This window comes from Benincasa hispida, chromosome 11 (assembly GCF_027475165.1).
Source record: "Benincasa hispida cultivar pf3 chromosome 11, pf3_genome.v1.1, whole genome shotgun sequence".
NCBI lineage: Eukaryota > Viridiplantae > Streptophyta > Magnoliopsida > Cucurbitales > Cucurbitaceae > Benincasa > Benincasa hispida.
Genome location: NC_143488.1, coordinates 23,408,428 through 23,480,516, shown reverse-complemented (window position 1 = coordinate 23,480,516; position 72,089 = coordinate 23,408,428). Strand labels below are relative to the sequence as shown.

The 72,089-nt window shown below is 36.5% G+C and overlaps 2 protein-coding genes and 1 non-coding gene across 5 annotated transcripts; all 3 read left to right on the top strand.

Moving 5' to 3' along the window:
- Window positions 1–46,412: 46,412 nt before the first annotated feature.
- Window positions 46,413–50,265, top strand: LOC120090267 (G-type lectin S-receptor-like serine/threonine-protein kinase At4g27290). Of its 3 annotated transcripts, XM_090306818.1 has the most exons (8): window positions 46,413–46,588; window positions 46,688–47,913; window positions 48,014–48,148; window positions 48,586–48,716; window positions 48,801–49,011; window positions 49,123–49,360; window positions 49,446–49,593; window positions 49,685–50,265. In XM_090306818.1, the coding sequence occupies exons 2-8, from the start codon at window positions 46,908–46,910 to the stop codon at window positions 49,988–49,990; spliced, it is 2,175 nt and encodes a 724-aa protein (XP_090162944.1). In that variant the 5' UTR covers window positions 46,413–46,588; window positions 46,688–46,907; the 3' UTR covers window positions 49,991–50,265. The 3 variants fall into 3 exon arrangements, with proteins under 3 accessions (XP_090162944.1, XP_038903762.2, XP_038903761.2); XM_039047834.2 differs by lacking the exon at window positions 46,413–46,588 and having other exon boundaries at window positions 46,596–47,913; window positions 49,509–49,593; XM_039047833.2 differs by lacking the exon at window positions 46,413–46,588 and having other exon boundaries at window positions 46,596–47,913.
- A 1,699-nt stretch (window positions 50,266–51,964) lies between these two features.
- On the top strand, window positions 51,965–52,036 carry TRNAH-GUG (transfer RNA histidin (anticodon GUG)). Its single transcript has one exon. It is a non-coding gene; the product is annotated as a tRNA-His (tRNA).
- Window positions 52,037–69,112: 17,076 nt separating this feature from the next.
- Window positions 69,113–69,805, top strand: LOC150032498 (uncharacterized). Its single transcript, XM_090306929.1, has 2 exons — window positions 69,113–69,470; window positions 69,537–69,805. Exons 1-2 carry the CDS (start codon window positions 69,113–69,115, stop codon window positions 69,803–69,805), a joined length of 627 nt encoding a protein of 208 aa, XP_090163055.1.
- Window positions 69,806–72,089: the final 2,284 nt, after the last annotated feature.

Here is a 72,089-nt window from a genome sequence, read left to right as displayed (position 1 = left end):
AAAAATCTATCAACGGCAAGAAATCACATAAATAGGGAAAGGAATAATCTTGCAAGAAAGGCAATGTTCCAAGCAACCTTCACGACTAATCTTGAGACAACAACCAAACCGAAATAACCATTTAACTTTAAACAAACATATCAACCACAAATTCCAACAAATTTCATGCCCAATCTGGTTCTTCGTTAGCATGTTCTTTTAAAGTTAGGATTGAGAAAGGATTTGCTAAGTGTTTTATGGGCTATTTGGTTAAGGGAAAAGAGGGTGGGAATGAGAATGGGTTTACAAAGCCCATGTTTGGTTGGTGGGCTTTATTCATTTACCTTGGAAAAGATAATTCCTAGGTTTTCTTTCCCACACAAAGGAAGGAATTGAATGCCTATTGAAAAGTGTGGGTTTTCTTTTCTCGTGGGTTTTCTTTTCTTCTTCCCCTTCCTATAACGAAATTTCTTCCTTCCAGTCATGAAAATCAACCTTTCTGCTTTGAGTGTCGGCCATCTCTCTGCTTCGGTGCCAGCCATTTCTATACATTTTTTTCCTTCAATCTCTATTCCTCTCTTCTCGCCGGCGTGATTTTCTGCTCCTCTATTGGTACTTACAATCTTTCCATCTCTATTTATGTCTTTTTTCTCACTTCAATTTATGTCCTTATTCACTGTTGTCTCTCTTCCTCTCTTCAATCTCCAGTCACTGATTTTAGCATTTGGTACTCAGTAAATTAGAAATTAGATCCATGGTCGAACACTGCTGTCTTTATTCACTACTGTCGAAAACTGCTGTCTCTCTTCCTCTCTTCAATCTCCAGTCACTGATTTTAGCATTTGGTACTCAGTAAATTAGAAATTAGATCCATGGTCGAAATTCACTACTGTCGAACACTGCTGTCTTTATTCACCACTGTCGAACACTGCTGTCTCTCTTCCTCTCTTCAATCTCCAGTCACTGATTTTATGTTGTAAGAAGGAGAAAGAAAGGGAGGCTAAACAATCGTTGTCAAAGAATAAAGGATCGTTGAGAGGTGAAGGCTAAACAATTGTTGGGAAAAAGGCTAGACGATCATTGAGAAAAAGGCTAGACGATCGTTGGGAAAAAGGTAAACGATAAGACAAGCGTTTACACGATAGAGGTTAGCGTGCAGACGATGGGGTAGGAGACTGCACGATTGGGTTGAGCATGTAGGCGACAGAAAGTACATGATAGGATGTAGACGATCGGGTTGGAAGTGTACACGATGGAGAGTACACGATAGGACGATAGAGGAAATTTGCTATACAATAGGTAGAAAGCATAAACGATAGAGAGGATTGATTAAGACGAAATAGATGGATGGGTAAATTTTTATAGATATGGATGTCAACACATCTACCTTTTCTAATAATTTTATAGACCATTTACTGTAAGATAGAACACTTAATCCATCTATCTTTCCTAATAAATTTTTCGACAGTAAGATAGAACACATAAATTTTATGTTGATTTGCTATTCATTGTGATTTATTTGATGATTTGCTATTCATTCTGCACATTTAATCCAACACTTCATTGTGATTTATTTTTTGACGGTAAGATAGAACACACTTAGTCCAACATTTATATTGATTTGCTATTCATTCTGCATGTTTTTTTGTTCTCTTTTGATGTATTGAATGAGTTGATTTGCTACATTGTGATTTATTTCTAAGAATTGTTTATTATAATTAACTAATGATGGGATAAAACATTTCGTTTATCATGCAGATATGAATGACATACATTCAGCTACTGAATAACAAATTCTTATTGTCTTGTTGTCATATTTAGAAATAATAAAACAAGCAATGAAAACATCTTTTCTATTGGTAGTAATACTATTGTATAAAGGACAAACACGTGACAGAATTATGAGTGGAAATTCTTTCTATAGGCATCGAATTAGATAATTAAACTTTTTTCGTCTAATACATGAGAATGATTTAGCATGTTTTAAGACGACCGAATGGATAGGAGATGTTTTACTATATTATTTCATATGCTTAAAACAATTGATAAATTAAGAGGCATAACACATGTAGAAGTTGAGAAGATGGTTGCAATATTTTTACATATCCTTGCACATGACGTTAAAAATAGAGTTATACGTCGACATTTTACACGTTCAGGAGAAACAATCAGTAGACATTTTAATATAGTTCTGAACTCTGTGATACGACTACATGAGTTATTACTTAAACATCCTGAGTCTATTCCTGCCAACTGCTTGGATGAAAAATGGAAGTGGTTTAAGGTAATTTTTGTTTTATAGTTTTACTCATGTTTAAATATTAGTAGGTGGTTTAATTAATTTAGAGTCTTCTTTGTATGTAGAATTGTCTAGGTGCACTAAATGGAACCTATATTAAAGTCAATGTGGATATTCTCCCAATAGACCTAGGTATCGAACCAGGAAGAATGAAATTGTTACTAATGTCTTAGGAGTTTGCTCCCAAGATATGCAATTTACCTATGTTTTACCTGGATGGGAAGGTTCAGCCTCTGACTCAAGAGTTTTACGAGATGCTATATCTAGGAGGAATGGATTAAAGATTCCAAAAGGTAAAATGTTTGATATTAGGATTGGTATGTAGTTTGGATTAGAAACACTTTGTACATACATTCTCAAGTATTCAGTTGGTGTATTTAGGTTGTTATTATCTATGTGATGTTGGCTATACAAATGGTGAAGGATTTTTGGCTCCTTACAGAGGACAATGATAACATTTAAATGATTGGATGCAATGATACCAACCAAGAACTCCAGCTGAATTTTTTAATATGAAGCATTCATCTGCAAGAAATGTAATAAAACAAGCATTTGGGCTATTAAAAGGTCGATGGGCTATTAAAAGGTCGATGGGCTATTCTTCAAAGGAAATCTTACTATCCAGTAAAAGTTCAATGTCGCATATTACAGCTTGTTGTCTTATTCATAATCTTATAAGAAGAGAAATGCCTGTAGATCCGTTAGAAGAAGATGAAGTTGGAGACACTCATTCAAGTACTTTTGACATGGATAGTGATCGAATAACACATGTAGAGAGTTCAAATGAATGGAAAATTAGAGAGATAACTTAGCAATTGAGATGTTTAAGGAATGGAGGGGCATTAGATATTAATACTAGGATGTATTATTATGATGTAAACATGTACCTTGTTATAAGCTTTTATAAAACATTGTGAATTACTATATTGCTACTTATTTCATAATTATGATATGTGATGTATGTTTTGATTTTCATACTATGTTATATGTGAAGTGTTGAGTTTTAATAGTCTAATATGTGATGTGAATCATAGATATAGATGTCAACAAACAATATACAGTTGGTCGAGTAGGTTGAAACATATGTGGAGTAAGATAGAAGATGAGAAATTAGTAGAATGCTTATTAGAGTTATCTAACATTGGCACATGGAAGGCTGATAATGGTACTTTCAAACCAGGATTTCTCAATCAAGTAGAGAAATGGATGGCTGAAAAAATTCATAATTGTGAAGTTAAGGCTCAACCACACAAAGAGTCTAGAGTAAAATTGTTGAAGAAGTAGTACAACGCAATAGCTAAAATGTTAGGCCCAAATTGTAGTGGCTTCGGATGGAATGATAAAGAAAAGTGTATAAAAGTAGAAAAAGATATATTCGATGAATGGGTAAAGGTAAATGTAGATTTTTGTATTGCCAGTGTATTGTTATCATGTTATTGTTGAAATGTATTAAAAGTTTATTTATATTTGTTTTCCAGAGTCATCCAAATGCAAAAGGACTGAGAAACAAGTCTTTTCTGTTCTACGAACAATTAGCCATTATTTTTGGAAAAGATAGAGCCAATGGACTTGGTGCAGAAGGTCCAGCTGACATGTTTGAAGCAGTAGAGCGAGAAATAGACAACAATGATTTTTGGAGAGAAATGGATGGTTTTTATGTGCCTGATCCACCAATAGTTGGAGGGGAAGAAGTGAATGGATCTACCTCAATGAGTGAAGCAGCAACAAATATGCAATCTAATGCACATACATCAAATAGGTATAGTAAGAAAAGAGCAAGAAGTATAGACCAATTGGTGACGGTAGTGAATGATCTTGAGAATGTTATGAGCAGTCATCTTTCAAGCGCTAATGATAACATTCAAGAAATTGCTATGTTTTATCGACAGGTAGCTGAACGAGAGTCCACAAGAGAAGCACGTCGAAACTCATTAGTTAGTGAAATTAGAAAGGTAGATGGATTAAGTGTTCGACAAAGGGTGAGAGCGGGTAAGATTATCACTAAAGACCAATCTCAGATTGATTATTTCTTTAATCTTCCACATGATGAAAGATATGAATTCATAATAGAGGTTTTGCAAGAAAACGTTCATTCTTAAACTGTGGGAATATCGTAGTATCTTCTAGGTAATAGGAGACTTTATAACATGTTATACATGGGCAATTATGTGTATATTTTGATGCCCTTATCAAATGATGTGTACTCCTTATTTTGAGCTAGCATGTTAGTACTTGCTAAGTATCTTCATTTTGAATGAATGTTGCACTGTACTCTTATTTGTAACTACGAATATTGACATAATATAAATACTTATTTTGTCTACGTTTAGTATTTATACTTTGATATCGGTTATATAGCATTTGGTAGCAGAGCTAAGCGATCATGTAGCCGAGTAAGCGATTGCGAGGTCTTCGTAGGCGATCGTTTAGTGTTACTCAGTGATCGTGTAACAGAGCTAAGAGATCGTGTAGCCGAGCTCAGCGATCGTGTAGCATTTGGTAAGCGATCGTATAGCATTTGGTAAGCAATCGTATAGCATTTGGTAGGCGATCGTATAGCACTGGGTAGACGATCGTATAGCATTTTGTTACTCAGCGATCGTGTAGCAGAGCTAAGCGATCGTGTAGCCGAGCTCAGCGATCGTGTAGCATTTGGTAGGTGATCATCTAGCATTGGGTAGGCGATCGTATAGCACTGGGTAGGCGATCGTATAATATTTTGTTACTCAACGATTGTGTAGCAGAGCTAAGCGATTGTGTAGCCGAGCTCAACGATCGTGTAGCATTTGCTAGATGATCGTCTAGCATTGGGTAGGCGATCGTATAGCACTGGGTAGGCGATCGTATAACATTTTTTTACTCAACGATCATGTAGCGGAGCTCAGCGATCGTGCAGATAATTTAAGCGATCGTATAGTATTTTGTAAACAATCGTTTAGCAGAGTTCAGTGATCGTGTAGATAATCTAAGTGATCATATAGTATTTTATAAACGATGACTATGTTTACAAAATAACATAGTCAATGCCCAGGGGCCGTTTGGATTTAGTAATTCATCTGCAAGAAATGTACTATGATCGCATTTGGACTATTACTAAATTATTTTGTAACATATTTCTTGTAAAGGTCGTTTGGATTTTTTTTTTTTTAATTCCCACATACTATTTTCAAACATTTTTTTTCCATGCACAACAAAACATAGTTATCCTTGATTTCCAGTAATTTTATTTCCAGACATATAATTTCCAGACATCCTTAATTCTTGAGTATTGAGAAAATCTCAATCCAAACATCCCTTTAGTGGTGGTGTTGGAATCTGTGGGTTCTTCTTCCTTTCAGGTTTAAAAATTGGAAGGTTTTACCACACCAAAATGGAAAAATTGAGGTTTCAAATTTTAATGGAGTTCAAAAAGTATTCTTACCATAAAAATTGACATACCCAAATGAAAATGAAAGAAAAGGACTCCATGAGAGAGAAAAGGGTCTTTTGTTTTTAGTATTAATTTTATTATTTATTATCTATTTAACTTTTCATGTTAGCATTTAAAAAATAATAAAAATTAATTTGCCGTGTAGCAATCGGAGATACCAACCTCCACTAAACCCTTGGACCATTTAAACCTATGGACTAAAAAGGTCCATTTCAAAAATTGAGGAACCAAATGAATCTATAACTAACAACTTAGAGAAAAAAAAAGATAATTTTCCCTTTTAAATAATATATTTTGATAGTGTTTCAAGAGATATTTTAAAATTAAACACTTGAAAAAAAATACATCTTAAGGAGACGTTTGAGACAATGAGTTAATTATTATAGGCATACGTTATTATAGTTGGATTATGATGGTTTGTGTTTTTTATGTAGATTGTTTTAGTTTGGGTTACAATAATATGTGTTTAAGATATAAACTATTTTAGTTTGAGAAGAAAATAGTAAACACTGTAGCAAATAATAAAAAAATGATGAATGTAAAATAGTAAAAACTATAATAAATCGTAAATATTGTAGCAAATGAGGGTTTTGAAATAATATTGATAGTAGCTAATTTGAGGTTTTGAAATAGTTTTTATTGTAGCAATGGGTGATTATTATATTTTGATGATAACTCTTGCCCCAAACACTCCCTAAATGATTACCAAATAAGACCTTAACTTCCTTATCACGATGTTTGTGTTGTTTTCTTTTGTTGCTTACATTTGCCAAAAAGAGTGTTTAGAGTGTAAAATAACATTTAAACATTTAAATATGAGATTTAGTATAGTTTTTTTTTTAAAGTACATATTTAGTGTGCATTTGAGATTGCTTTTGGAGAGATAGAATTGATTATAGACAATTCTTAATCATTTTTTGCATTAGGTAAAACAGATTTGAATGTCGAAATCTATTAAAATCACTTTTAAAAACACGTTAATTTCACGCCTACTTCAAAAGCTTTCTAACTAGCTTTTAGATTCAACTAAAATCAGGTAGAATTTTTAATTAATGTTTAGTTTTTAATTTTGTACTTTAAAAATAAAGATTTAATTTATATATCTATTTATTTCTCACCTAATCAAATCAATTTTCTATTTTTCATGAGTTGAATGCATCAATATTTGAAAAAAGTATACCATATTGATTTTTTAAATGTTATTCCTCTTAATATTTAAAATTATCTATAACAAACAAAATTTATCATTATAAACAATTATTTAAAATTTTAAATTGAAAAAAAAAAAAGTTAATTATAAGTCAATTTTAGTTATTATATCTAAAATAAGATGATTTTGTATGTATTTACCAAACACTATAACCTACATTTTTCAAGTTTAAATTGAAATTCACTAAACACTAATTTACTTCATTTAACAGTTGATTTTTTTAGAAACACAGTTGCCAGCAATTATTTTAAAAGTTACATGATCGTCTGAAAACACTTTAGCTAAATTGAAAACTTTTTTTTTTAAGAAAAGTCTTCAATCTAGTGCAAGTGCACACTGTCAACAAGTAGTACAAAGATTGGAAGAATTTCAAGTCGTCTCCCAAGGAAACGGTTTTTCAACAAAAATGTTTATAAGCAACAAAACTTTCCTAAAAATTTGCAACTTTAGTAACCAAGATAAAATTGATTTGAGATTTTTGGTAGAAAAATTAAATTGTCAAACAATTGCAAAATATAGGGATTCAAACATGTCCATGCTCCTTTTGAAAGTAAATTTAGCCTAATATGAAGACTTTTAGCTTAACTCAATTTTGATGCTTTGTTGGACTGGATTCAACACCTATTTGATGTTCTAATAGTGTCTTCAAGATACTAAGCCAGTAAACCTATATTTTTATGGTTAAAGTGAACTTAAATAATTAAAATATAATCCTTTTGTTTTAAAAGTTTTGCCCTATGTCTATGGTAAAAAACAAAGTTCTATTTCTAGATTCTTTTCCTAAATCACTTTTATAAGAACCAAATTTCACATAATCGTTTTCGTATTAGATTCAATTTTAGTATATTAATCTAGGTGATCAAGCTAGACTAATAATGATGAAATTAAAATCAATAAAAGTAAACCAAACAGTGAAATTGAGCCAAGTTCCCTAACTTTACATATTAGGCATTTGCAACATTATTTAGGACATTAAAATATTTGAATCCTAAAGAAAAGTTTAGCTTATGCTTAAAGAATTAAAGAACAAAAATTTAGATGAGTAAAATTTCATGATGTGCTTAATGAAAAGGGAACACGATTCTAGCTTATAAACAAAAACAAATAAGTAAAAATAAAGTAACTGAATTAATAAAAATAACAATTGAATGAGGTATATATATATAATTCAATGCCTCTAGAAATATAAGAATATCACAGACAAATATTGCAAAATTAAAAATTAAATTGAGTTTACATTGAACTATGAAATGCCAAATTTCTACACATATCTTTTTATCTAACTTGTCTTCTCCTTTCTCAAGGGATTCCAAGTTGTGACAATCTCATGTTTTATATGAGATCGGATAAAAAATTATGTGAAAAAAATGGGTGAAATCGCTTTTAACTAAAACAACAAATAATTGAGATAAAGAGGAAATAAGAACTTAAATTGAAAATAATTTATTGCTGTAAAATAAATGAAAGTTACATAATATAAATTGTTGGAGACTTAATTTGGAGGTGAAAATCCCTGATTCACCAAGATTGGTGGTGAAAATCCCGAAATCAAGCATAGAATCGAAGTTTAGCTCTGCTGTTTTAGATTGCTGAGTTTGGTTCAATGCTGCAACAATTTGGAATCAATGAATTTTTTACAAAAATACCCCAAAATTAAAATTAAAAAAAAAAAAAAAAAAATCTTGCCAAATTCACTATCTTTTCACATTTAAGATTAAACATGCTATCTATGAATTATTTGCTATATTTAAACTTGATTTTTCTATGAAAATGACTAAATATATGCCATTTTCATCAAAATCTTTTATTTAAAAAACTAAATAATTAAAAAAAAATGAGAATTATCACTACAACAACCCTAAACTAAGTCTTTGTTTTACTGATATATGATCAACAAACTACTTTGTAACAACCTTAAGGACTTATACTGCATGCATAAATCTCAAAATGGCTCTTTCACAAATTTTAACTAAATCAAACGAACTTTATTAAATAAATAACTTTTTGTAAAATCTAAATAATTGAAAATATTTTTTTGGGGTCCCCTTGAAATATAAGTTCAAAATAAAATTTCTTAAAGTTTTATAAATAAAAATTTCAATAATGGAACTCTAAGTTCAGACATCAAGACTATAATTTAAAACACTAAAACATGAAAACATGAGCGGAAGCATCTCTCTGGTCTCAATGGCACGATCACATATTCCTTCTGTCATTCGCCGATACGTCCTTGCACTTGTTGGGTTTTATGTCCTAAAACTCGTGGTTTGTAAATAAGAGAACTTATTCTGAAAATTCAATAAGTTGTTATTGAATATATTGTTTTTTTCGAAATCCAATAAACCTAAGTCCCTTGACTATTAGATGAGTATTTGAACTTTATGTGGAGATATACAAGTGGATCATATTCGAGTAAATAGTCAAAATGATCTATAGTATATGAATAAGGTTGGGTGCCTTATTCTGGTAACACTATTGGATGCGGCCTACTCTGTAGTTGTTACAAAGAGTTGTAAAGTGCTACAAACGAAGTGATCCTAATTCGTTCATGTTGGGACATGAGGATTGGGGGTGTCCTGTGCAAATGAGTTTTGTGCAAGATTGAACCACGAAACCAGTCACTCTTACTTTATAACGTTGTTTACTGTTTAAGACTGACTATTTCAAAGCGATGACCTAGGTAACTTGACCTTAATCTTGAGCTAACTATGAACTCCTGTTTGTTCGAGATTATCCTTTGATCTGCAAACGGAGAGTAGACCAACTGTCTCTGCTTAATAAGCCTTCCATTTTGGGGATAAGATCGGATGATTAGCTGGGGACATAAGGTGCAAGACGGAATTCACTCCTACCCGATTAGGGTTAGTAGAGAGGTTATTCCCTTCAAGTGCAGATTTTGGGTCTTGAACAAGAGACCTCACCCTCTCATTGGCCTGAGAGGGATTCAATTTGTTGATTGGATCACAAATCAATTGTTTATTAAGGGATCAGTGGGATTTAAGGAACAAGAGGTAATTTCGGGGGTAAAACAGAGATTCGACCTAGCTGTTTTTACAAACAACATGTGAAGGGTTAACTTACTAATCATGGTTATATCCAGTGGACATAATATATATATATAGTGAGGGAGTTCAGCTATAGGTTTTAGTGAAATCACCCATTAGTTAATGAATAGGGGTTAGTTCGGTCTATTGAGTTTAGTCGATTAATCTCGGATTGTTGGAGCCCATGATCTGTAGGTCCGTGAAGTCCCCCTACTAGCTCGTAAATGGATTAGCTCTAGAGTAGCGTGATAAGTTAATTTGAAGTGTTCAAATTAGAATTAAATGAAATTGGAGAAATAATATTTAAATATGATTTAAATATTTGAAGATGGAATTGTGTAAAAATTAATTTAATATTTGATATTAAATTAATTAGAATTATTTAAATTGTTTAAATAATTATTTATTAATTTTATTGAGAAAATTAATTTATGAAATTAATTTTTTAAAATTAATAATATTTTCAATTTTATTAAATAAAATTGATTTATGAAATCAATATTTGATAAATTGAAAAAGAAGAAAAAATCACAAAAATGAAAAATGGGCATTTTCTATTGTCTTCTTCCAAGTAGCTCACTAACAACCCATCTTCTTAAGTCTTCATTAACTCCAAGCATGAGCTGCATCTCATGCAGTAAATCTCTTTGCATGAATGTCTGCAATATATTGAAGAGATTGGAGTGTTTTTGAAGTAATGCAACCGACCATATTTTTCTGAAAAATTCGTAAGAAGAAAGGTGTTCTTCATGTCGGGTTGTAGCTGTGAGCTTGTCTCTGAATTTCCTTAATTCAGACTTATTTTGAGTCCCACAACTCAATTTAAAGCTCCAAGAGGATAGTAGGGAAGATCTTGGGGTGGTCTACAACAAGATTCAGAGGAGATTTGGAGTTCAATTCAAGCTTTGAGAAAGTTCTACAGAGGTATGTCATGAAACTCATTTATTTCTGTGGAAGCATATTTTTGTTTCTGCCAAAATTAATGATTTAGAGTGCTTATAGATCCTGGTCACTTCCGCTGCACATGGTATGTTCTAACAACATTTACCTGGAAAACATAACATAAAAAAAAAAAAGTGTATAAAATACTTAGTAAGTAATCTCACTACTGGGATCAGGCTAAGCATCTATGTCCTCTAGATTTCACTTTTTGAGAGGAACATGCATAAGCCTCTACTTCCCATGGGATGGCTAACTAGTGGTTAGTTAAAACCACTCATTCGTAGATTAGGTGTACCCACAGACCTCTAATGAAGTTCCGAAGGAGATCACCACCTTTGGTGAATCCCGAAGAAAACAGGAACCTCTAATGAGTCTCGAAGGAAACATAAAACCTCTGGTGAATCCCGATGGAAACACAAATCTCCGTTGAATCCCAAAAGAAACACAAAACACTAGTGAAATCCTGAAGGAGATTACCACCTCAGGTGCATCCCTAAGGAAACACAAACCTCTGGTGAATCCCAAAAGAAACACAAACCTTTGGTGAAATCCCAAAGGAGATCACCACCTCTGGTGGGTATCTAATTACAGGTAAGGGTAACTATCACTATCTTAAACATAATGCACATCATAAACATAGTCCCACAAATAGGCAAATACATATCATCATGTTCAATGTTCATCTAGCAAATCATAAAAACAAAATAATCTTAGTTCATCCTAGCACTCATAACATGCTTCAAAACATAATCAAGTTCAACTTATTTATCCTCGTACATCTCGATGGGAAATCGAACACGAGGATTTTCATGAACAGCGGAAGAATCATTCCAAATTACAATCGTATATGAACTTTACAATTACAATCACAAACGGAAACATACAGTTATGCGAAATACAGAAATTACAACATGCTATACATATGATAAAGGACAAGAGCAACACACTTTTGTCGATTCATCTTCAAGCTCCTTGATCACAAACGCTCGATCACAGTAATGCAGCAACACGCGAACGATCATCCAACATGACCGCAACACTCGAACTCAGCAACACGCGAACGCTCATCCAACACTCGAACTCAGCGATCGCCAAAGGTCACGAACACCCCAAACTCCACGAACGGCCTCCACATAACCTCAACAGTGTCGAGTTGAGTATGACACCACCAAGAAGGCTACCTTGGTATTCTCAGTGTGTGAATCCAGAGGGTGGGCTTGATAATGGGTAGAAATGTATGTTATTACAGCACAAATAAGTAAAACAATGAGGGAATGCGACGGTAAAAATATACAAAATCATGTCCAAAAGCGGTAAACTGAGAATATTGCGATCGCATGCGCCCATAGCATAAAAGCAGCTAATTTACTTATTTGTGTAGGAAAAATGCGTTGGCACAAGTGAAATTGCAATCCAAGGTATTTGGCATCCGCGCGCATTGAAAGATTGCGACCGCAAAGTCATGCGATCATATGTGCTCGCGAGAAGTTGCTCAAGTAGGTGGCTGCATAAAGACGACGCATCAAGGGGAAAGCTTAATAAATCATGATGGGACGGAAAGCTTATGACAGTCGAATCCGAATTTATATGACAAGCCGTTAACGACACACTGTAGCAAGTATACTCAACTTTTTGGTGATCGTTAATCGGTGCATCAGAGCAGAAGATTTAATGACCACCCATCATTGCAATCATTAAAGAGAAAAGCTTCTTCACCTTGAGCTTTATAAATACCGAAGGCTACCATCGTTAAAGGAGTTCGCCAAAAACAAGTTAGATCATATACAATATAGATAGCCGTTAGTCTGTAGTTATTCTTATACTTAGAAGGTGGAAGTGAGCGAAGAGAAGAAGACGCCGAGAGAACATTCCTGGAAAGCTCGAAAGACTATCGAGAAGCACTATAAAAGGAGAGATTGCCAACACTTGCGAAAGCAAGGATATTCTTCTGGGCAGAGTTGGAGTGAAAAGATAGTGTAAAAGCCATGGGAAGCAAGACATTGCTACTGGGCTTCTTATCCCTACTTTCCATTGTTATTTTGTATTCTGACTTTATTTATAGAAAATGGAATTCTCATCTCAACATTTGTTCAATCCCTCCACATTTCGCATGAGTAGTTAAATTTCTGAATGGGTTGAGAAGTACTTAGCTAGCATGACCTAAGATCTTCACTTTATGCGATCATCTTGTCTTATGTATGCGTCATTCACCCTTTAGAGATACTTGAGAGAGTAGTCTAAAGAAAGAATCTAGACTTGAAAGAGTCATATTAGAATCTAGACTTGAAAGAGTAAGATTAGAACCGCATAAGCAAGAGATGGAAACTTAGACATAAGTTCTGTTTGTGATTATGCATCACATGCACCCTAGAAATAGGATATGATAGTATGCGGTCACCTTGTGTATGTGTGCATCATTCATCATCGCATAGACAAGAATAGAGGCTTAGATATAAGTCCTATCAACATTATCGTATATATCGCATGCGTCCTAGAAATAGAAACTATGGCACTTGCATTGAAAGATGACATGCTGTTGTGTGTGTATAACATGATGATGACGGGTAGAAATGTACGTTATTATAGGCCTTTTATTTAGAATTATGAGAACTGATAAGAAGAATATGCAGCGATTATACTAAGAATTCATGAGAAAGCGAGCTTGCGTCGATCAGCATGTAAAATCTCAGCTAACCCACTATCATACGTTATTTTGCGTCCAATTGTCTATTTTTGTAGCTATCACAGAAATCGATCGCATGCGGGGAATCTCACCATCGCAGAGGCAATTGTTACGTTCGACGTATGGATGTTGCTGAAGGAAATCAGAACTGAGATTTCCATGAGCAGCAGAACAAGACTAAAACGCTCGGTTATACAATTCAAATGCAGAAATTACAGCATGAACAACAAATGCATAAAGAGATCAAACTCTACGCACAATGGCAGAAGCGTCTCCACGCTCGGATGAGTACGGCCGCTTGAACAACAGTAACCTCAAACGCTCGATCTATACGACCGCAACATAGCACGGACACTTCGCGCTCGTCCTCAACGATCTCCTCGGTCACAAACTCTTCCGCAACACGATCAGCCTCCACAGCACCACGAACGACCTCTAGAAAACCTCGACAGTGTCGAGTTGAGTCTGACACCACCAACAAGGCTACCTTGGTATTCTCGGTGTGAGAATCCAGAGGGTGTGCTCTATTTGAACTTGGATTGAGGCAGACAAAGGAGGAAACACCGATCACATACACGTCTGGGCAAGTGGGAGATGGCGGAGACCTATCGTATAGGTCGATGCCCAATCGTTTAGATAAAGCTATGCGATAAAGCTATGCGATCATTTAGCTCATCGTTTAGCTCGGTCTGTCGCCTACAGACTCTACACGATCATTTACCTTGGGCCAATGATCGTCTAGCAAAACTATGCGATCGTTTAGTAAATACTGCACGATCGTTTAGCTCTACTCTGTACGATCGTTTAGCTCACTCTGCCATTTAGTAAATCCGTATTTACTTGACGACTTCGTGATTTTCTTTTTCATGGAGAGAAATCTCAAAACATTTTCAATCATTTGTAAAACCTCTTTTTAAAATAGAAAAACCATTTTCCTTTTAAACTCACGGTTACCATGATTCAATAACCACCCACTACTTTGGTTATTTAAAAGAAAAAGAATTAATTATCCAATCATTCATATTAATATAAACATAAATGATAACCAACTTATCATACTATATTTATAACCTATAGTTTTAATATTTCATCTCATGAAACATATAAACAATAGTTTTTTTTCTATTCATAGTACTTAATGTAAATCTCATTTACATCAATCCTCCACTAGATGTATCTCATACATCATACCGATTATATCATATATAATCAAAATACCTCTTATCAATTTGAACATTTCAAATCAACACCAAGGACTGATCCTCAACTGAATCCATTGAGCTACCAAGGGGACCTTATAGACCTGTAGCTCGAAGCTCCAATAGTATATGAATAACTGACTAAACTCTTTAGTCACGGGATCTGCCATCCGTTAACTGCCAGGCACTCCACTAAAGACTGACAGTTGAACTCTCCTTACCACAGATATATTATGTGTCCATCTTAACCAATCAGCAGTGCGACAACCCTTCACAGATCACTCGTAAGTACAGCTGGGCCAATAACCGTTATGCCCCTGTAGTTACATCTGTCTCCTTAAGTCCACTGATCCTTATAATGAACATAAGTCATAGTCCTACTATGACTGAGTCTTCTCTTCCAAAGAGAAGCTGTGTCCACTATGTTCAAGCCCCGGAATCAGCCTTAAGGGAGCAATCTCTCTACTTATTCCTGCTTCGGGAAATGAGTGAATTCCATATTGTGGATTGAGTTCCCAGCTCCCAGATTAGACAAGTCCCTAAAAAGGTAGGCATGTTGCGTTGACAATCTGACCACTCTCACCCATACTAATCAAAGGACCGCCCTCAAAGGCAAAAGTTCCCAAAACACTGAAGATTGAGGTCGTGTCACCTATGGTCGTTTAGGTGAGATGCAAGTCTCTAGTATCAACGACATTATATACAGAGTCTAGTCATCTCGTGGTCCAGGTCTTATACAAACTCTTTGTATAGGACACTCTCGCTCCACGTCTCCACATGAATGGTTAGGATCTACCATCTGTAGTAGTTTACAACACTTGCAAACCTCTACAAAGTGGGCCATATCCGTAATGTCACCAGGATCAAGTATCTCACCTTAATCCTTATACTACAGACCTATTTAGGTTATCGCTTAAGGCATGATCAACTTGTATATCACATATACATGCTTAAGTTCACATAAGATAACCAAAGAGCTTTGTTTATTGGATATGAGTAAATGCAGAATTAAATAACACTTATTTTATTCATTGAACAATGTGTATCTTTACAAAACAACGAGACTCCGGGAGAATTAAGACACCAATCCCAACAATCTCACACTTGTCCTAATGACTCGAGAGACTAATGTACAATACAATATAAAAATGTACAATATACAATAAACTAGGGCTCTCACTTGCCCTAGACAAGATGTCGCATGTCTCGTAGACCTAGACTCTTCAGGTGACCCTCAAACACGTTAGCAATGAGGGCCTTTGTAAAGGGATCAATAACGTTGTATCCCGTAAAGATCAGATCCTTAACTCCATACACGAGCATGTAGACCCTCGTTCTCTGAAGATACTTGAGGATCATCTTGACCACCATCTAGTGATCAAATCCTTACAGATTGACAATCCCTACTACATAGCAAATGTCAGGTTTGGTACACAACATTGCATACATCAAGCTTCCTATAGCAGAAGCATAGGGAATTTGTCTCATCTCCTCAACTTCTTGAGGTGTCTTAGGACATGGATCCTTAGACAAAACGATTCCATGCCTGAAGGGTAGTAAACCCCTCTTGGAATCCTGCATCCTGTACCTAATCAACATTTGATTAATGTACGATGCTTGAGACAAGGCTAACCATTTGTTCTTGCGATCCCGAATAATCTAGATCCCGAGAACATACTGTGCCTCACCCAAATCTTTCATTTGAAACTGGGTAGCTAGCCAACTCTTAATGTCAGTCAGATACCTTACATCATTTCCAATGAGTAGGATATCATCCACATACAGTATCAGGAAAGCTACTAAGTTGTTGATGATCTTCTTGTAAACACAAGGCTCATCAACGTTCTGGTCAAAGCCAAACGACTTGACAGCAGTGTCAAATCTGATGTTCAAAGATCTAGATGCTTGTTTCAGCCCATATATGGACCTATTAAGCTTGCAAACTCTTTGCTCTTGATCTGAAACTACGAACCCCTCTGATTGAGTCATATAGATGGTCTCCTCAAGATTATCATTAAGAAAGGCAGTCTTGACGTCTATTTTCCATATTTCATAATCATAAAATGTGGCTATGGACAGGAGAATCCTGATAGACTTCAGCATGACAGTCGATGAGAAAGTTTCCTCATAGTCAACTCCCTCAACCTGGGTATAACCCTTTGCCACGAGTCTAGCCTTAAAGGTTTGCACCTTTCCATCTACACCTCTCTTTCGCTTAAAGATCCACTTACACCCAATAGGTCTTACCCCATCAGTTAGATCAACAAGCTCCCAGACGTTATTAAAGTACATAGACTCCATTTCCTGGTTCATGGCTTTAACTCATTCATCTTTGTCAACATCCTCCATTACTTTCTTAAAAGACAACGGATCTTCGACCCCATCATTCGTAATGACGTTACGGGCTTCAGTCAAACCCATGTAGTGATCCGGTGGGTTCAAAACCCTCCTACTACGTCGAGGCAGTCTCAACTCTTGAGCTGGTTGGCTAGACGTTCCGACGTCAACAACTCTTGTTGCTCTGTTGGCCTGTTCAACAACTCTTGTTGAACAATCAACAGTCTCAGTCTCACTAGAGATCTCACGTAAAACGAGCTTACTTCGTGGCTTATGATCCCTCATGTGATCTTCTTCACAAGAAGATAGCATTAATGGAAACAAACACTTTGTTCTCACTTGGATCATAGAAGTATCCTCCTTTCATTTTCTTGGGTAGCCTACAAAGAGACAAACCATCGAACGCGATTCCAACTTCTTTGGGTTAGTCACTAGCACATGTGTCGGACAGCCCCAAATCCTGAAGTGGCGTAAACTACCTTTACGGCCTCCCCATAACTCAAAAGGTGTTTCAGAAACACTTTTCGAGGGAACGTTGTTCAGGATATAACATGCAGTCTACACTGCATAACCCCAAAACAAGTCTGGAAGATGAGTATAACTCATCATAACCGAACCATGTCCAAAAAGGTCCTGTTTCTCCTTTCTGATACACTATTCTACTGAGGTATACCAGGGGCCGAGAGTTGGGACGCAATCCCATGTTCTATCATATAGTTCTGGAATTGGAGGTCCATATACTCTCCACCACGATCAGATCGTAGTGCTTTTATCTTCTTACCTAATAAGTTTTCAACTTCAGCCTTATACTCCTTGAACTTGTCAAGGGCTTCAGACTTACGTTGCATTAGGAAGAGATACCAAAACCTTGAATAATCATCTATAAAAGAGATGAAATATTCATACCCACCTCGAGCTCTAACATTCATCGGACCACAGAGGTCTGAATATACAAGCTCCAAGGCTTCCTTGGCTCTGTAAACTTTTCCAGTAAAAGGTTGTTTGGTCATCTTGCCTTCGAGGCATGATTCACATACCGGCAAGGAGTTTTCTTCTAAACTCTTTAGAAATCCACTTTTCACCAACTTCTCAATCCTATTGAGATTGATGTGACCTAACCTTAGATGCCAAAGATGGGCTTCGTCCTTTGGAGAAACCTTTGGTCTTTTAGCTGTTGTTGCCGTACTGAACATTTCAGTGTTAAACAAGGCTTTTATGACTAACGGCCTTAATACATATAAGTTATTTTCCATTGAACCATAACCAATCTCCATTCCATTCTTGAAAATAAACACTTTATTCTCAGAAAAGAAGACGGTATAGCCTTGTTCAATGAGACAAGAAACCTAGATTAAGTTCCTCTTAATATGAGGTACTACAAAAATATTATCCAGTAACAGATAACGTTTCTTGTCAATAAATAACTTCGGCCTGCCTACAGCAACAGCTGAAACAACCTCACCAGTACCGACTCGAAGAGTCATCTCTCCCTGTGGCAATGTTTGCTAGGAACTAAATCCTTGGTAAGAGGAACTGACATGATTGGTAGCACCTGAATCTAAGATCCAGGCAGAATCATCATTCTCTACCAGAAACGTCTTCATTTCCAATAAATCATATTTACTATCTTGTCTCCTCTTTTGGAGAGTAGTGGGATGGAGGTTTTTTGCCACGAAATTCATTTCACACGATTCTTTCCACTGTAAAAAATCGGTCATTATTAAAAGTTTTAAATGGAAATACTAACGAGTTACTGAAAAAGAAAAACACATTGACCTACGTTAGGTTTTAAGCAAATACCCATTGTAAAACAAAACAACATCCAATAAGGTTTTAGCAAAACTAACATGAACCCCATGTGACATTTAGTTTCACAATGACGCTTCAAAGGTTTAGGACAAAAGTCGCCAAAGGGAGGTCAGTTATCCCTCTTCTGAATTGAGAAGTTCTCAACCAGTCATTAATACCATAACAACTCTTGTTCCTATAATGACAAGCCATCATTGATTTGGCCAAGAGATAATTAACTTACTTAATAATCTCTCGTAAGTGTGACCCGCCATTTTAAGCCCTAAAGATCCATCCCAAAAGGCCAATCCGAAGGGAAAAAATTCGATTAGGGCAAAACCTAAAGCGACCCTATCCATTTCTGGAGTTCACCATGATATTGACCAACTACACAAAACCCATCCGAAGGGGGATGCTTCGAAGGCGACACGAGAGCGTACAGAATGATCTCACGGTGTGAACCAATGACAGAGACCATAAGACGTATTGACACACACCCTTCACCTACTTACTATAAATACTCTCTCTGTCCACCTTGATATTGACTTATGCAAACACCATCCGAAGGGGGATGCATCTTGGGAATCTCAAGGCCAAGCATGAATCTCACGGTGTGAACATACAGGGAGAAACATGAGTGGAATCATAGATATATCTGATATGCCTCTTCCTCCCACTGAGTATTTTATAAACACGGGTAAGGATTTTAACTAAGTGGTTTTTAGGTTTTCCCAAGAGTAACTTTTACCTTGGATAGTTGAACAACTTTTTTATCATCATCCATTAAACTCTTTAACGGCATCTTTGACCAAAATATCGCATGCTTGTTGAAAATCTATCTAATTCACCTTTCCAGGTAGGTTCCCTGGTAGGGGTGTTACGTTTCCATCAACTTAAGAATCCCAGCCTAGCCAGAACCCACCTTAGACAAAAGGTCCCTTATAGATAAGTTTACAACAAATTTAATCTTTTATTCAACCAATTTAATCCTATTAAACCGATTTCAAAAGATTAATCTAGGTTACTAAACTCTTTAGAACCACTTGAACTTAGGTCTATCTCAATCCAATTTTAAAACTCTTTTAAAAAATTTGAGTTCACCTTAAGTTCGCATGCAACTTTGAATTATTGATTTTAGGTCTAATTTCCTTTATAACACTTATAAATAGAAAAAATCACAATGCTAAGCTAACACATGCAAGGCATTCATAACGATTATGAAGCCTAAGTGTCATGCTTAATGCATTATCCATTCATTGCTACTTCTTTTATATAACACTTATATAAAACAACAATGAAACAAGCAAAACATGCTTCCATTCACCCTTAGACTATAACAATTATAATAAAAGGATGATGTATGATAATGCTCACTGCATGCAAAATATAACTCTTATATTTCATGATGCATGCTCATGCTTTCAAGTAATTTCTTCATGCTTGATTATAACAATTATAATACATGATGCATGAGTAATTGCACAACCTAAGGTGGGTTTTTAACTATATGACAAACACTTTGACATATAAGTACCATACATCACATGTATAAGCAATCAAAGTTGAAGAACCGGGTGAAATTTTCTTAAAAACACAAAAAGAGAAGCTAACTATTACAAAGACAAGGAGTCTCCAGTTCAACCAGGCGAACCGAGTCTTGAACCGCTCGGCAAAGCATCACTTCTCCAACTATCCATTGTGTACTAAGCACCTCGCGATCGTCTACACAATAAAACAAACACTTCGTTCTATCGCTTACCAGCTCTCCAGAGTTAAACGATCGTTTAGCATTTACTATACAATCGTCAAGAAAAATCCAAAAGATTGTGTAGTTATTACTACACAATCGTGTACTTTTACTGAGTGATGAAGCCTAGTACATGATCGCTTAGCGCGCTCTTTCTACTAAATGACGAGCATCGCATGCTCCCACTACGATTGCCTACCTCCAGAGCCTACACAATCGCGCAACCAACGCTACGCGATATGGTAAACGATTTACCCCATCGCTTGGCATTAGCTAAATGATCGATTAGAAAATACTACACGATCGTCTAGAAAAAACTACTAAACGATCGCTTAGTTAAATCTCAACGATCATTTACCTGAGGTTACACGATCCAACCAACACTTGGTCTTCTTCTTCGTTGAGAACTACATCGCCATGCGCTGAAACTTCATCACGAACGACTCGACGAACTCGAACTTTTCGAATTACAGACTCGATTGCAAAGTTAATTTCGCCGAAAAATGTAGGGGCCCTTACAATTAACACTTTGTTATACTGAAAGCTTTAACAAAAAGGCAATTTAAAACCCGAAACGTTCATCAAAACATCCACAAATGCAAAAAACGGTTAACTACAAATGCAGAAACCCATCGCGACTGTAAAACGGGTTCATTTCCGATCTGTAATTTGGAATATCAGAGAACCTGGCTCTGATACCAATTGAAGGAAATCGAAACTGGGATTTCCATGAGCAGCGAAACAAGACTATTCCAAATTACAATCATGAATGAACATATATTTATAGTCGACTTCAAACAAGTGGTTATACAATTCAAATGCAGAAATTATAACATGAACAACAAATGCATAAAGAGATCAAACTAACGCACAATGGCAGAAGCGTCTCCACGCTCGGATGCGCACAACTGCTCGAACAATAGCAACCTCGAACGCTCGATCTACACGACCGCAACATAGCACGAACACAACACGAACACTTCACGCTCGTCCTCAACGATCTCCTCGGTCACGAACTCTGTCGCAACATGAACAGCAGCCTACACAGCACCACGAACGACCTCTAGAAAACCTCGACGGTGTCGAGTTGAGTCTAACACCACCAACAAGGCTACCTTGGTATTCTCGGTATGAGAATCTAGAGGGTGGGCTCTATTCGAACTTGGATTGAGGCAGACGAAGAAGGAAACACCGATCACGTACACGACTGGGCAAGTGGGAGATGGCGGAGACCTCTCGTATAGGTCGATGCCCAATCGTTTAGATAAAGCTATGCGAACGTCTAGCAAAAGCTATGCGATCATTTAGCTCATCGTTTAGCTCGGTCTATCGCCTACAGACTCTACACGATCATTTACCTTGGGCCAATGATCGTCAAGCAAAACTATGCGATCGTGTAGTAAAAATTGCACGATCGTTTAGCTCTACTCTGCACGATCGTTTAGCTCGCCCAACCGTCGTTTAGTAAACTGTATTTACTTGACGACTTCATGAGTTTCTTTTTCGCGGAGAGAAATATCAAAACTTTTTCAATCGTTTGTAAAACCTCTTTTTAAAATAGAAAAACCATTTTCCTTTTAAACTCACAGTTACCATGATTCAATAACCACCCACTACTTTGGTTATTTAAAATAAAAAGAATTAATTATCCAATCATTAATATTATTATAAACATAAATGATAACCAACTTATCATACTATATTTATAACCTATAGTTTTAATATTTCATCTCATGAAACATATAAACCATAGTTCTTTTTCTATTCCATGGTACTTAATGTAAGTCTCATATACATCAATCTTCCACTAGATGTATCTCATACATCATACCGATTATATCATATATAATCAAAATATCTCTTGTCAATTTGAACATTTCAAATCAACACCAAGGACTGATCCTCAAATGAATCCATTGAGTTACCACCTTATGGACCTATAGCTTGAAGCTCTAACGATACGTGAATAACTGACTAAACTCTTTAGTCACGGGATCCACCATCATTTAACTGCCAGGCACTCCACTAAAGATCAACAACCGAACTCTCCTTATCACAGGTATATTATGTATCCATCTTAACCAATCAACAGTGTGACAACCCTTCACCGATCGCTCGTAAGTACAGCTTGGCCAATAACCGTTATGCCCCCGTAGTTACATCTAACTCCTTAAGTACCACTGATCGCTCTAATGAACATAAGTCATAGTCCTACTATGACTGAGTCTTCTCTTCCAAAGAGAAGTTGTGTCCACTATGTTCAAGCCCTGGAATCAGCCCTTAAGGAAGCAATCTCTCTACTTAACCCTACTTCGGGAAAGGAGTGAATTCCATATTGTGGATTGAGTTCCCAACTCCCAAATTAGACAAGTCTCCAAAAAGTTAGGCATGTTGAGTTGGCAATCTGGCCACTCTCACCCATACTAATCAAAGGACCACCCTCAAAGGCAGGAGTTCCCAAAACACTCAGGATTGAGGTCGTGTCACCTATGGTCATTTAGGTGAGATGCAAGTCTCTAGTACCAACGGCGTTATATACAGAGTCTAGTCATCTCGTGGTCTAGGTCTTATACAAACTCTTTGTATAGGACACCCTCTCTCCACGTCTCCACATGAATGGTTAGGATCTACCATCTGTAGTAGTTTACAGTTGCAAACCTCTACAAAGCAGGCCGTATCCATAGTGTCACTAGGATTAGGGTATCCCACCTTAATCCTTATACTATAGACCTATTTAGGTTATCACTTAAGGCATGATCCACTTGTACATCACATATACATGCTTAAGTTCACATAAGATAACCAATGAGCTTTGTTTATTGGATATGAGTAAATGCCAGAATTAAATAACACTTATTTTATTCATTGAACAATGTGTATCTTTACAAAACAATGAGACTTCGAGAGAATTAGGACACCAATCGCAACAGTTGCGGCCATTAACTGCATGTGTTCATCGCATAGAGGTTGCGGCTACAGAGAAATAACCATAATAGAGGGATGAACGCAAGGGGTGGTGGAATGTGATGATACTTCAGAAACCAAGCACGAACACATACCTTGGGAGTATCAAAAGTTGATGTTGACATTTCACCTACCACGCCGTTAGTAGCAAAGATTCAGAGCAGGTCCATCATGCCATTAGCAGCAAAATTTCAGAGAATGACCATTAATGTCGTCGGCGATCGAGCTCTATAAATAGAAGCCTTAAAGCACAACTTGAAATCATCCGAGCTTTTGCCTTAGGGCAGATCCTTGTGATCCAGACGAAAGCGTGAGAAGATATTCTTGAGAGTTCTTCATTTCTTCAACCATTCTGAGTGACGACCGAAGCTCCGCCAGAGATAGATCTCTAGAGAGACTACTCCATCGCCCATCCATGGCACCACTACACACATCTGATGGAAGCAAGACATTGCCTATCTGGCCCTCTATATATCTTCTATCTCTGTGTTGTATTACATTGTGGCTTAAGAGATTAATACATATTGTGATCAATGCATTTCTCTATTTCCTTCGATTCCATCTTTATTTACTTCTGCTTATCATCCTTTACTTTCATTGCAACGACTAAGTAAGATTGCTTGAGTATCGCATACTTAATCATGTGGCATAGACATATGAAGCAGGTAACAAACCACCGAGAGGTGTGTGTTGCGCGGGTATTGTGAGAAAATCCTATTTGCTTAGTGTGAGACTGTAGCAACGCTTGTCTATGAGTTGATCAGCAGCGACTAACTGCCTGAGAAGGTAAGTAGTGGAATGCATTAAGCAAAGTAAGCAGTATTCCTAGAGATAGGAATAATCTTATGTCAACCATGCTTTATGTGATTACCTTGTCTTATGAGCGCATCATTCATCATTTGAGCATACTTGGGAGAGTAGTCTAAAAACCAAATCTAGGCTTGAGAGAGTCAGATTGGAACGCACAAGCAAGAATAGAGGCTTAGGAATAAGCTTTGTTTACTATTACACAGTGTATGCACCCTATAGATAGGACATGAAAGTATGCGGTCACCTTGTTTAAGTGATAACCTAAATAGATAGAATAGAGACTTAGACATAAGTTCTACTGATACTATCACATATGCATCGCATGCATCTTTGTCAAGTGTGTATAGCATAATCGTATAGCTTGCGCTGGCTGGGGTTACCCTTGCGATCAAGCTTATTGATGCGGTGAAGTCATCCCCGCCATTTTATCTATTTTCTCATGCATCTTATTTCGCGTTAAGAGTTTTCGTATCTCTAACTCTCATAGTCATACTTCTATTGCTTAATCTGTTTAGTTAGGAGTAGAAGTAGCGCATAGCCTTTAAACTTCAATATTCTTTTATTCTTCGCCACAAACACTTTACTTCATAAAATTTAGCTACAAGTCCCTGAGTTCGACCTCGAATCACCCCGAGAAACTTGCAATCTCGTTATACTTGGCGAGAGAGCAAGAAAACTTGTGGTAGGAACATATGGTCATTAGACGCATATTGCATATCCCTTAGTCCAATGCATGACCAGTGACGCATGGAGAACAAACAATGAACGCATATTTATTTACTCCATTTTCCACGCATCACATGATCGCATAACGTGAATGCAATCTTAAGAAGTGTTAGCTAAATCCCTTATCAACCCTTTCATTGCATACTCATTGTAACTTTCGATTTCATCAACTCTTTACTCGAATCCGTCGCATAGGAAATATACTTAACAAAACACCATCCAACTTATTTGTTCTTACCACCGTAAAGGAATCAAATTTACTGTCGCATAGTAACTCAGTCGTCCCTATGTTCGACCCTGGACTTACCAAGAAACCTAGTGACATTTATACTTGGGTTTTACTAGGAAAACTTGCATGTGCAACGCATAACTCATCACCGCAAACATACATCATAATCGTATCACATTTACAACGCATCAAGTTTTTGGTGTCATTGCTGGGGACTACAGCAGTACATATTGCGCTAACAGTAACTTTTTTATTTTCTTTGCAGCTTTCAACCTCTGTGCACTGCCAATCCTTTGGTAAGGGAAGAAGTGGGTGTCGTATGAGCGAAGGACACGTTACTGAACCCAACTACGACCCAGAGATCGAAAGAATGTTCTAAAGAAGACAAAGAAACAACCACCAACAACAACAAGAGAGAAGTCCCAATATGGCGGAACAACCGGAAGACAGAGTAGCAAATGCGAATAATATCATGCCAAACCTCATTCTCCTGGCGAACGTCCGCAATAGACCCATCCGGGACTATGTGTCGCCCAACCTTTATGATTTCTCCCAAGGAATCATGAGGCTAGCTCTGAACGGATCGAGGTTTGAAATGAAGCCAGTTATGTTGCAGATGATTCAGACGGTCGGACAGTTTGGTGAAAGGCGTGGCGAGGATCCGTACGCCCATCTCCGGAATTTCATCGAAATCTGTAACACTGTTCCCAAATATTTCAGCCGAGGAAGTTTGACTAACGTTGTTCCCATTTTCGTTATGCGATCAGGCAAGGAAATGGGCCTATTCTCTTGAACCAGGGGAGATAACGTCTTAGGAACAAGTTGTAGAAAAGTTCATGAAAAAATACTTCCCCCCAATCGAGAACGCAAGAAGGAGGAAGTTGATTACAGATTTTGAACAAGAAATTGACAAATCGCTTAGCGATGCCTGGGCAAGGTTTAAGAGACTGATGCGAGATTGTCCGCACAATGGCTTACTTGAGTGTTTCTAGATGGAGATATTTTATCACAGTTTGAACCCTGCATCGTAGACAGCTGCAAATGCAGCAGCAGCTGGTGGTCTGCTTGACAAAACGTATGATAAGGCTAAAAAATTCTTGATCGCATTCAAAGAATCACGAAGATTGGAGGGAAAGTGATCAACGACTTAAAATTTGAGAAGGTGACAAACAATGGGGCCATCACATCCCTACAAAATCAAATGAATGCGATGATGAATCTGATACATGGCGTCGCAATCAATAGCCCGGGAATGCAAAGAGGGCAGGTAACCGCAATTGATCAGATGAGCACAAGTTGTGCCTCTTGTGGATAAGCACATCCGATGGAAGAATGTCCGAGGAACCCACAATCTATATACTTCGTAAAGAACAATCCTTTCTCTAACACTTACAATCCCAGGTGAAGAAACCACCCCAATTTCGCGTGGAAAAATACTCAACAGCAGAATTATCAACCTATGGCGCAAAAAGAAGGGCCGCCAGGATTTTTCCCGCGAACAAACGGTCAATCGCAAAATCAAGCTAGCAGCTCGCAAATGCCGCCATCTTCTTCCCTAGAGAGCCTATTAAAGCAGTACATGGAGAAGAACAAGACGGTGCTCCAGAATTAGGTGACTTCAATCCATAATCTCGAAATCCAAATATGACAGATTGCGGGCGAGCTGAAAAACAGACCGCAAGAGGTGTTGCTGAGCTCAACTGAGCTCCCTCGTAACCCGGGGAACACAAGAAAGGAGCAATGTCAAGTCGTGACCTTGCGAAGTGGAAAAAAAATAGCAGAAGAGAAGACGGAGCCAAATAAGACTAACCTAGTTGCGATGGAATCCAAGACCCCGTTGACACAGGATGAACCAGAAGAAAATGAGACAATGGAACAGGAAGTTGCGTCAAGTTCTAAGCCTATGGAACAAGGAACCGTGAAGGTACAGCTGCCACCATTCCCCCAAAGACTTAAGAAGAAGTAAAATGATGAAGTGCAGTACCATCGCTTCATGGAAATATTAAAACAATTACATATCAACATCCCTTTCACAGAAGCGATCGAACAAATGCCAAAATACGTTAAGTTTTTTAAGGACATGGTGACAAGGAAAATGAGCACAGAGAAGTTTGCAACGGTGGTGTTAACGCAAAAGTCAAACACCATACGTCCACCGAAGATGCGCGACCCCGGAAGCTTCACGATACCCTGCTCAATTGGTGGGATATATATAGGTCAAGCGTTTTGCGATCTTGGGGCCAGTATAAACTTAATGCTTCTTTCAATTTTCAAACAATTGAATGTGGGTCAGCTGACGCCCACGACGGTGACTCTTCAACTAGTGGACAGGTCCCTAGTTCACCCAGAGGGAAAGTTGAAGGATGTCCTGGTCTCAATTGACAAACTCATTCTACCGGCAGACTTCATCATTCTCGACTACAAAGCGGACAAAGATGTACCCATCATATTGGGACGACCATTTTTATCTACTGGTCTCGCTCAAATTGATGTGTACAAGGGAGAGATCACGTTGAGTGTAAATGGGAAGAAGCTCAGGTTTGACATCATTAAATCCATGAAGTATCCAAAAGATGAAGACCTATCCAATTCTGACAATGAACCCAGTTGCAATGAAGAAGATGAGTCCGATGAAGAAGATGAAAGAGAGAATCCAACCGCATCAGTAGAAACTTGCAATGTGATCATGGAAACAGCAAACAAAGAAGAAAAATTGAATTTGAATGAAGAAAGAAAAACACAAAAACCATCCTTGGAACAACCACCTACAGTGGAATTAAAGACTCTGCTAAGTCATCTGAAGTATGTTTTCCTGGGGCAAAATGAAACTTTGCCAATAATAATTTCCTCCGCGCTACAAGAACCACAAGAAAATGTGTTGCTTAGCATCCTACAGAAGTACATAAAAGCAATAGGGTGGACGCTAGCAGACATAAGAGGAATCAGCGTAACATACAACATGCACAGGATACGTCTCGAAGAAAACCAAAAAGGGTCTATCAAACCTCAACGCAGACTGAACCATGCGATGAAGGAGGTTGTGAAAAAGGAGATAATTAAATGGTTGGACGCAGACATTATATACCCAATCGCCGATAGCACGTGGGTCAGCCCTGTGCAATGCGTGCCCAAGAAGGGAGGAATGATGGTAGTTTCAAACGCAAACAATGAATTAATACCAATGAGGACCGTCACTGGTTGGCGGATCTACTTGGACTACCGTAAACTCAATGCGGTGACGAAGAAGGACCATTTCCCCTTGCCTTTTATTGACCAGATGCTAGACTGCCTAGTAGGAAATGATTGCTTCTGTTTTCTGGACGGGTATGCGGGCTACAACCAAATAATGATTGCTCCTGAAGACCAAGAGAAAACCATATTCACCTGCCCATATGGAACGTTTGCTTTTCGCTGCATGCCGTTCGGATTATCAATGCGTCGAGCACGTTTCAGAGGTGTATGATGGCCATCTTCTCTGAGTATCTCGAGGATTCAATGGAAATTTTTATGGACGACTTCTCGGTTTACAGGAAAACATATGAAGTCTGTCTAAACAACTTGGAGAAGATATTGAGAAGATGTAAAGATACAAATCTTGTGTTGAATTGGGAGAAGTGACACTTCATGGTGAATGAAGGTATTGTGCTCGAGCACAAAGTTTCCAAGAAAGGGCTGGAGATGGATAAGGCAAAGATTAAGGCCATTGAAAAGCTTCCACCTCCAGCAAATGTGAAGGCTATCAGGAGTTTCCTGGGATATACAAGATTCTACCGTCGTTTTGTGAAGGACTTTTCGAAGATTGCTCAACCATTGAGTGCGTTGCTAGAGGCCGATGGAACGTTTGACTTTGATTCACAATGCATCAACGCATTCAAAATACTGAAGAACGCATTGATAACCGCACTTGTGTTGATTGTACCTGATTGGACAAAGCCATTTAAGCTAATGTGCGATGCTAGCGGTTATGTGATGGGGGCAGTGCTAGCACAAAAGAGAAAAACAATGCTACACTTTATCGCATATGCGAGTAGAACACTGAACCCTGCCTAAGAAAATTATACTACCACTAAAAAAAAAACTTCTTGCGGTGATCTTTGTGCTAGAAAAATTCAGAGCTTACTTGCCAGGATCTAAAGTGATCTTTCACACCGACCACTTGGCAATCAAATATTTAATGACCAAGAAAGATGAAAAGTCGAGGTTAATTCGATGGGTTCTCCTCCTCCAAGAATTCAACGTGGAAATCATTGACTACAAGGGGACGGAAAACCAGGTTGCAAACCACCTATCAAGATTAGAGAATCCGGAAGTAGACCACAACCAATCGGAAGTGAACGCATCCTTTCCAGATGAGCAGCTGTTCAAAATTGAAGAATTACTATGGTACACAGATGTGGTCAATTATCTGGTCTGTGAACAATTTCCAGAAAATTACACAGCCCACCAAAAGAGGTGGCTTATGCACGAATGTAAATCCTATTATTGGGACGGGCCACATCTTTACAAGAGAGGATTAGATCAGATCTTACATCTATGTGTGCCAGAAACTACTTATCAGCGCATACTGTCCCAATGCCATGACTCACCGTATGGTGGACATTTTGAAGGTCAATGCACAATAGCAAAAGTGTTACAAAGCGGGTATTTTTGGACGACTCTATTCAAAGATCCAAGAGACTATTCTATGAGATGCGACAAGTGCCAATGCACGGGCAACATTTCATGGAAGAATGTGATGCCAATGAACATTATCTTAGAATTGGAACTCTTCGACATGTGGGGCATAGACTTTATGAGACCATTCCCACCACAAATGGTCAGAAGTACATTCTATTGGCCGTCGCTTATGTCTTCAAGTGGGTTGAAGCGGTATCATGCATCGCAAGTGATGCAGCGATAGTCTCTAAATTCTTGAGAAGAAATATCTTCACTCATTTTGGCACCCCACGTGCTATAATAAATGATGAAGGCTCCCACTTTGTCAATAGCGTCATCAATAAACTGCTGCTCAAGTATAATATCCACCATAAGGTCGCCACCGCATACCATCCACAGACAAACGACCAAGCCGAGGTGTCTAATAGGGAAATAAAATTGATCCTAAAGAAGGTGGTAAATCCTTCACGCAGAGATTGGGCCATGAAGCTGGACGATGCCTTGTGGGCATACAGAACCGCCTATAAAACACCTATAGGCATGTCCCCGTATGCGATGGTGTTTGGGAAGGCATGTCACTTATCGCTAGAATTAGAGCACAAAGCACTGTAGGCAGTGAAGAAGCTCAATTTTGATTTCAAAACTGCAGGGGAGGCAAGAAATCTTTAGTTGCTTGAGCTAGACGAATGGAGAATCCAAGCATATGAAAATGTCAAAATCTATAAGGAACGCGCAAAACATTGGCATGACAAACGACTATGCGAAAAGAATCTCCAAGTTGGACAGAAGGTCTTGTTATAGAATTCTCGGCTACGACTTTTTCTCGAAAAATTAAAGTCACGTTGGTCCGGACCATTTATAATCAAAGAAGTATTCCTGCATAGTGTCGTCGAATTAACCAATGAAGAAGGGACCAACACATTCAAGGTCAACAAGCAAAGAGTCAAGATGTATCACGGAGGAGAATTCCATCGTGAGAAAACCTCCGTGGACCTGAGGAAATCCTGACTAAAAAAGAAATGAGCAGTCCCTACGCTATATGCGATTCAAACTCATCAGGGATGCAATTTTTTTTAGTCTCCTTTTTATATCTTTCTTTCATGAACTTACTTTACCCATTTTTTTTTGTACAAACACTACTTTTTAAAAATTATCAAACTTTGTCTTTCATATTTTTGACCCTCTTGATTTTTTAGCAATGATCGTAGTAAACGTTTTGGTGGAGCTACGCGATAACCGAAAACGCAACCAGTTTGTTCAGCCCATCATAATCAAGGAATCAGCCCGCCGCAAAAAAAAATGCGATCACAGATGATGCGGGCAACAGAGCAAATTTGGGGGTTGTATCTTTCTTTGACTTTCTTATTCCAAATTCTGCACTCTCGCATCTCATTTTAACATTGCTAATTTTATCATCGCATCCTCTTTAGTTTGGCACAATCATTGAATGTTGATTACTTTAGTTAGCCACTGAATTTTTTTTCCCGTACCAATTATGATTTCAATGATGAAACTCATGCCTCTATTTCTCATCGCATAATACTAAAATCAACTTAATTTCAGTATGGTCAATTCATGAAACATTTCTAGAAGTTAGTGGTTCACCAGCTTTCTTTCAAAATGAATTTTATGAAACTTCCTAAGAGCATCGCATGAATCATTTCAGTCTATCAGCAATGAGGATATTTCTGCGTATAAATTTGAAGGTGCTAGTATTTATTTTCGACCTTGCTCTTTTTAGACATTTGAACCAAAAACAAAATTGATGCTGAGATCGAATCCTACTCGTAGTTGGATGTCCGCATGACACCCGTGGGGGCAAGCCAAAATGAAGGTGGGAATCGTGATCAACGCATAAATCAAGTGATCGCAACTCCATTGTCAAATGGGCATGAGTTTAGACTGAGAAAGAGCGCATCACTCGTAGTTGGATGCTCGCATGACACTCGTAGGGGCAAGCCAAAACGAAGGTAAGGCACTTGGATCAACGTAAGATCACAAAAAGAATATCTAAACCGCACAAGGATAAAAATCATTTGGAAACACCCCGTTGGAAAAAGTTGTGAAATAAATCATGCGATGTCCTGGAAACAAGTAAAGTCTTTTTTAAGGTTGAACTTGCGATCCTAAGTATTAGAAATATTTTAGGAAGAGACTAGGATAGAAATTAAGAAGATTTTAGTTCATAAGATTTGAACTGACTCTCTAAAGAAAATTTTTAGTTTATGCTTGAGGACATGTATTGTTTTAAATTTGGGAGTGTGATAACGGGTAGAAATGCACGTTATTACAGCGCAAATAAGTAAAACAATGAAGGAATGCGACGGTAAAAATATACAAAATCATGTCCAAAAGCAGTAAACTGAGAATATTGTGATCGCATAAAAGCAGCTAATTTACTTATTTTGTGTAGGAAAAATGCGTTGGCGCAAGTAAAATTACGATCCAAGGAATTCGGCGTCCACACGCATTGAAAGATTGCGACCGCAAAGTCATGCAATCGTATGCACTAGCGAGAAGTTGCTCAAGTAGGTGGGTACATAAAGACAGCGCATCAAGGTGAAAGCGTAATAAATCATGATGGAACGGAAATGTGATGACGGTCGAATCCGAATTTAGTTGACAAGTCGTTAACGACACACTGTAGCAAGTACACTCAACTTTTCGGTGACCATTAATCGGCACATCAGAGCAGAAGATTTAATGACTGCCCATCATTGCAATCATTAGAGAGAAAAGCTTCTTCACCTTGATCTCTATAAATATCGAAGGCCACCATCGTTAAAGGAGTTCGCCAAAAACAAGTTAGATCATATACAATATAGATAGCCATTAGTCTGTAGTTATTCTTATACTTAGAAGGCGGAGGCGAGCTAAGAGAATAAGACACCGAGAGGACATTCTTGGAAAGCTCAAAAGACTGTCGGGCAGCACTATAAAAGGAGAGAGGGCCGACACTTGCGAAAGCAAGGATATTCTTCTGGGCATAGTTAGAGTGAAAAGACAGTGTAAAAGCCACAGGAAGCAAGACATTGCTACCAGGCTTCTTATCCCTACTTTCCATTGTTGTTTTGTATTCTGACTTTATTTATAGAAAATAGAATTCTCATCTCAACATCTATTCAATCTCTCCACATTTCGCATGAGTAGCTAAATTTCCGAATGGGTTGAGAAGTACTTAGCTAGCATGACCTAAGATCTTCACTTTATGCGATCATCTTGTCTTATGTATGCGTCATTCACCCATTAGAGATACTTGAGAGAGTAGTCTAAAGAAAGAATCTAGACTTGAGAGAGTCAGTTTAGAACCACATAAGCAAGAGATGGAAATTTAGACATAAGTTTTGTTTGCTATTATGCATCGCATGCACCCTAGAAATAGGATATGATAGTATGTGGTCACCTTGTGTATGTGAGCATTATTCATCATCGCATAGACAAGAATAGAGACTTAGACATAAGTCCTATCGACATTATCGTATTCAACCCATTCATCGCATACTCATTGTAACTTTCGATTTCATCAACTCTTTACTCGAATCCGTCGCATAGGAAATATACTTAACAAAACACCATCCAACTTATTTGTTTTTGCCACCAAAAAGGAATCAAATTTACTATCGCATAGTAACTCAGTAGTCCCTGTGTTCGACCCTGAACTTAGCAAGAAACCTAGTGAGATTTATACTTGGGTTTTACTAGGAAAACTTGCATGTGCAAGCATAACTCATCACCGCAAACATACATCATAATCGTATCACATTTACAATGCATCAGGGCTCTGTATGGACTTGGTTTGAGGCAGAAAACCAGAGGAAACCACAATCGTGTAAATGATTGAGCAAGTGGAAGATGGAAGAACCTATCGTATAGGTCAATGCCCAATCGTTTAAGAAAAGCTAAGTGATTGTCTAGCAAAAGCTATGCGATCGTTTAGCTCATCTCTTAGCTGAGTGTCTATCGCTTACTAACACTCCACGATCATTTAGCTCATCCAAGCTATCGCTTAGTAAATCTAATTTACTTGACAACTCTCCGTGAGAATTTTTCCGAGATTGGAAATCTCAAATCATCAATTTTACCAACATTACTAAAATTAGAAAAACATTTTTCCTTTTATCTCACGGTTACCATGAAACCACCAATAACCTCCCACTCAATTGGTTATTAGAGAAGAAGAAATAATTATCCAATAATTAATATTATTATAAATATAAATGATAACTAATTTACCATAATATATATATAACCTATAGTTTTAATATTTCATCTCACGAAACATATCAACCATAGCTCTTCTTCTATTCCATGGCTCTTAATGTAAATCTCATTTACATTAATCCTCCAGTAGATATATCTCATACACCATACCGATCATATCATATATAATCAAATTACCTCTTGTCAATTTGAACATTTCAAATCAGCACCAAGAACTGCTCCTCAACTTGAATCCATTGAGTTACCAAGGGGACCTTATGGACCTGTAGTTCGAAGCTCCAACGGTACGTGAATAACTGACTAAATTCTTTAGTCACGGGATCCACCATATGTTAACTGCCAGGCACTCCACTAAAGATCGACAACCGAACTCTCCTTACCACAAATATATTATGTGTCCATCTTAACCAAACAACGGTGTGACACCCCTTCACCGATCGCTCGTAAGTACAGCTCGGCCAATAACCGTTATGCCCCTGTAGTTACATCTAACTCCTTAAGTACCACTGATCCCTCTAATGAACATCAGTCATAGTTCTACTATGACTGAGTCCTCTCTTCCAAAGAGAAGTTGTAGCCATTATGTTCAAGCCCCGGAATCAGGCCTTAAGGGAGCAATCTCTCTACTTATCCCTGCTTCAGGAAAGGAGTGAATTCCATCTTGTGTATTGAGTTCCCAGCTCCCAAATCAAACAAGTCTTCAAAAATGTAGGCATGTTGAGTTGGCAATCTGGCCACTTTCACCCATATTAATCAAAGGACCACCCTCAAAGGCAGAAGTTCCTAAAACACTCAGGATTAAGGTCATGTCACCTATGGTCATTTAGGTGAGATGTAATTCTCTAGTAACAACGGCGTTATATACAGGGTCTAGTCATCTCGTGGTCCGGTCTTATACAAACTCTTTGTGTAGGACACCTCCGCTTGCATGTCTCCACATGAATGGTCAGGATCTACCATCTGTAGTAGTCTACAACATTTACAAACCTCTACAAAGCGGGTCGTATCCGTAGTGTCACCAGGATCAGGTGTCTCTCCTTTATCCTTATACTACAGACCTATTTAGTTTATCACTTAAGGCATGATCAGCTTGTATATCACATATACATGCGTAAGTTTACATAAGATAACCATGGAGCTTTGTTTATTGAATATGAGTAAATGCCATAATGAAATAACAGTTATTTTATTCATAAAAAAATGTGTATAATTACAAACAATGAGACTCCGGGAGAATTAGGACACCAATCTCAACAATCTCTCACTTGTCCTAATGCTTTGGGAGACTAATGTAAAATACAATATAAAGCATGTATAATATATAATAAACTAGGGCATTCTCTAGTATCATCTCCCATTTGCCCTAGATAAGATGTCGCATGTCCCGTGGACCCAGACTCTCCAGGTGACCCTCAAACACTTTAGCTGTGAGACTCTTTGTAAAAGAATCAGCATCGTTGTACTCCAATGCGATCTTCGTGACTATCACATCACTACAATGCACAATCTCCTGATCAAGTGGTATTTTCACTCTATGTGCTTACCCTGATGATGACTCTGAGGCTCCTTCGAATTTTCTACAGCCTTGCTGTTATCACAATACAGAGTGATAGGCAAATCCATATTTGGAACAACTATCAAATTTGAAAGGAATTTCCTTAGCCAAACAACCTCCTTAGCTGCTTCACAAGCGGCTTCCATAGTGGAATCCATGTGCATCCTTGCTTGATGCTTCGCCATACTATAGCCCCTCCATTTAGAGTAAACATCGACCCCGATGTTGATTTACGAGAATCTCTGTCGGTCTGAAAGTCAAAGTTTGTGTATCCTGTAAGGATCAGATCTTTATCTCCATACACGAGCATGTAGTCCCTCGTTTTTCGAAGATACTTAAAGATCGTCTTGACCACCGTCCAGTGATCAAATCCTAGATTGGACTGATCCGACTGACAATCTCAACTACATAGCAAATGTCGGGTTTGGTACACAACATTGCATACATTAAGCTTCCTACAGCTGAAGCATAGGGAATCTGTCTCATCTCTTCAACCTCTTAAGGTGTCTTAGGATATTGATTCTTAGACAAAACGATTCCATGCCTAAAGGATAACAAATCCCTTTTGGAATCCTGCATCCTGTACTTGATTAACATTTGATCGATGTACGATGCCTGAGATAGGGCTAACCATTTTTTCTTATGATCCCGAATGATCTGGATCCCTAGAATGTACTGTGCCTCACCCAAATCTTTCATTTGGAATTGGGCAGCCAACCATTTCTTAATGTCAGTCAGATACCCTACATCATACCCATTGAGTAGGATATCATCCACATATAGTACCAGGAAAGCTATTGAGTTGTTGATGATCTTCTTGTAGACACAAGGCTCATCAATATTCTGATCAAAGCCAAACGACTTAACAATAGTGTAAAATCTGATGTTCCATGATCGAGATGCTTGTTTCAGCCTATAAATGGATCTATTAAGCTTGCAAACTTTTTGCTCTTAATCTAAAACAATGAACCCCTTTGGTTGAGTCATATAGATGGTCTTCTCAAGATTACCATTAAGAAAGGCAGTCTTGACGTCCATTTGCCATATTTCATAATCATAAAATGTGGCTATAGACAGGAGAATCCAGATAGACTTAAGCATGACAATAGGTGAGAAAGTTTCCTCATAGTCAACTCCCTCGACCTGGGTATAACCCGTTGCCACGAATCGAGCCTTAAAGGTTTGCACCTTTCCATCTACACCTCTCTTTCGCTTATAGATCCACTTGCACCCAATAGGTCTTACCTCATCAGTTAGATCAACAAGCTCCCAGACATTATTAAAGTACACAGACTCCATTTCCTAGTTCATGACCTTAATTCATTCATCTTTGTCAACATCCTCCATTGCTTTCTTAAAAGACAATGGATCCTCGAACCCATCATTCAAAATGAAGTTTTGGGCTTCGGTCAAACCCATGTGGTGATCCAGTGGGTTCATAACCCTCCCATTATGTCGAGGCAGTCTCAACTCTTGAGCTGGTTGACTAGATATTTCGACCTCAACAACTCTTGTTGATCTGTCGGCCTGTTCAACAACTCCTGTTGAACCCTCAGCAGTCTCAGTCTCACTAGAAATCTCACGCAAAAATGAGCTTACTCCATGGCTTATGATCCTTGATGTGGTCTTCTTCTAAGAAGATGGCATTTGTAGAAACAAACACTTTGTTCTCACTCGGATCATAGAAGTATCCACCTCTCGTTTCCTTGGGATAGCCTACAAAGAGGCAAACCTTCAAACGTAGTTCCAACTTCTTTAGGTTAGTCACTAGCACATGTGTCAGAAAGCCCCAAATCCTAAAATGGCGTAAACTACCTTTACGGCCTCTCCACAACTCAAAAGGTGTTTCAAAAACACTTTTTGAGGGAACGTTGTTCAGGATATAACATGCAGTCTCCATTATAAAACCCCAAAACGAGTCTGGAAGATGAGCATAACTCATCATAGACCAAACCATGTCCAACAAGGTTCTGTTTCTCCTTTCTGATACACCATTCTGCTGAGTTGTACCTGGGGCCGAGAGTTGTGATGCAATCCCATGTTCTGGAATTAGAGGTCCATATACTCTCCACCACGATCAAATCGTAGTGTTTTTATCTTCTTACCTAACAAGTTTTCAACTTCAGCCTTATACTCCTTGAACTTGTCAAGGGCTTCAGACTTACGTTGCATTAGGTAGAGATACCCGTACCTTTAATAATCATCTATGAAAGAAATGAAATATTCATACCCACCCCGAGCTCTAACATTCATCAGACCACAGAGGTCTAAATGTACAAGCTCCAAGGCTTCCTTAGCTCTGTAACCTTTTCCAGTAAAAGGCCATTTGGTCATCTTGCCTTCGAGGCATGATTCACATACCGGCAAGGAGTTTTCTTCTAAACTCTTTAGAAGTCCACTTTGCACCAACTTCTCAATCCTATTGAGGTTGATGTGACCTAACCTAAGATGCCAAAAATGGGCGTTTTCTTTAGGAGAAACCTTTGGTCTTTTAGTTGGTTGCAGTACTGAACATTTCAATGTTAAACAAGGCTTTTATGACTAACGGCCTTAGTACATATAAGTTATTTTCCATTGAACCATAACCAATCTCAATTCCATTATTGAAAATAAACATTTTATTCTCAGAAAAGGAGACGGTATGGCCTTGTTCAATGAGACAAGAAACTGAGATTAAGTTGCTCTTGATATGAGGAACCACAAAAACATTATCCAGTAACAGATAACGTTTCTTGTCAACAAATAACTTCAGCCTGCCTACAACAACAGCCAAAACAACCTCACCAGTACCGACTCGAAGAGTCATCTATCCCTGTGGTAACGTTTGGCAAGAACTAAATCCTTGATAAGAGGAGCTTACATGATTGGTAGCACTCGAATCAAGGATCCAGGCAGAATCATCATTCTCTACCAAACACGTCTTCAAGACCAATGAATCATATTTACTGTCTTGTCTCCTCTTTTGGAGAGTAGTGGGATCGAGGTCGTTTGCCACGAAATTCGTTTCATATGATTCTTTGCACTGTAAGTAATCAATCATTTTAAAAAGTTAAATGGAAATACTAACGAGTTGCTGAAAAGAAAAACACATTGACCTACATTAGGTTTTGAGCAAATACCCGTTGTAAAACAAAACAACATCCAATAAGACTTTAGCAAAACTAATATGAACCCCGTGTGACATCTAGTTTCGTAATGACACTTCAAAAGTTTAGGAGAAAAGCTACCGAAGGGAGGTCAGTTATCCCTCCTCTAAATTGAGAAGTTGTTAACCAGTCATTAATACCAAAACAACTCTTGCTCCTATAACGACTAGCCATCATGATTTCGCCAAGAGATCATTAACTTACTTAACAATCTCCCATAAGTGTGACCCACCATTTTAGGCCCTAGAGGTCCGTCCCAAAAGGCCAATCCGAAGGGAAAAGAGCCGATTGGGGCAAAACCTAAAGCAACCCTATCCATTTCTGGAGTTCACCTTGATCTTAACCAACTGCACAAAACCTATCCAAAGGAGGACGCTTAAAGGAGACACAAAGGAGTACAGAATGATCTCACGGTGTGAACCAATGACAGAGACGATAGGACGTGTTGACACACACCCTTCACCCACTTACTATAAACACTCTTTCCGTCCACCTTGATATTAACTCATGCAAACACCATCCGAAGGGGGATACTCCCAGGGCACCACGAGGCCAAGCATGAATCTCCTGGTGTGAACATATAGGGAGAAACATGAGTGTAATCATAAACATATCAGATACGTCTCTTCCTCCCACTGAGTATTTTTTAACCTAGGGTTTAGTTACTTAGAAAAAACACGGCTAAGGATTTTAAGTAAGTGACTTTTAGGTTTGTCTAAGAGTAACTTTTACCTTGGATAGTTAAATAACTTTTGATCATCATCCATTAAACTCTTAAACGGAGTCTTTGACCAAAACATCGCATGCTTGTTGAAAATCTATCTAATTCACCTTTCCAGGTAGTTCCCAAGTAGGGGTGTTATGTTTTCATTAACTTAAGAACCCTAGCCTAGCCAGAACCCGCCTTAGACAAAAGGTTCCTTATAGATAGGTTTACAACAAATTTAATCTTTTATGCCAACCAATTTAATCCCATTAAACCGATTTTAAAAGATTAAACTAGGTTACTAAACTCTTTAGAACCACATGAACTTAGGTCTATCTCAATCCAATTTTAAAACCCTTTTAAAAGCTTGAGTTCACCCTAAGTCCACATGCAATTCTTTCTTATTGATTTTAGGTCTAATTTCATTTATAACAATTATAAATGAAAACCAATCACAATGCGAAGCTAGCACATGCAAGGCATTCATAACGCTTATAAACAACCTAAGTGTCATGCTCAATGCATTGTCCATTCATTACTACTTCTTTTATATAACACTTATACAAAATAGCAAAGAAACAAGCAAAACATGCTTCTATTCACCCTTAGACTATAACACTTATAATAAAAGGATGATACATGATAATGCTCACTGCATGCAAAATATAACTCTTATATTTCTTGATGCATATGCATGCTTTCAAGTAATTTCTTCATGCTCGATTATAACAATTATAATACATGATGAATGAATAATTGCACAACCTAAGGTGGATTTTGAACTATATGTCAAACACTTTGGCATATAAGCACCATACATCACATGTATAATAAACCAATGTTGATAAACCAGGTAAAATTGCCTTAAAAAAACAAAATTAAAGCTAACTATTACAAAAACAAGGAGTTTCTGGTTCAAACAGGCGAACCGGGTCTTGAACCGCTCGGGCAAAGCATCGCGTCTCCAACCATCGTGTACTAAGCACCCCGCAATCATCTACACGATAAAATAAACGCTTTGCTCTATCACTTACCAATGCTCCCATAGCTAAACGATCATTTAGCAAATACTACACGATCGTTTAGAAAAATCTAAATGATCGTTTAGCTATTACTACAAGATCGTGTACCTTTTACTAAGTGATGAAGCTTGAGGTACACGATCGCTTAGCGCGCTCCGCACAACGCCTGACTTTCGTGATTGTCTAAACGACTACGAGCTGCGAAGCACCATCGCCTAGCTAGCGCCTTCGTATCGTATACATGCGATCGTGTAGGTAGTAACTAAGCAATGAGGCTTGCTAACTACACGATCGTCTAACACGCGCCTTTTACTAAACGATGAGCATCACATGCTCCCACTATGATTGTCTACCTCCAGCGCCTACGCGATCAGGCAGCCAACGCTACGCGATAGAGTAAACGATTTACCTCGTCGCTTAGCATTAGCTAAACAATTGTTTAGAAAATACTACACGATCATCTAGAACAATCTAAACGATCGCTTAGTTAAATCCCAATGATCGTTTACCTGAGGCTAAATGATACGACCAACGCTTGGTCTTCTTCTTCGTTGAGAACCATATCTCCATGCTTCGAAGCTTCATCACGAACGACTCGGACGTTTGAATTACAGACTCAATTTCAAAGTTAATTATGCCCAAAAAAATAGGGGCCCTTACAAATTAACACTTTGTAATTGCAGAAAGCTTTAACTAAAAGGTAATTAAACTAGAAACATTCATCAACTCAACCCCAAATGCACTTAACAATTAACCACAAATGCAGAAACCCACCACGACTGTCAAATAAAGTTCAAAACAGAGTTGTAATTTAGAATATTAGAACAACCTAACTCTATTACCAATTGAAGGAAATCGAATCTGAGATTTCTATGAGCAGCGAAAACTAGATCATTCCAAATTACAATCATGTATGAACATTATAGTCATAAACAAAAAAAATATTTATGCAATTGTTACAGAAATTACAGCATGATACAACAAGAAATCAAGGAGAAAATCTACGGATGTTTGTTGACTCGTCTCCACGTTCCTGCTCATGAACGCTCGAACACAGCAACCTCGAACACGACATGACCGCAACACGAACACTTTGCTCTCGTCCTCAGCGATCGCCTCGGTCACGAACACTCCAACAAGAACACGAACGACCTCCACAGACCTCGACGGCATCGAGTTGAGTAAGATACCACCAAGAAGGTTACCTTGGTATTCTCGGTGTGAGAATCCAAAGGGTGGGCTCTGTGTGGACTTGGTATGAGGTAGACGAAGGAGGAATGAACAATCATGTACACGATTGGGCAAGTGGGAGAAGACAGAAACCTCTCGTATGGGTCGATGCCCAATCGTTTAGCTAAAGCTAAGCGATCGTCTAGCAAAAGCTAAGCGATCGTCTAGCAAAAGCTAAGCGATCGTTTAGCTCATCGCTTAGTACCGTGTTTGTCGCCTACAAACACTACACGATCGTTTACTTCACTCAAGTTGTCGCTTAGTAAATCTGTATTTTCTTGACAAGCTTCTGTGAGATGCTTTTTTCGAGAGAGAGAAAACTCAAAAACAATTTTTCAACCTTTTGCAAAAACTTATTAAAATTAGGAAAACAACTTTCCTTTTATCCCACGGTTACTATGAACCACCAATAACTTCCCACTCAATTGGTTATTAGAGAAAAAGATTTAATTATCCAATAATTAATATTATTATAAATATAAATGATAACCAACTTATCATACTATATTTATAACCTATAGTTTTAATATTTCATCTCATGAAACATATAAACCATAGTTCTTTTTCGATTCCATGGTACTTAATGTAAATCTCATTCACATCAATCCTCCACTAGATGTATCTCATACATCATACCGATTATATCATATATAATCAAAATACCTCTTGTCAGTTTAAACATTTCAAATCAGCACCAAGAACCGATCCTCAACTGAATCCATTGAGCTACCAAGGGGACCTTATAAACCTGTAGCTCGAAGCTCCAACAGTACGTGAATAACTGACTAAACTCTTTAGTCAAGGGATCCACCATCCATTAACTGCCAGACACTCTACTAAAGACTGACAGCTGAACTCTCATTACCACAGATATATTATGTGTCCATCTTAACCAATCAGCAGCGTAACAACCCTTCACAGATCGCTCGTAAGTACAGCTTGGCCAATAACCGTTATGCCCCTGTAGTTACATCTAACTCCTTAAGTATCATTGATCCCTCTAATGAACATAAGTCATAGTCCTACTATGACTGAGTCTTCTCTTCCAAAAAGAAGTTGTGGCCACTATGTTCAAGCCCCGGAATCAAGCCTTAAGGGAGCAATCTCTCTACTTATCCCTGCTTTAGGAAAGGAGTGAATTCCATCTTGTGGATTGAGTTCCCAGCTCCCAGATCAGACTAGTCTCCCAAAAGGTAGGCATGTTGAGTTGGCAATCTGGCCACTCTAATCAAAGGACTGCCTTCAAAGGCAGGTGTTCTCAAAACACTTAAGATTGAGGTCGTGTCACCTATGGTCGTTTAGGTGAGATGTAAGTCTCTAGTATCAACGGCGTTATATACAGAGCCTAGTCATCTCGTGGTCCAGGTCTTATACAAACTCTTTGTATAGGACACCCCCACTCACACGTCTCCACATGAATGGTCAGGATCTACCATCTGTAGTAGTTTATAACACTTGCAAACCTCTACAAAGTGGGTCGTATCCGTAGCGTCACCAGGATCAGGTATCCCACCTTAATCCTTATACTACAGACCTATTTAGGTTATCACTTAAGGCATGATCCACTTGTATATCACATATACATGCTTAAGTTCACATAAAATAATCAAAGAGCTTTGTTTATTGGATATGAGTAAATGCCAAAATTAAATAACACTTATTTTATTCATTAAACAATGTGTATCTTTACAAAACAATGAGACTCCGGGAGAATTAGGACATCAATCCCAACACAGGTATCCCTCTTTAATCCTTATACTACAAGCCTATTTAGGTTATCACTTAAGGCATGATCCACTTGTATATCACATATACATGCTTAAGTTTACATAAGATAACCATGGAGCTTTGTTTATTGGATATGAGTAAATGCCAGAATGAAATAAAAGTTATTTTATTCATAAAACAATGTGTATAATTACAAACAACGTGACTCTAGGAGAATTAGGATACCAATCCCAACAAGAATCCTAAAAAATTAATCTTAAATTTATTATTTGACACAAAGGCAGTACTAGTAGTAAGACTACTTACCTCGATTTGAAATTCTAAAATTAATCCAAGAAATCAGCCTCCAACGAAAACTTGAATTAATGTCTCAAACGCTTTATTTACTCCAAATTTATTTTGAAAGATTCAAATCTATATATAAACCATAATTTAGGATTTAAAATCCAATTTTCAACATTTATGACTATCCAAAAAGCTCCGAAACTTGTTGAATAGTACACTAACGACTTTCAAAAACTTGAATCGATGCTCCAAATCTTATAGGTAAATCAAGTTGGCCCAAAATTCGGTGTGTAATAAAAAACCAAAGGCCTAAGTCTCAATTATGTCCGGATGGATGGATGTCCGGGAAGTCTCGAGTTAGATTGTTGCCCATGGTCGGTTGATGATGGTTCTCAATAAGTGTGCCTGATTAGGAGAGAGAAATCTAATGACATCCCAACACTCGGGATGGCATCCTAAAGCATCAATGGGACTCGATAGTTCTTGGTTGGCCTGATACTTGCTTGAGTTATCCCGATAAGCAGTGTAATGGCCCGGTAGAGCCCGGTAGGTGACCATTAGGCTAGTAGAAGCCCAGTAGCTGCCAAAATAGGTCGGTAGAGCCCAGTAGGCATTGTTATGTATGAGAAAGCCTCGATAAGTGTCTGAACCACTCGGTAAGCCCTGGTAGAGGGTTATGAGCCTGTTTTGGCCCAACGAAGGGCCCGAATTCATCCCAGTAAAGTTCCAAAGCAATGTAGAAGTGTGGGGGACGTGTATTTGGGAACCAAGATGACGAAGAGAGATGCAACGTTCATTGTGATGACCTTAGCCTCATATTTGGGCAAGGCTGAGTCTCAAGACTTGGCCTAGAGTAGAGGCAAGTCGGCTAGAGTCGCACATGAGGGAAAATACACGTACGGGAGACGTGTATGGCCGAATGAAGTTCAGTTGTGCATGAGTTCAGTTTGGTTGAGGATGGAATAACCTCGCCTAAGGTTCGACGAAGCTTCAAAGAGTCGAGCAAAAAGTGAATTGGGACTTGAGCATCCCTTAAGGCTGACCATGAACACAGGTGAATCATGGTGCCATACGGTTGGAAAAGTATGACTGTGACATTTGGTATCAGAGCCACTCTTTTTTAGTGGAGTTGGACAAGACAGAGAGAAAAGACCCAAGGGTTGAATTGAAGACTTCACAGTTGCGTCAAGAGTGCCAGTTTGGCAGGGCAGATGTGAGTCAGTATCAGAGATAGTATGTGGGTTGAAGCTGGATTTCACCATTGAGGGAAATCCGTCCCGTCAGGAAGCAAGAACCAAGTTCATTTGCCAAGAGTTTGGGTGTCCCGTTGGTTAGAAGAAGCATAGAAGGTGTATTAGGTAGGTTGCCTTCGAAAGAACCATTACTATTAGAGGGATAGTGCTAATGGTTGCATGCAGAAGAACTGGTAGTCAGGGAGACATGTGCCGATCAAGTGCAGTTGTGCATCAAGAGTCTGTATGGGTAGACTTCATGGCTAGTAGAGCCAAGTGATTGGGAAGCAACTCACAAGAATGGGTTGTTGTCCCACGAGAATGCTCCCTTTGTGTGGAACCAGTGTATCCCTTAAGTCATTCCACATGCCTAAGTGGGGTGGCTTCACAATTGTTGGGGCTAGTGCGCATTGGAGATGACCAACAGTCTGGCAGTTCAGAGAAAGAGAATACCAAAATAGCCAGAACCCACCACTCTTGGGATCTCACACCGAGAATACCAAGGTAACCAAGTGGTTGTGTTCTTTTTTGGTTCGAGTTTAGTTGCTGTTTGTTCGAGGAGAGTTTGTGCTTGTCCGACGTGTTCGTGAATGTATGAGGGATTTACTTGAAGAAGAGTTCTTCAGAGGTATAATCTCTGAACCTTGTTTATTTTTAGAAAGCATGCTGTAATTTATGTTTTGATGCATAATCTGTATTGCTGACTGTAAATGTTTGCATTCAATCAAAATGGGATTTGGACGATCCGCTTTACTCAAAGGTTCTCTGTAAAAGGAGTTCCTTCATCAACGAGTCAGCCATGTTTGACCTTGACATGGTATGTGATGTGGCGTTCCTCTCCAAACCCTTTTCCTCCCTCTATTCTGTTGCTATCAAACCTATCATTACTTTACACGTGTAGTATCTGTAATAATATTGATTCCCCTCTATGGGTAAAGCAAAGAATACAAAAATATTCCGGCAATCTATCGTTTTCTTCCCTTCTTCTATTCTTCTCTAGTTATTTGCAAATCTCAATCCTAACAATAAGTGAAAATAGATGTATTTGAACTTCTAATCTCTTGATTGAAAATATATTTATTTAACCAATTGATTTATACTCTAGCCCTAGATTGGTACATACATCCATTGCTAAGCATGTAAAATTTTCTAGAAGGGGTATGCTTTGGCATTATTAGCGGAAATTTTTTCATACGCAAAAGTCATTTCTTGATAAAATGATGACAAATCAACTGGTCACCATTGCTGATGGTTGCCGTTCTGACCGACCAACTCCACTCGATGAGCCGCACAATTTCCTTGTTGATGCCCTCATTGTCAAAGAAAAAAAAGCTAGTCAATCATCGTTTTCCTTTAGGGAGTGTCGTGCTAGTCGGTCTACAACGACTCCATTGAACTCGTAACATTTTATTGTAGCACGGTCAGTATTTTATTGAGGGTTATACTCATGGCTGCTCATCGATATGAACTCTTTCTCTGTAATACTCGTGGCTTTTAACTTAGTCTTTCTTCTCTTCAGGTCTGTAGCTATCTCCGATTCCTTAACGACTCAAAACCCATATCTCAGAGATGGCCTTAGTTTGGTCTCTAGAAATGGAATCTTTAAATTGGGTTTCTTCAGTCCTGGACTTCCCGGCAACCGTTACTTGGGAATCTGGTTCAAAAATCGCCGAGGTCCGACCTCTGTTTGGGTTGCGAACAGGAGAAACCCCATTAATGATTCTTCTGGTGTACTGGTGATGAACATTACAACAGGAAATCTTACACTCTACAGCCATAATTCCACTGCCATTGTTTGGTCCGCCAGGTTACTGAGAAAAGTCCCCAATGGGATACTCCAATTATTGGACACTGGAAATCTTGTACTGAGGAACTGGGAAGATGAAAATCCCCAAAACTATTCCTGGCAAAGCTTTGATTACCCTTCCGACACTCTCTTGCCTGGAATGAAGCTAGGCTGGGACTTGAGAAATAACATAGAAAGAAGATTAGAGGCTTGGAAGAATCTAAATGATCCATCTCCTGGAGACCTCAGTTGGAGGATGGAGCTTCATGAATATCCCGAGACTGTCATGTGGAGAGGTTCCAAAAAGTACGTTAGGCATGGCCCATGGAATGGTGTGAGGCTCAGTAGTAGACCACTAGCCGCAGCGCCAATTTTGAACTTTAACTTTGTTTCAAATGAGGACGAGGTTTATTACCAGTACTCTGTTGTAAATAAGTCTCATTCAGTGATGTTGGTGCTGAACCAATCGAGTTACATGCGAATATTATACTTGTGGTCTGTAGCTGAAAGACGGTGGAGAGTTTACACTTCATTACCAAGAGATTACTGTGACAATTATGCCCTGTGTGGCCCTTATGGATATTGTGATATAAGAGTCACTCCATCTTGTAAATGTCTAGAAGGGTTTAAGCCAAGATCACCTGATAGTTGGAGGACAGGGGAATTTGCGGACGGTTGTGAACGAAACAAACTGATGAACTGTGGTGAGGAAGTTGGGTTTGCACAGGTCAGCCAGTTGAAATTGCCAGACACAAAGCATACTTGGGTCAACAAAAGCATGAATCTTGAAGAGTGCAGGCAAAAATGCTTGAGAAATTGTTCATGTATGGCTTACGCAATGACAAATATCAGTGGCAGTGGCAATGGCTGTGCCTTGTGGATTGGTGATCTAATTGACTTGAAACTGATCCCGGACGCAGGACAGGATTTATATGTCAAAATGCTGGCATCAGAATTAGGTAAAGGCTTATGTTAAATTTCAGTAATGTTCAACAAATAAACATTGATTTGAATGTATACTATATGGTAATTGATTAACCTTTCCTTTGATGGGAAAAGTCAAGCATAGGGAGCCAAACAAAACTGGGAGACTGAATCCTAAGGTGAAGATTGCTTTGTTTGTGATTTCCGGTGTAGGTTTGGTCATCCTCTGCATATGCGTATACATTTTCAAAAAGAGGTCAACCTTCAAAGGTAATCGTAATTATTTCTCAAACCATCATTATGCAACACATTCTGCCATTGAGCCTAAAATACTCTTATTTCAATGGATTGCCTTTGAAGAAACAGTCAAACAAATATGCTAAAATTGAAAATTGAACAAATTTTGAGAAGATAGCTTAAAGACTGAAAATCGAGGTTGCAATTTAAGTTTACTTTTTTCTTGCCCAAATTCTTATTCTTGATAATTGTTTTGTATCATTTGAAATGATCTTTACATGAACTTCCAAAACTTTTCCAGGATAATTTTTTTCCATCACGTTCATTACACTATTCAAATATGAGCTAACAATAGATTGAATTTTTGTTTCCAACAAAGTTTTATTTCGGCTTCAGTAGATTGAATCCATTCTAATTCAGTCAATGTTACTCAATATAGATGTCAACGTTGACTAACCTTCAAATTGCAGATGACCATGAGAAAATAGAAGCTCAAGACCTGGAGCTTCCCTTGTTTGATCTATCCGTGATTAACAGTGCCACAGATAACTTCTCACTTAATAATAAGCTAGGAGAAGGTGGCTTTGGGCCGGTATACAAGGTAGTTATTTTTATGTTAATTGATTTGACCCACACTTTTTATTCTTTTAAAATCAGAAATATAAAGGAAATTTTGAATTTCCAGGGTAAGCTTACAAATGGACAAGATATTGCAGTGAAGAGACTTTCGCAGAGTTCTGGACAAGGAACGAATGAATTTAAGAATGAAGTAAGCCTGATTGCAAAACTGCAACATCGAAACCTTGTAAAGCTTCTTGGTTGCTGCATTCAAGGAGACGAGAAAATGCTAGTTTATGAGTATATGCCTAACAAAAGTTTGGACTTCTTTATATTTGGTAAGAATACTTTGAAACATCCTTCTTTAATTTGTCACGTTAATTGAAATATATTGTGCCTTAGTGTTTACCTTTCACATTTACAAGACTAAGTAAATTTTAAATTGACAGATCAAACACAACGTCGATTATTAACCTGGTCAAAACGGTACTGCATTATTTGTGGAGTTGCTAGAGGACTCATGTATCTTCATCAAGATTCTAGATTGAGGATTATACATAGAGATTTAAAAGCAAGTAATGTTTTACTTGATGTGGATATGAATCCAAAAATCTCTGATTTTGGGCTAGCTAAAACTTGTGGTGGGGATCAAACAGGAGGACGAACATTAAGAGTGGTTGGAACTTAGTAAGGAAACCTCAATATTTTCCTCAAACATCTTGTTTTTATGCTTTGTCAAATTCACGGATTTTAAAATTATTATTTTCAACAGTGGATATATGGCACCAGAATATGCTTTTGATGGACAATTCTCTGTGAAATCTGATGCTTTTAGTTATGGCATTTTGTTGCTGGAGATCATTAGTGGAAAAAGAAGCAGAACTTTCTGCCATTTGAAAGACCAAAACCTAATTGCATATGTAAGTCCCAAGGATTAATTGTTTATTAGCATTCTTCTTTTCAAAATTCTATGATTGGAAAATTTTGTTGTCTTCATTTCTTGTACGATAGGCATGGCGATTGTGGAAAGAAGGAAATATAGAAGAATTGATCGATGATGCGATTCGAGAAACATGCAGCCTTTCAGAGGTATTGAGATGTATCAATATCAGTTTGTTGTGTGTTCAACAACATCCTAATGATCGACCCACAATGTCATCGGTGGTTATGATGTTAGGCTGTGAAATTCCCCTGTTGCAACCAAAACAACCCGGATTTTTCATAGAAAATGAAGCCATTGCAATGAAAAGTGCCTCAAGTAAAGATAAATCAACTTCAACTAATGAATTGACTATTACGCTCCCTGATCCAAGGTAAGAACAATCAAGGTTTTTAGTTTTTAGTTCAAGCCTAAGAACCTTACTTGATCAAATATTAGCTTGAATGATGAACACTAAATGCTAGAGTTTGTTTCTTAGTACGTGGGTGGAAATCCCACACTTGGAAAAGTTTCTTTCCTTGAAATATTATTGTTTATTAGTTTTCTAAAAAGGAGATTATCAAACTGCATAATAATATTAATATATTATTTTCCATCGTTTCTTGTAATATTATATGAAAAATTAATGATGAAAATTCAAATTTGTCTCGAATCATAGATACCCAAGTATTTGAGTTGCCTTTGGGTGACACTATTTTAAGTTCATATTGTCAATTTGTGTTTAAAAAAATGTCAACTAAAAACTAGCAACAATCTAATCAATTTCTTTTTACATACTAATTTAAATTTAAAATTAAAATATGAAGAACTGTACGGTTGTGAATTACAAGTTTCTGATGTCAATTTGTAGTCTAGGAAATTTGTCATGAAAAACGTCGTTCGCAACACTAAAATTAATTCAAAAAGTTCAAACAAACTACAAAATGTTTTTCTAAATATTGCATAGAAAAGGTGATGTCTAGGAAGAGGACGAAAAAAATGGCCATTGAAAAAAAGAAAAAAAAGAGAAAACTTTGAAGATCCCCTCATTGGTGCTCGCTCTATCACCCAATTGTGATTAGTACTCGTCTTTGTCGTGGTTGAGATTTTATTTAGAAAGTCCAAAAATTTGGTGATTCTTAAAGTTTTTGTGTTGGTCTTTGTATCGATGCTGGTTGAGATATATAGATATTAAAGTAGTTGGCAAAAAATGTAATTTGTAAATGAATTGATTCTTTTCTAACTCAAGATAATTTTTTTAAACTTTTTTTTAAAGGTCAAGAGTGTTAATGCAAAATTTGAAAGTTCAAATATATTTTTGAAATGAAGTATTATTTTGTCTATATATTATGATAAAAGTATTTTTTTGAACCTTCTTAAAGTTTACATTATTAAAACGTCTAAAAGTTCAAAGTTATTTTTGAAATAAAGTAATAATAGTTAATGTATTTTTTAATTTTTTTAAAAAAAGTTTAAAAGTATTATTGAAATTTTTAAAATTTAGTTGATTCAAATGTTTAATATAATAGCCTAAACAGAACCATGAATGTAATTTTCTATATTATTATTATTCTTTATAATTGGGTTATAAAGTTATCATATACATTTAGAAGTCTACCCACATGAGTTATAAAATATGGATATAGCCCCCTTCCAATATATAAATAAAAATATACTCTATTTTTAATAATCACTCAATACAAGTATTTCTAGTTCAAACGCCAAATAGAGAAATAATATAAATATTGGTTAGAATATTGCTTTCGTATTTTTTTTTATTCCATTTTAATCTTGTACTTTTAAGTTTTAATGGTTCCAATTCAGTCCTTTAACGTTAATATTTTATGGAAATTGATAAATAATAATAATGTTGATGCATCATATTTATATTTCCAATTATTATTATTTATAGATTTTCTATATTTTTTAAATCTATATTTATAGATTTTTTTCTATAACGGTTCAAATTTTTAAATCTAACCATTAGATTTTTTTCTATAATGGTTCAAATCTATGAATTATCAATTTAAATATAGATAACAAATTCAGTCCTTGAACGTTATATTTCCAATAACGTTAGGTTTTTTATTTTTTTTTTAATCAATTTATAGATTTTCTATAGTTTTTAATTTGATAAATGTTATCATTTTTTACAGATGATTTAAAGAATCAAGCCAAATTTTTTAAAAATAAAAGGTTTTAAAAAGTTGTTTTGTTTTTGGAATTTGGTTAAAAATTCAATCATTATCTTAAAAAATAAAAAGAATGGGAGGAAATATGGTTAATTTTAAAAACTAAAAATAAAAAACGGAATAGTTACCAAAATGGTACTTTAATAATTGATACATTATTTATAGTTCTTAGATTGTTGTGTGGCTGTAGTTTAGTGGTGAGAATTCCACGTTGTGGCCGTGGAGACCTGGGCTCGAATCCCAGCAGCCACATTTTTAAATTTTTTTTGCCCTTAAATGATTTGAATGAGATTGAAAGCTTTGAGTTGAAGTGGTTACAGTTTATGGTAAATATTGATTTCATCATAAAACAAATTATAAACTAGTGCAATAGCCTTTTAAGGAAAAAAAGGTACAAACTACATTCCAGAACAGTAATTCAATTCTCAGTCCCAAGAAATTCACAACATTTTGTTTTTTAGGAAAAATTATTCATTTTTTTTTCTTAAGAAAAAAATTTCATAACCAAATATTTTTTGTGAAATTTTTTAGGTTTGAATGAGTCATTTTCAATATAATTTTTATTTAAATAAAAAATAAAATTTTCTAATAAAAATAATAATGTTATCCATCGTTGGAGTTGAATTAGTTGTAACTCACTATTGGATGATAAAATCATTTTCATATATCCAAGTAAACAAATTATAAAATTAATCTAACCATGATGATAATATTTGTCATGTTACTATTTACAATTTGAAAAATCATCCACGATAAATATAACAATAAATTTCGCTTTCAATGTGCAAGCCAATCAAGATGTCAATTTGTAGTTTGGTATAATTGTCACAATATTTGTCGTTGCAATATTAAAATTAATTAAAAATATATAAATAAACTACAAATTATTTTTTTACCGTGCAATTGCGAGGGCATATATGAAAATCAGTATAATTGTTGCCCAAGTGTAATTCACCTTTGACAATTTATCTTTTAACTTTTTCACATTTGAATTTTTAATTTGGTCATATAGATAAATATATCATACAATAATTAAAATGATATACTAAAAAAAAAAAGCTAAAATTCAATAAATGATATGATAATTGGATAACAACTAAAATAGTTTAAAATTTTAAAAAAAATATTCGGGTAAGAAAACTATTTAGTTGTGTGCAGTCCAAGCTGCATTCAATATAAAATTGTTAAGTGGCAATTTTATTTCTTTAAAATATTTTTTTCCTTTTTTGTGTTTGTGGTAAAGAAGTGGAGAACACAAAGGTTAGGTACAACTCACTCTTCAGATAAAAAATACTATATTTGCAAGTACATCTAAAAATGAAAATATATATTATATCTAAAGAACAAATCCACAAGATATTGAGTTCTTATTTGAATATTTAGTTACATGTATCTAGAAAGTTAGAGATTTCTAGGGGCATATCTTCAACATTCTATATGTGACGAAGGTGTGAGCGGCTATAAATATGATGTTTTACATTTTTTGCTATTTTTCAAAACCAAACAATAAAATCTATCATACAGTCAAATTTCTCTGAAAGATAAGGTTGAAAATCCAGAATAGTTAGAAATTGTAAAACTGGAATTGAAAAGGCAAGAAATTGAAACAACCAGACGACATGTGTCGATGACTTATTTGCGATATTCGGTAATATATCTACAAACTTTTGGCAACTTTTTGAAAAGCACTAAAAAAGTGTTTTCTTAAACTTAGAATTTTGTTGGTTTGATGGATAATTAGTATTCGTTGATGCTTTTCTATGTTGAATTTATAGAACTGAGCATTCAAGCGAAATTAGTAGAGTTTTGAAGAAAATAGTCTTAAGAAGGGCAAAATAGTGCTAAGACATGAAAAGAGGTCAAATGGAGACGGAAATGACCTTAAAGTAGTGCCACAACGCTAGGCTTGGCACTTTAAGGTTGAGGCCATAAAATAGGGCAGTGATACAATGCTAAACTCTAGCCTTACAGTACTGCAATACAGATTCATGGGCTCGTCATTTTAATTCAACAGTGTTGTGGCACTGCTTTTGTTGCTAAGGCACTGTGACATTTCCAACATTATTTAAAAAATCTTTTCATTCAGAATTAATGGAGTTCGATTAAGGCCCTCTACAAGGACGATCGGGAGTCGATTTCTAGGCAAAGACGAACTTGGAGCTTTAAAGAGTTAAATGATCAAAGAGACCATTTGAGGTGAATTTTTGGAAATTGGTTATTCACACACTATACGATTGTCTCACACGATGTCCTAACAATTTTAGAGAGAACAATAAAATAACAGAGCGTAAATCAAAGATAAACACAACGAGATTGCTGATTGGAAAAGATATTCCACAATATATATATATATATATATATAAAAGTCAAGTAATTTCATTGTTGTACTTATCTGTAAATAACCGCGATTACAGTGACACCCATACAACCTGACTTAGCTGATCACCTAGGCTTCCCCTAGATGTGAGACTCCCTCTCTCTTGAACTTAGGCTCCCCCTAAGTGTGTGAGACTCCCCCTCACTTGATGATATCTTTCCTTCTACTTGTAAACTCCTTTACATGAGAACTTAGGCTCTCCCTAAATCTTGAGAACTCCCTTCTCGATGAATAATACCTTAGGCTCCCCCTAAGGTTTGAGAAATCCTTCTCGATGAAAAAAGTCTTGGGCTCCCTCTAAGACTAATCAACCTTCGTGATTTGAAGTAAGAACAAGTGAAGAACACACCGCCAGAAATAGCTCAAAGAACTTCTACTAAAAAACAATGTAGTGTTGTAAGAATTCTGTAAAGCTCACATAATAATCTTACAAATAATTGATGTGGCAACCCTAGTATGAAGACTTCTTGGACTTATATAGCACAACACAATGATGGAAAATATTCCCACATAAAATCATTAGCCCACCATAAAGGAAAACATCCCAAATAAAATATTCTGCAGAATAAGTTAAATAAGAAAAGAAATATTTTGCATATTTGACATCTAAAATAGCATCATTTGAGACAAGATCCACCAAAGAAAAAAACAAAGACAACTTCTAAAAGCCCAAGGGGTCAATGCCAACTACCTAAAAGAAATATAATTAGGCAATATCACATTTCTAACAAACTACCAAATATATAATTTCTTTAACACTGGACATATTAAACACTTCCAACCCATACCAACAATTAACAAGGGTAGACAAAAAATAATAGAACTGTTAAACCATAGTAGTATTAAAGGTCCATGCAAAAATAAGAACAAGGCTGAGAAAAACAAGTCTCGACCCACCAAAGACAAAAGATATCGAAACATAAACAACAGTCCAAAGACCGACAACAGGCCAAACACCAAACCAAACGTTTGCATCTGTTGTCATCCAACCATCAGACCAAGCCAAAAAAAAAAAAAAAAAAGTCAAAATGGCAACCAATCAACCAACTCTCCCTGGCTTAAAGAAAATATTTATGAAGAAGGCCCAACACAATCAGAATCTTCCCCAACCTACCTCATCAAATTCACCAACATAGTAAGTACACACTTCCATCAGAAGCATGATCTATAACATCATTAGCATTTTAATCTCCTCAGACAAAGAGTGCATAAGATGATGACCAAAGGAAAAGGCAACCAAATCTGCACTTGGGGCTTCCTCGACAGTACTAGGAGAAGAAGGAGTAATGTTTGGAACAAAATGCCCTTGAAATAATTTGTAGTTGAAATTCAACATCCCAAGATTGGCACTAATAGGTTCAGCATCTGAGAGCAAGTCAAGCTTCTAAGATAGCATAATTCGACAAATCAATCTTGGATAAGTAATGGGTAAGCTCAAAGCTTGTGATCCAATATGCCTTCATAATTATCCAATGACAAAAGCTCGATAGTCAAAAGTAGCACTTTTTCCAAATTTATATAACAAAGTAGCCAAAGCAATTGAAAAACTAGAGTGTGAGAAGGAGGACACCAACTGGCAATCCTAATGTAAAACAACACAACATATTCAACATGTAGCTCAACAGAAGCAAACTGTCCAGTCTTAGGCCAAACATTCTTCAAACCTTTATATTAATTCAGAAACAAAATATTTCACAGAAGAACACAACTCATGTGTGTTAAGGGAAACATTCCTATCAAGAAAAGAATTGATCACAATAGTAATAAAAACAAAGTTGTAGCTTCTGAATAAACCCTTCGAAAGTCGGGAGAATTGGCATCATCAAAAGCAGGCGAGATATTCATAATAAATTCTCTGACAAGTCTAAGATAATAGGGAACAAGGTTCAATATAGTCCCTATTATATCAGCTTTGATAATCAACTCTATGATATCAAGACATTCTTGAGCCTTTTCTGACAAACCTTTTCAGCAAAAATCTTCCTCTTAGTAACAAACTTTCAAAAGAAAGCACTTTCCTCAGAGTGAAATGAGGCACATCAAGAGGCACAAAAGGAATAGAGGTAGGATTTAACTTTTTCTTTTGACCTCGTGTATATGCACGAGCGGCTGTCCCTTGGACATTTTCAAACTCATCATAAAAACTGTTGATCAACTCCTAATCTGTGGAAGACTCAGATACGTCTTCAGCATCTTCTTCATTAGAATTTTCTTTTAAAGACTCAAACTAATCTTTGCATTTTCTACGACATCTTTCAACTTGGACAACATTTGGCTAAGAGGAACATCATCCTAACTGGAAGAATTTGACTCATGAGGATTACCCAAAGGTTTTGCAGAACTCCCCTCCTTTATCAAACTGGTTATGATCAACATTAATGCTTTCAAGATTACCACTCTCGTCTTACACTTTTTCAACATTCTCACTCGAAGACAACAAATTAGCAGACTTATCGAGCACTTGATTATTTAAAAATTCATTTTTATCAGACCCACCATCAACAACATGAACAAAAGAGAATTCAACAGACCTTTCAACAACACTTTTATTCTTACACACAGACAATAACACAACGAGCTCATTAATAGTAGAACTAGAGACATTCACAGTAACATTACCACAAGAACTCAACTTAGACTCATGAACAACTCGATCAATCAGTTCAGACGAACTAACAACATTCAAAGGAGCGTCAATGCTAGTTCTAGAGACATGAACATTCTCAGTAACAGGACTAGTTTCAAAAGTAGAGGGAAAATTCGGTTTGTTAAAAAAACAGTTCATAAACTCGAACTTCTTTACTAGAAGGTTCACCATGGTCAGAAGACACGTTTTCTTAGAAACATGACTCACAACATGGTAATCTTGTTTAGATTCAGAGGAACTACTAGAAGATGATTTGTTAGAGTTAGCTAAAATTGTCTTACATGATCCTACAAGATCAGTCGTAGTCAAGGCGATTGTGGACAACATGTCAATCTTCCTCTTAACAGAGACTGGAGAACCAACATTTGATCTCTTTCACTTGATGGAACGAGAAGTAGCAAGATTATCGTTTGAGGGAGAATGTAACCCTCGTATTCGAATTCCATAAGCATTGGTAGTAGTCACGGGGATATCTATTTCAACAATCTTCTTTTCATTAGCTTTCTCTTTCAAACGAACCATCTTTTTCTCATGAACATAAGTCTTCTTTCTAATAATCACCATCATGCAAGTATAATACACAAAACAGATCACACGAGTCGTTTAAGTAACGTGGGAAAAAAATATGAACAACCACGTTGGAATGAATTACCGCCTCAATTAATAACTGTCACCTACTTAATTTTAAATTTAAAATAACCACATCATGAAACAAAATGTGGGCCACCAACAGAGAGTCATGGGCTTGTTAATAACCATGCCCAACGCTGCCAAAAACAACACAAATTAATTAGTTGCTATAAATTAATTTTACAAAGGCCCAAACTTGCTCTTAAAAAGCTTCAAATTGAGTTGCATCCAAAACTTTAGTAAAATATGTGCAAACTGATCTTTAGCCTGAATATGTTCAAGAACAATTTATTTATTTTCAACTAGATTACTAATGAAGTGATGTCGAATATTAATATGTTTAGTTCGCTTGTGCTAGACCAAACTTTTTGAAATATTGATCGCACTTATGTTGTCACAATAAAGAGCTATGGCTTCCTGTGGAACATCATAATCTTTTAACATTTGTTTCATCCACATTAATTGGGTACAACCACTGCCTACTGCAATATATTCGGCTTCTATAGTAGATAATAAGACAAAAAAAAATTTCTTGCTAAACCAAGATATTAGATTTTTTTTTGGTCCTCAGCCCAGTCAGCATTACAATAGCCTACAGGAGAGCTGCTAGTGTTAGAAGTATAGAATAACCTGTAATCACTTATCCCATTAATATACTTGATTATTCTCTTTGCTCCGAGAAGATATTTTAATTTGGGGAAAGATTGATTGCAGGGACCAAGATTGAATCCCGACCACAGTGGAAGCGTTCTCGCAAGAGATCACGTTTCATCCCGCAATTCGATTTTTTACAACAAATATAATCTCTATTCTAGGCGGAATAGATAAACATGTAAACTAGCATGCTTCTAGGGAAAAGGGTTAGAGCAGTTCTTACCTTTGTAGATTCCCTAGCGCCACGAACAAGCTTCTCTAAGGTTCCAATGAACGAATCTCCAAGCGGTCTTGATCACGAACAACTCCTTGAGCGATCTCAAACACTACCATGAGAGTTATCTTGTTATTCTCTGGGATCCCAATAGAAGAATAGGTGGTATCCAACTACTGGGAGAAGGAGAGTAGAGAAGATTTGGCTTAGAGAAAATTCTGCATAATAACACAAGAGAATTGTGTATTGTCAGAGTGTCTATACAACCAAAGTGGGTAGTATGTGTACATCCAAAGGGCCATGAGAAGGTCTTTATATAGGAAAGAGTTAAGAATCTTTCCCAATATATCTTTCTTTTCTATAATTAAATAACATTCATTTAGTTAATTAGCCCATTTAATTAAATAACACTTATTTAATTTTTAATTTGCACAATAATAAAATAATCATTTATACATTAAACCCATTTAATGTATATATTTGATTATCATATACATCCCATGTATATGTGCAAAAGCGCTCTATTAAATAATTCATTGTGATTCTAATTCACTTGAATTAAATAATTTGAATCTTATTCAAATATTACTTCTTCATATTTAATTATAGATCAAATCTATAATTAATTATATATTAATCACATCAATATATAGTTTTCTCAAATTAATTTGAACAATTCAAATTATCCCACTTAAGTATCCTCTAGTGAGCTAATGAGGGAACTTGGTGAACCTATAGATTAGAAGCTCCAATGATATGGGATTAATTGGTCAACTTCTTTAATCAAGTTAATCAATATTCTTAACTGTGGGTACACTCCATTAAAGACCCACAACTGCACTCTTCTCACCACAACTATATTTCTATGTCCTCGGATATAGACCAATAACAGTGAATTAATCATTCATAAGTGTTTGTAATTCCAATTGGATCAAATTATTGTTTTACCCTTTGGTTACCTCTGGCTCCTTAAGTACCAGTGCTCCCCACTTGGTCTCGTCCTCAAAATGGTACACATATTGGGTCGACGATCTACCCCCAAAAAACCAAACTCTGCCTCCTTCTTTTTCTTTTCGTATTATTTTGCTTACTATAAGCATTTCCGATTTTAGCTAAGTTATCGGAGGCCTCTTTCAGCGTGCGTAATAGCTCACTGATCGAGCGCTCTTGCGCCCCTCACCTATGCAGATCAAAGGACAATCCTTCGTGAACAATAGTTCATAATATACTCAAGATTAAGACTAAGTCACCTACGTCATCCTATTGAAATAGGAACCAAACTAGTCGACAGTGTTACATCTAGTGATTACTATTTCGCTGTCCAGTCTTATGCAAACTCATTGCATAGGATACCTTCACTCGCATGCCACCTACATGAACATGTTGGATCATTACATTTATATCAAATACAAGGTGGGTCATATCCATAGTGTTACCAGGATAAGGTACCCAGTCTTATCCCTATACTGTAGACCATTTAGGCTAAATCTTGAGCATTATCACCGTATGTCTCTGGTTGGATTGGTGTCCTGAATCTCTGTTATATTCTCGTAGTTTGTAAACATTGTATAAACAAATTGTTATTAATAAAATAATTGTTATTTTATGAGCATAAATTCAATCTAAAAACTAAGATCCTAGGTTATTTTATATAATTTATACAAGTATGTAGAGACGTACATGTAGAACTTGTTTAAAACAGTTTTATATACATTATAGTAGATGGATAAATTTGGGTACCTATCCTAGTTACACTACGAATACGACCCGCTTTATAGATGTTACAAGTGTGGTAAAGTGCTACAAATGATCTGATCTTAATCATTCATGTAGAGACATATGAGCGGGGGTATCTTATACAGAGAGTTTGTATAAGACTGGATCACGAAATGATTAGTCTTATTATATAACACCGTTAATAGTATTGACTCATATTTCACTAAGATGACCATAGGTGACATGACCTGAATCCTGAGTGAGTTGTGAACTTTTGCCCATGAAGGCGGTCATTTGATTTTTATGGGTGAGAGTGGTCAGATGGCCAACTCAATATGCCTACCATTTTGGGGATTCATCTCACTGGAGAGTTGGAAACACAACTATACAAGACGAAATTCACTTCTTCCCTGATGTCAGGGTAAGTAGATAAATTTCTCTCTTAAAGGCTGAATTTAGGGCTTGAACATTGTGGCCACACCCTCTTTTAGCCCAAAAGAGAGTTGGTCATAGTTAGACTATGACTTATTATTCATTAGAGGAATCAATGGTACTTAAGAAGTTGGATGTAACTATAGGGCCGAAACGGTAATTTTGGCCCAGTTGTACTTACGAACAATTTGTGAAGGGTCATTGCATTATTGACTGGTTATATCCAATAGACACAGAAATATATCTGTACTGTGAAGAGTGCAGCTGTCAGTCTTTAGTGGAATGATCGACAATTAATGGAAGTTGGGTAATTTAATTAAAGATTTTAATTAATTATCCAAGTACCATTGGAGCTTCAATCTACAAGTCCACGAGGTCCCATCTGTAGCTCAAGAGGGATTCAATTGAGAATTAATTTTGGATTAATTTGAATTGTTCAAATTAATTGAGGGAAATTAATTATATATGATATAATTATTTAAATTAATTATATGTGATATAATTAATATAATGTATTAAATACATTATAATATAAAGTATTTTGAAAGGAATTTGAATATGATTCAAATACTGATTATATGAATGAGATTCATATAATTAAATTTAATATAAATATGATTTATGTTAAATATCATAAATAGTTGAGAGGAATTAAATATTTGAATATGATTCGAATATTAATTATATGGATGAGATTCATGTAATTGAATTTAGTATAAATATGATTTATATTAAATGTCATGCACCGTTGAGAAAAAATAATACTATAGGTTATATGTTATATTTGATATAATATATAATGTGTGTGTATATATATATAATGTGTGTGTATATATATATAAATTTCCTTAGAAAAACGTGCAGCGAGGTTGGTTGGTTAAACGATTCATTCTTCATCTTATTCCTCGAAGTTCAACAGAGTAGAGTTCTCTCTAGGAAAAACTTATCCTCATTCCCCTCTCTTCTCTTTTCCCTCTTCCAAAATCCATAGCAGAGCCCACGCCTCCTGCTTATTCTCAATCCCTAAGGAGAATACAGGAGGTTCTATTTTGTGGTGGTGCCATTTGGGTTTTCAAATTAGAGATCTTAGAGAAGAAGATCCTGGTCGAGGGAATACGTGAAGAATTAATTGGCATCAAGGGTAAGTGTCATCTTCTTCCCTAATTCTCACTCAAAAGCACGCTGTAATTTTATGTTTCTTAATGCATATTTTTCTGATATGTAAAATTTATGAATTCTATTAGAACTAAAATGGAAACGATCCCCGCTTCCACTGAAAAACCTTCAGCGGTTTCTCTTTCAGTCTCCACATACAGTTCAAGACTCATAAGGCACCTTCGATGGATTTAGGATGATTACGACAAATTAAACAATAATACAAACAATAACATTTATTGATTTAAAATCTATAACTCTTTATTGATGACAGTCAATTATAAACATTTACTATCTACGAGTTTTAAGGCATAAAACTAAAAAAACTCCCATTTGAACTAAAACTCTAGTCAGTGAGTTATACACAATCCAAAGACGACATTATTGTAAATAAATACAATAAACTAGGGCATCCATGTACCTATTACACATCTCCCACTTTTCCTAGATTATCCAATGTACATGTCTCGTAGACCTAGATTATCTAGATGACCCTTATACACTTTAGCCGAGAGAGTGCCTTCGTAAATAAATCAGCACTAGCTACTAGCCCACTATTGTCACAATATTAAGGGATGGGTAAGTCCATATTTGAAACCATTACAAATCACTTAGAAACTTTTTTAGCCAAACTTCTTCCTTTTTTTGCTTCACAAGTAGCACATACTCAGATTCCATAATGATTCTTTGCAATACATCCTTGCTTGGTGTTACACCAAACTACAACTCTCTTGTTCAGGGTAAACACTGATCCTGACATGGATTTTCCCGAATCCTTGTCAGTTCAAAATCAAAGTCAATGTATCCTATAAAGATCAAATCTTCAGCTCTATACACCGGCTGGTAATCCCTCGTTCTCCTAAGATACTTGAGGATGTTCTTAACACTGTCCAGTGGTCTAACCCTGGATTGGACTAGTACCTACTGATAATTCCTATTGCATAACAAAAGTCTAGCCTACTGCAAAGCATATAGGGAATATATCCTCAACTTGTTAAGGTGTCTAAGGTCACTATTCCTTTAAGTCAGTAAGGTACCCTACATCATTCCTAATGAGTAGGGTATCATTCACATAAAGTATTAGAAAAGTTAGTATATCTTTGATGATTTTCTTATAGATATAAGGTTCATCAACATTTTGATCAAAGCCAAAAGATTTGATCATTGTATCAAATCTAATGTACTAAGATTTGGATGCCTATTTCAACTCATAAATGGATCGATTCAGCTTGTAAACTTTTTGCTCCTGACCTTGGGCTATGAACCCTTCAGGCTGAGACATAAAGATATCCTTCTCAAGATTTCCATTCAAAAGACCAGTCATGACATTCATTTGTCATACCTCATATTCATAATATATGGCTATGGACAAGAGAATTCTTTTAAACTTAAGCATAGCAACAAGGGCAAAAGTTTCCTCATAATTAACCCTTTCCCTTTGGATATAACCCTTTGCTACAAGTCTAGTTTTGAAGTTCTATACCTTCCCAGCTACATCTCTCTTTCTTTTGTAGATCCATTTACACCCTATGGGTTTGACCCCTTCAGGTAAATCTACAAGCTTCTATACTGAATTGGAATAGATAGACTCCATTTCAAGGTCCATGGCTTTGACCCATTGGTCCTTGTCTACGTCATTCATTGCCTGTTTATAAGATGATGGATCATCTCCACCATCATCTGGTATGACAACTTGAGTTCCAGTTAAACCCAACTAATGGTCAGGTTGTATCACAACTCTCCCACTGTGTCAAGGCACTTTCAATGATTGAGAAGGACGAGACTGACCTGAAGTGCTGGCTTCTTCATTAACTCTTGATGAAGGACCAACTTCATCAACAACCCTCATTGATTCTTTAGTAGCTTCATTGAATATCACTTTACAACGTGGATTATGATCTTTCATGTGGTCTTCCTCTAAAAATGTAGTGTTTGTCGATACAAACACTTTATTTTCTTGAAGTCAAAAGAACAGATCACCTCTCATTTCCTTAGGGTAACTCAAAAGGTGTTTCAGAACACTCTTCGAGGGAACATTGTTCAAGATGTGAAGTCTCCATTGCATACCCCCAAAACGATTAAGGCAATTGAGCATAGCTCATCATAGAACAAACCATATCCAATACGGTTCTATCTCTTCTTTCTAATACACCGTTCTATTGTGGTGTACAAGGTGCTAAGAGTTGGGATTGAATTCCATGTTCTATCAACTAGTCCTGAAATTCTAAATCCATGTACTTCCACCCAAATCAGATCGAAGTGTTTTAATACTTTTACCTAATAGGTTTTCAACTTCAGCCTTGTACTCTTTGAATTTTTCAAAGGCTTCAGACTTATATTCCATTAGGTATAAGTAACCATACCTCTAATATTTATCTATCAATAAGATGAAATATTCGCACCCTTTTCTATCCTTTACATTCATTGGACCAAAAATATCTGAATGTATGAGCTCTAAGGGCTCTTTGACTCTATAACATTTTCCAGTAAAAGGTCTTTTGGTCATTTTTCCTTCGAGAAAAGATTTACATGGAAGTAATGAATCATCTTCTATCTTTCTTAGAAGTCCATTCTTTACCAATCTCCTAATCCTATCGAGATTTATGTGGCCTAGTCTCAAATGCCAAAGGTATATTTAATTGTTACTTGGAGAAATTCTATGCCTTTTACTTTGAGTATTAGCAGTTTTAAACATCTCATGATTTAAAAGTACTTTTGATTAGTTGGTCTTAACACATATAAAGTCTTCTAGTTTACCTGAACAAATAATTACATCATTTTCAAAATGAACGCTTCATTTGAATTAAAAAAAAAAAAAACAAAGTATGATTGTTAGGAAATAGAAACAAGGTTCCTCTTCATCTTGAAAAAATGTATAAGTTTTCTAAAAACAAAAATCTATTTCCAAAAGATAACTAAGTAGCTCCCACTGCACCAGCTAAAATGGCGTCCCCCGTTCCAAACTTGAGTGTCATTTCACCCTCTTCTAGCTACTAAAAGGAACTAATCCCCTGTAAAGAAAAACAAACATGATTAATGGCTCTTGAATCAAGTATCCAGGCATCATGGTCATTTGCTACTAAACAAGTTTACAGGACTAGTAAATTATATTTACCTTCCTTCTTTTTCTTCTTCTCAGCAAGGTACTTGGGGCAATTGTGCTTCCAGTGACCATCCACATTACAGTGGACATATTTGTCCTTTTCAGCCTTAGTTTTGCCCTTGCCTTTACCAATAGCGGGAGCCTTCCCCTTTTCTCCTTTTTTTTTTTTTTCTAAATCCTCTTTGTATCAGAAGTTGAAAGAACATACTTAGTTCCTAAGGGTGTGTTGGGTTTTATGTCCTAAAACTCATGGTTTGTAAACAATAGAACTTATTCTGAAAATTCAATAAGTTGTTATTGAATATATGAATTGCTTATTTCATTTTAGAAATAAATCCAATAAACTAAAAGATCCATGACTATTATATGAGTACTTAAAATTTATGTGGAGACATAAAAGTGGATCAGGTTCAAGTAAATAGTCAAAATGATCTAGTATATGAATAAAGTTGGTGCCTTATTCTGATAACACTATCAGATGCGATCCACTCTGTAGTTGTTACAAGGAGTTGTAAAGTGCTACAAACGAAGTGATCCTAATTCGTACATGTAGTGACATGAGAAATGGGGGCGACTTGTGCAATGAGTTTGCACAAGATCAGACCACGAAATAAGTCACTCTTACTTCATAACGTTGTTTACTGTTTAAGACTGACTATTTCAAAACGATGACCTAGGTAATTTGACCTTAATCCTGAGCTAGCTATGACTATTTATTCAAGATTATCCTTAGATTTGCATAAGTGAGGGTTGACTCAACAACGCCGGCTCAATAAGCCTCCCATTTCATGGGTAAGATTGGGTAGATAGCTGGAGACATATGGTGCAAGATAGAATTCACTCCTACCCGCTTTTAGGGATAGTAAAGAGATTGTTCCCTTAAGTGCTAACTCCGGGTCTTGAAGAAGGGGCCCCACTCTCTCATTAGCCCGAGAGGGACTCAGTTTGATGATTGGATCACAAACCAATTGTTCATTAGAAGATTAGTGGGACTTAAGGAACAAGAGGTAATCTCGGAGGTAAAACAGCCTTTCATCCCAACCGTTATTATGAACAACCTATGAAGAGTTAACTTACTAATCATGGTTATATTGAGTTGACACAATATATCTACAGTGAGAGGAGTGCAACTTTGGTATAGTGGAGTGACCTAGTAGTTAACGAATGGGAGTTAATTTGGTGTAAAGAGTTTAGCCAATTAATCTCGAATTGTTGGAGTCCATGATCTGTAAGTCCACTAGGTCTCCCTATTAGCTCACAAACAGATTAGCCTTAGAGTAGCGTGATAAGTTGATTTGAAACGTTCAAATTAGAATTAAGGGAATTAGTAATTATATGTAATATAATTACATATTTAATTTTGGAACTAAACGAAATTGGAGAATCAGTTAATATTTAAATATGATTCAAATGTTAATTTCATGAATAGGGATTCATAAAAGTGGAATTGGTGTTAAATTAATTTAATATTTGATATTAAATTATTAATTTTATAAGAAAATTAATTATTGAATTAGTTTTTTAAAATTAATAAAATTTCATTTTTTTTAAATTGAAATGTTTTTTGATTTTGAAAATCACAAAATTAAAAGAAAAATCAAAGTGTTCTTCACACTATGTAAAACCAGTAACCTTCTCTCCAATTCCCTTCGATTCAACCTTATTTTGAGTCTCACAACTCAATCTAAGGCACCAAGAGAATAAGGGATGACCTTGTGGTGGTTCACATCTAAAGAAGAAGGAGATTACAGCTGAAGATTGTGAATCAAAGGTATTTCAAAGGTTAATGTTAAAACTCTGCTTTTAGTTTATGAGCATGCTTAGTTTGAAGTCAAAATTAATAAATTAGAATGCTTGATGATCATGGTTTGCTTCCGCTTCTTGCTTCTTGAATCTAACAATTGGTATCAGATCATCATTTAAGCATTCAATTCGATTTAACTTTGGCTTAGTGGGTATTTTTTTCATAAATTGTATGAGAATGGTGAACTGATATGTTTTTTTTTCCTGAGTTTTGACATTGTTTTCTTTTCAATTATGTTATAATTCTTGTAACTGGCTCTTGTTTAATGGGCCTTAATGTGTGTTTAAGTGTTTATAATTCGTATGGAGTCATTAGAGTTGCAGTTAGGTTGTAATTGAAGAAAGAAGTGAACAAGGTCAAGCAGCAGGAACTGGATTTTTAGTCACTGCCCAATACTCGATGCTCTAAAACTCGATGTGCGATGCCATACTCAATGAGCAACTTGATGGTATTTGGTGAAATATTCAATGCATGATGCCATACTTGATGGTACTTGATGTTCATACTCGATGGTATTTGGTGAAATACTCAATGCATGATACATACTTGATGGTAATCGATAGCATACTCGATGGTATTTTTTGAAATACTCATTGCATGATACCATACTCGATGGTACTCGATGGAAATGGCATACTTGATGGTATTTAATGAAATACTCGATGCACAAGGGCATACTCGATGATCAATGGCATACTCGATGTTCTCGATGTTTGATGGTATTCGATGGTTTTTGCCCGAATTAGCAAAGTTTTGAGCATTGGAGGTCTGATTTGAGAGGTTCGAGTCCAGTTCAAGGCGGTTCAAGCAATCCTGAAGTGTTTTGTGGCCGATTTTTGCTGATTTTTGTAATAATTAGGCCTTTGCTTGCTTGTAAATGCCAAAACTAAAATCATATCAGTTTGTGTTTAATTATTTATGCATGTGATGTATGTTATAATTAAATAAATACTGTATGTGCATAAAGTATGCCATGTAGATTTTAAATCCTACCATAGGAAGCATGATACATGAATTGAAAGTATGTTATAAAGTGTTATAATATATAGTATGCATGTATAGGGTTTCATATGTTTTAATATAAATGTTATATTAAATGTTGAATGCCTTTGATATATATTATGGATGCTTAGCATGTCTAAAATTTTGTAAGTTGTTATAAAATTGGATTAGACATTTAAAATTCATAACAAAGATAAGTCGCATGCTCACGTAGGTTAATCACCTGTTTTAATAGTTAAAATAGGTCGTCATCTTGTAAAATATGGATACAAACTCAACTGGTAAATAATCCTGTCTAAGGCTGGGGGTTCTTAAATTGATGGTCTACAAAACACCTTCTACTTAGGGATTATGGCCGAATAATTTAGCGTTGTTAACCAGTTTTATGAGCAATAAGTGAGTGGTGTAAGGTTTTAAAATTGGTTTATCACATAATAGGTTAAATCCAAATATAAACGTTATATTTGGATAAAAACCTAGACTTAGGTTGTTTAATTAGCCAGAACAAACCTGAGTAAAAATATGCCCAAATAAATGTTTGGACACTTCAATGGGAGTTTAATAGCATATATGATATGTTATTAGAACACTTCAGTAGGAATTTAGAATGCTTCAGTGAGAGATTAATAATGTATACGATATGTTATTTTTACCACTCTTGTCCCTAAGAGTTCACATTGAGATTCATGCTTCACTTCGTGTCGATTATGAACCTCAACTACTCCATTCGAAAAGTGTTGGCATGAATCAAGATCAGGTGAATAGGGAAAGTTGTTCACAGCAAAATCAAAAGTAATGTTTTGATTTTCATTCTCACGTCCTAAGATGTTCACACCGTGAGATCCATGCAATGCTTCGTGTCAATTATGAACCTCGACTGCTCCATTCGGACAGTGTTTGTATGGGGTCAATATCAAGGTGAATGAAGGGAAGTTGTTCAATGTAAAATCAAATATATGATATACTGATTTCAATTCTCACGTATCTAGAAAGTTCATACCATGACGTCCATACAACGCTTCGTGTTGATTATGAACCTCGACTATTCCATTCGGAAAGTATTTGTATGGGTCAATATTAAGGTGAATGTGGGAAGTAGTTCATAGTAAGTGGGGGAAGGATATGTGTCAACGTGTTCTGTGGTCTCTTTCGTTTGTTTGGACCGTGAGATTCCTATTTTGCGCCTGCTTGTCATCTTTAAGTCGACCTCACTAGTCGTTTAACGATGACTATCCCCTCGGAGGATTGTAATATAAGATTCGGAACAACTCAAACTCCAGAAATGGATAGGATTTCTTAGGTCATTTTCCAATTTTGACTTTCCAATTCGGTAGCATCGTTGGGGCTGACCTCTGAGGTCTGAAAATGGAGGGTTACACTTACGGAGTTACTAAAGTGTTAGTATGTTCTGAAAAAAAAAACGATAACTAAATGACTATCGGAATATGAGTTATTCTAGGGATAGTATTTAGTCAAGAATGTATTGCTATAGTATCATTGCAAAAATAATGGGAATTTTGGGTAATTATTACTTTTCTAAAATATGATTGAGTTTAAAAATAATTCTCTAATAAAATTTGTTTATATTTTCAAAATGACGAGTTCTTTAGTACATCTATTAGCTTCTGATAAACTTATCGAAGATAACTATGCTACGTGGAAATCAAACCTAAATACTATACTGGTGATAGATGACCTACGGTTTATTTTAATAGAAGTGTGTCCTCCCATTCCTAGCTCAAATGCAAACCAAAATGTGGAGATGCATACGACAGATGGATCAGGGCTAACGAGAAAGCCCGTGCCTATATTCTTGCCAGCATATCTGATGTTGGCTAAGAAATATGAGAGTATGAGTACTGTCAAGGAGATTATGGAATCTCTACGCGAGATATTTGGACAACCGTCCTTCTCTCTGAGGCATGATTCTATAAAATACGTTTACAACTACCGTATGAAAGAAGGAGCCTCTGTTAGAGAACATGTCCTGGACATGATGGTCCATTTCAATGTGGTAGACGTAAATGCTATTGTCGTTGATGAGAAGAGTCAAGTTGGTTTTATTCTTGAATCACTCCCGAAGAGTTTCTTGCAGTTCTGTACGAATGCACTGATGAATAAAATAAAGTATAACTTTACTACGCTTCTCAACGAGTTTCAGGCCTACCAAACCATGATGAGAGCGAAAGAATTGGAAGCAGAGGTAAATGTTACTACTGCGGAGAAAAGAGGATTGTCCTCTAAGAAGCCTGATATTGCCCTTCAAAGAATAAGAGTAATCTGGTAAAAAAGAATAAGGGGAAAGGGAAAAAGAAACCTATTGACAGAAAAGGCAAGATAAATGCTGCAGATAAAGAAAAATGTTTCCACTGCGTGAAGAAAGGCACTAGAAGAGAAACTGCCCACAATACCTTGCAGAGAAAACAGCAGAGAAAGCAAGATAAGGAAACTAGTTCATTTAAACTCCAAGTTTTGAACAGGGGTGTATTTCTCAAAACAACCAATGAGAGATGCGGTTGCTGTTAGAAGATAAATTTATTTACTTTTATTACTGTAATGAAAATTCTTTTATCTTTTGTTCGAAACATATTGTGGATAAACTTTTGTTATAAATGAAATGTTCATTAGCAAAAGTTATATTTGTTCTACAGTAAAGCAACTTTTGTTAGAAACAATCAAGTTAAAAGACTTTTGCAAATATTCAGATATTTAAATGACTACAAATGAATAAGGCAAAGAGTTATTTAACCTAAGTAATAAGTTTAGAACATTTGAAAGATTCAAGGTGTGTAAAACTTGTTAGGTGAAATAAATTCGAAATACTTCGATTAGATCAAAGTAAAAAGTATTGAGAGTTCGAGATTTCTAGGACTATTTTGATAGAACATGAAATTCAGTGAAAACACTCTACACCTCATTTCCTTAATTATTTTGAACATCATTCCAACTTTAAGTTTTTTTTTTCCCCTGAAACTCCATATGAGATGTGGAAAGCTCATAAAAGCTGTTTATGATATGTAAAAGATGTTTACATAGTTTAGAAATCTGTCCGAGACATAAATTAGTGTCAAAACCATAAGTTTTGGAGTATCGTTCAAATAGCATGCCTATTTGTAGACAATCCAAAAAGTAGTATACTTTTCATGTAAAATAAAAGTCAAGTGTTTTGTTGTCAAATACTAAATTTTTCCTATAAAAGTATATGAAATCACCATGTATTATTTAGTTTCCATAAAAGCAAGTGTATATCTGTAAGAATTATTGATTAGAGTTGACACTGTAAACAAAAGTTGTTTAGACAGGTCAGATACATCTTGCTCAAAAGTTGAGAGTACCTTGATGTAGTGGGAGGAATGTATGACAACCTAGCCATTATCTGGGTTTAGTGGAAACTCAAGTCATCAAGTCTTGGTCAGTATCGAGAAACAAGAGTTGTGAAAATAAGATGCATTCCCTATATAGTTTAATAAGAAATCCATTGTATACTAACGTGTTTATAACGATTCCCTCAGCTAAAGTGTTTAAGAATCTCCTAGTAAGACTAGGACTACGAGGTATATAACCTAGGGTAAGTGGGAGAAAAAACCCACGGGTATTTGATACCTAAAGGCAAACCATGGGTATGTGATGCCTTAGTTTATTGTATTTCTCCGTAAAACTCAAAAACTCAGTATTATAAATTAATATATTTGTTACCACTGGAGTTTTAGTCTAAGTGGGAGTTTGTTGGATTTTATGTCCTTAGATTCGTGACTTGTAAACAATAAAACTTATTCTGAAAATTTAATAAGTTATTATTGAATATATGAATTGCTTATTTCATTTTATAAATAAGTCCAATAACCTAAGAGATCCATGGCTATGATATGAGTCTTTGAACTTTATGTGGAGACATAAAAGTGGAATATGTTCGAGTAAATAGTCAAAATGATCTATAGTATATGAATAAGGTCGGGTGCCTTATTCTGGTAACACTATCGGATGCGGCCCACTCTGTAGTTTAATGAGTTGTTAAGTGCTACAAATGAAGTGATCCTGATTCATACATGTAGTGACATGAGAAGTTGGGGCTTCCTATGCAATGAGTTTACATAAGATCGGACCACAAAATATGTCACTCTTACTTTATAATGTTGTTTACTATTTAAGACTGACTATTTCATAACGATGACCTAGGTAACTTGACTTTAATCCTAAGCTAACTATGACTCTTGTTTATTCGGGATTATCCTTAGATTTGCATAAGTAAGGGTTGGCTCAATAGCACCGACTCAATAAGCCTCTAATTTGAGGGGTAAGATCGGGTAGATAGCTGGGGACATAGGGTGCAAGATGGAATTCGCTCCTACCCGCTCTCAGGGATAGTAGAGAGGTTGTTCCATTAAGTGTTGACTCCAGGTCTTGAACAAGGGGCCCCACCCTTTCATTGACTCGATAGGGACTCGATTTGATGATTAGATCACAAACCAATTATTCCATTAGAGGATCAGTGGGACTTAAGGAGCAAGAGGTAATCTCAGGGATAAAACAGCCTTTTGACTTAACCGTTATTACGAACAACATTTGAAGGG

Excerpts from the sequence above, each read along its gene's own strand:
- LOC150032498 (XM_090306929.1), top strand. The coding sequence starts at position 69,113 with ATGACGAGTTCTTTAGTACATCTATTAGCTTCTGATAAACTTATCGAA. Across the intron at positions 69,471-69,536 it reads AAAATACGTTTACAACTACC|ACGTAAATGCTATTGTCGTT; the intron begins GTATGAAAGAAG and ends TCAATGTGGTAG.
- LOC120090267 (XM_039047833.2), top strand. The coding sequence starts at position 46,632 with ATGAACTCTTTCTCTGTAATACTCGTGGCTTTTAACTTAGTCTTTCTT. Across the intron at positions 48,149-48,585 it reads AAAGAGGTCAACCTTCAAAG|ATGACCATGAGAAAATAGAA; the intron begins GTAATCGTAATT and ends TTCAAATTGCAG. Across the intron at positions 49,012-49,122 it reads TTTGGACTTCTTTATATTTG|ATCAAACACAACGTCGATTA; the intron begins GTAAGAATACTT and ends TTAAATTGACAG.